The sequence below is a fragment of the Protopterus annectens genome, chromosome 2.part0 (genome assembly GCF_019279795.1).
Source record: "Protopterus annectens isolate FY-2018-M chromosome 2.part0, PAN1.0, whole genome shotgun sequence".
In the NCBI taxonomy this organism is placed as follows: domain Eukaryota; kingdom Metazoa; phylum Chordata; order Ceratodontiformes; family Protopteridae; genus Protopterus; species Protopterus annectens.
Genome location: NC_056728.1, coordinates 1,394,810,119 through 1,394,882,207, shown reverse-complemented (window position 1 = coordinate 1,394,882,207; position 72,089 = coordinate 1,394,810,119).

Below are 72,089 nucleotides of genomic sequence, written 5' to 3'. Positions count from 1 at the left end.
TTAACATTGTACTGCATTCACTGTATTTTAAGTGTTTTTAGTGTCTAATAGTGCGTTCAGTATTGTTCTGTCATTGTCGTTTGTCAATAAATTGTGGATTTATCATCCTTTAAGTTGTGGCACATCGATGGAACCAAGATTACATATGTCTGTATGCAAGGTGGATAGCATGCTGCATACTGGAGGTGAGTATTGTGGAGGCTGGTATCAGCCATCCGCATAGCCTACCCTGGAAGGTGATGTGTATTCCAATATTGGTCACACGGGTGCTGTGTATGCCTGTCCAATGATCTCCGTGCACATGGATACCACCCTGTCATGTCATGGGTACCTCGGATGACTACCTAAAGGGCCAGGGAGATGTCTCCAGCTCAGGGAGGTGTACTACACTACACCATCCCTAACACAGTGTCCATACTGTTGACCACAGCTTAGGTGTTTCCTAATGGGTACGGGGGTATTACCCTAGTGGTGTCATTGCTGATATCATCCACCAGAATGTGCACATATGTCACATACATCACAGAACTTGTTCAGAGCTTCTTGACACATTATGAGCTACTGCTTAGTTTAGCACCCATTTCACACCAGTCCTCACAGGAACACTTTCTGTCCATACATGTCCAGCTTGATAACTGTACAACAGCTATCGTACACACATCACTCACATACCTCGTGAGACATGGTGGTTTCTACGGCCTGTCCACCTGCCACGTACCACTTATATACAGGCATGTCCAACTGGCACTTACCAGTGCTATTGCCTGTCACTATGATGACTAGGTTGTACATGTGGCAATAGAGCTATTCTCATGTCCACAGTCATTGCACACCTCCCAACATACAACACTACAGCCTGTGGGGAATGCACATATGCAGCCCTGCTGGGGGTTATACTGTCACCAACCTTGACTGCACCTGACAATCATGTGAGGTTGTGCAACATTGGCAACGCCCCCCACACATCACATGGTCCCACATGATCCCCACCACAGGCCACACATACAGAGACACAGTACCCCTCCATACTCTGTGTGGGCACCGACAACAGCCCACATCGCCAAACACAACCACACCAACCTATAGCCCACAGACATGTGTGCCCATCACATACAGCCAATAGGGTGTCATAACATACACAACACACCTGTCTTAGGTGACTGTCAGTGGTCACACTGTTGTTCCACTCAGCAGGCTACACAAGGCGATAGTCACTTACATCCTGCTGTCCAGTAACTGGTTCTGCAACATAACCTATGCACACATGCCACAATTCAGCAGGTACGATGTGACTCCCCTTCCATGTTTGTGTGACAGACGTTGTCACTCAGGGCACGACTACGTGTGCAGGGACATGCAATAGCCCACCAGTGTTGTCGCCATGATGGTGTGGTCCACGCCCTGGGAAGCATTTTGCGGTCATCTGGACCTGTTACCACTGTACTACAAATGACTGTGTCACTCCCAACAGTTGTCCATGCTTCTGCTGTCATTCCACAGGCATCTAGTATACATCCACTTTGACAGACCCGGTCAAATAACATGATGCTGTGGCACAGTTGACTTGCACCTGTCAGCCCTGGGAGTACAGATCACATGTTGGACTCTTGCTGCTTTTATAATGCCTGTCTTGCACAGTGCCCAATAACAGTCACCACCAGAACGGGAACTGGCTAGCGAAGCATGTGGTCATGTCACACAATGCCTGACATCATCCTCTGTGATGCACGCAGGAAAGGCACACCTGATACTGCACCACTGCAATATCTCTACAGTGACTAGGACCTGCCTCTTGGCTCTGCAGAGCACACCTGCAATGACTGGGTATAGACAGACTGTAGCTCTCAGGCACATACCTGGACTGGTACACCCACAGCTAAGGTGTCCCCATATTCCACTATGTTGTACACACATCCCAGCTGGTTACTTCGCACAATGCATCACAGGTGCTCCACGTGCATATAACTGTGTCCAAAACTACTGCTGCTACTAATGTGAGACTGACAGTAACCCACACCTAACTGTGATAGCCGCACATGTACTGACACAGTAGGCGTACACTGTGTGTGAGTCATAACCTCCGCTCAGCTGGTTCGACCCATACACCACCTCCAAGACCAACAGTATCCTTGACATGGACACTACCAACATGTGACTGCTGTTCCACACTTGCGGTTATCCCCTCATTGGTGGAATCTAAACATCTGCTACCCACCCTTGTTAGCCACATACCGGCACCACACACTTCACGGCATACACAGTAGATGAGTACTACAACACCAACTACAGATGTCGTATGACAGCGGTAGTTGTTGTCGTGACACACGTGCAGGTGGACAATGCACATGCAAATGCTGAGACATACTCCAGTGCACTTCAATAGCACATACACGACAATGTGGTTCATGCTATTCCACACAGAGCCATGCAGGTACACACCAGAATACAGACGACACTCTGGGGGTGCAGTCCCACGGACATACTTTACAACAACAGGTGGGGGCTGCTACACAGTGGTGTACATTCCCATGGGTGGGGTGACTCACTGGTCAGCCTCGGTAGGGCCACAGGATCCCACATCACATACACCATAACTAGCTATGTACACATTACTGCGACACATTCCAAGATGTACCACAGGGCATTATGGTGGTATGTCAGTAGTCGTATGCAATACCCACATCTGGTCACATATACAACTGTCACTCTGGAACATGACAGTAACAGGTGATGTTGGCAACATGCTGTCTGATGGCTTCATTGCTAACATTACACCCTCTCACTCCCCGCAGGGCCACATTCCTTGCAGGTACATTGCGGTGTACCTGCAGTCACACCTACACAGTACTGACCTGCACTCTATATGTCCTAGGACACAGGCCCCTTGTCACCCTGCAAAATCCCAGGCTGTGATGTTCACAGAACTCTGAACAGCATGTCTCCCCACTGGGACACCATATTCAGTAATAGCCTTGTACCAGACATTGTGGCCCCTGACTGGCACACAGTGACAGTAACACTCCTCACAGGTGGCACCACACTGCACAACTGGGACTATTGCCCTACATACCTCACTGGTCTGTTATGCACGGCTATAGGGCACATCATCATGGACATCATTTGTCGAGTCTTTGTTGTGCTCCAGTCCTTTGATGCCAGCTGGGTTGGTCTTGTTGGGGCCACAGCATGCCTCCTACACCTGTTGAACACCTTTCCTACAGTTGTCAGAGTTGTTGATGATGACACTGGTGTCCACACAGCCTGCATTGTCCTCTCGCTGCCATTCAGCACCATTCTCCATTCTGGTATTGACTACATCCACATCCACCTGCACATCACAACATATGTCTCCAGATGTTATGCAATGTAGCTAATGGACAGGACACGCACACTGAGGGTGGCATACCATATCACATACTGCAATCCAGTTACACTTGGCTTACCAGAGTCCTCAGTCATGGGGCCCTCATGTTCGGTATATGCTTCCCTGAGGTACAGGCTACCACTGAGGGGATTTCCCTGCCTAGCTTTACAGACCACTGCATACCCAGTGCCGTTGTTGCTCCACCAGCTGATACAGACCCCATCCATACGGGTGTCACTGTGACAGATACCGATATGAACATCATGGCCTCTACCTGCATGACACTTGGTGTGAACATCACCTTTGCAGTACACCATCCTCCCACTGGTTATCACATAGGTGTTATTCCCCTACATACATGTTGCATTGTACATGTGTGTAAGACACATGTATGTCGCACACACTCCTGTGATTACCACATTGCCACTGTGGCGTGGATATCCTTCTACGTGTTCACACATGTCTGTCCTGGGTGTGTAGCTGGTGCATAAGCACCCACTGTACCTCTGAACACCGGACGTATGCACACATCCATGGGTACAACACCCCGCATAGGGTGTACCTTACACAACAGCTTTACATACCCCAACATTAAAACGCCATGATGTTTATTGAGCAACAACTGGTAATGTATGCGGCTTATGTACAGACACCACGTCTGTGCACATTTGCAGACTACATACTCAGGGGTGACATCTGCTGCAAAGACAGGGCCCATGTCTGCAAATATGTTTATGGATATACTCCGCATACACGACATACACAATAGCCACTATGACCATGATGCTCATGGATATGTGCACACACGCGACTGTGTGTGGCATGTGCTTGGGGGTTGCATTCCCAGATCGGACACTCACCATGCTTTGGGACATGTTTCCTATGTACATCACGCATGGACAGTCAGTAGCAGTGTTCATGTGATACCTCACTTGCTGGATGGTGGACACATGTACGCCAGGGATCACTGCAGTGGCTGTACTGTGCAGTGATGCAGGTTACACATGGCTCTTCTGTTCACAGGACATTACCCTGGTGAGGTGCCACTGGTGTGCACACTGTAGTTGTTGTTGCACATTGACTTGCCAGACTGCATGGTACACCACTATGAACCTGTGCAGCTATTACATGTCCTTTGTGCATGGTTACTGGTATAGCCCTTCCAGTTAGATTAGCTGTCATGCTATTACAATGTCCTTTGACTACGGGCCATATGTATACTGTTATTGTACACGCTAATCATGTTCATGTTTGTCTGTCACATCTCTTCTGCTATTCTAGTATGGGAGTAATGTTTGCGTCCTTTGCAAATGCACAGAGTGGAGTACATAGTTATTTCATCATAACTGTTTATATATATCTTAATTACATACTACTCACATCACTATATGATACCTTTGTTATGCATCATATGCCTGTTCTCCTGTGTAACATATCTGATGTATCAATCTACTGTACTATACATTACACATGTTTTACATGGTATCCCATTATTCAACCATTACTTGCACAGAGGGTCCACCTTAGACATGTCATTGACATTATATGCCCATACACATGCGTACTGTTACAGTATATCTACATATACTATCCCCTGCTATGGCACGTACTTATTGGACATACCCTGCCACTGACGGCGGGTCGTATGACATTTTTCTGTTTAACGCCATCATGTTGCATCCCTTGTGGTGTCTGTGCTGTTTATCATGTGGCCCACTGCTGGATGTACATCTTCTACAAGCATTAGTACGCTCAGCGAGACATCACTACATAAATACCATTCCCCACTTTATGCATGGTGAACACTGTTAATTACTGCAAACCAGGCTATGCATACACTGACATTACGTAATTCAGAACATGCTATACATACAGTTAGTGTTATACATACCTTGATATCGTTCTGGTGTTTCGTCTCTATCTCGCTCCTCTGTATCACTCTTTCAACTGTTATACGGTATGAGCATACAGTTTGCATATCTGGCAAATCATCCTTATATACGTCTATACCTGCAACATGTGGTTTACTGCCACCAGTTGGTGATCTGGTGTGACTAATTATGTGCACTTCAACTGTGCAGCTACTCCATTCACCAGTTACATGGTAACAGTGGGGTATAATTGAATTCTCCACCTGGGCGCTGGCCATTTGCCCTGCCTTCGGGGAGACGGCCTGTATTGTGTTTTGTTGTGTGTAATTGCAACTGCTTTGTGTAGAGCCAAGTCTATTTTGGGGTCATGTCCCCCGTGGATTGTGTGTGATTCTACCTGTGACTGTACCTGTCATCCCATACGTCTGATAAAGGACTATTGCAAACACCTGTAACATCGCCGTTTGTTCCGTTATACGATGGATACAATTTTGCATGGCGCCTTTAAATGTCTCTCACAAGATATGTCAACAGTTCAGCAGATGTAATTGACTAACTAGATGTTTGGGCTGTGGTTACGGTCTGTATTGCTATTGTTTACAATGTGGGGGATGTAGGCGGGTGTAAGTAGCATATACGGTTTTGTGGGGCTTGCATTTCTACTTAGTCCATATATAAGTGTGTGGGCCCCTTCCCTAATTACAGTGCTATCACTTAATAGACTTCTATTATGGGAATTTACTGTGGGCCATTGTTAATTGGTTTCTATATGGTATGCAGGTGCAGTTGATACTTCCATACCTCCAGATGTACGGCAATGTGTGCAGGGATATTTGTAAATGAACGCTATCCCGTGTATGTCTGCCCCAGATATTTGCAGTCATTGCAGTGGTGTTGGTGTCAGACCCTCTGTCACATGGCTTGCCACCTTTTCATATGGCCATAGTTGGACACTTGTGGGTCACACAGTGGTGTTTACAGGCTGGCATATGGCCACGGTCAGTACACAGGATAGCACATACTTTTATCCTTATTACATACCTATTGTTCTTGGTCCTTCACTACTTATCGGTTTGCATGTAACATTTCCATTTCTTGCATACAGGCATGAGTATTTCCTACAACTATTGCATATTATGTGGGACATACTAATGTCCTACACTCACAGACAGTTGCCCTTTCTAATGTTTCATGTCAGGACACACCTGCCCGGGGGGGGCTGTCCCTCCCAATGTGGGACAGGTGTTTACCGCATGCCTACGGATAGCTATACCCACACCTACCGTAATCATCTGCCTCCAAGTTGCCACCTACAGACACACTATGCGGACACACACACACTTTAGTCACATGGGAACACACATGGCACCCTCATCACACACATACACAGGCTACATCACTCACAACCACAGTTGTACACGGTACCTACATGGACCGCACTGCCGACAGTGGTGACTACATGTCCTTACTATCGTCCTATTGCTCGCAGTTCTACTGTTCCAGTACTATGTTCTTTCTGTCTTTCATCCTCCTGGTTACGGGTGTTGGTGTGTGACACATTCCATAGTTGGCGGTATCCTGTTTATTTGTACCTCAAAGGTGTTTAGAATGCAGCCGACCTATCTATATATTTGCAGATGCCAGTGACCCCTTGTATATCGACATATATCACACTATCGCCCTTTCTATGTATGTATATATATATATATATATATATATATATATATATATATATATATATATATACATATCTCGGACATGGGTGGTGACAGGCATGCTACGCCTTTCATTGTGTGTTTGTCAGTGTATACTGTGTTTCCTAGACTCCGCACTTTTGTGTCTGTACCTGTCACATTACACACCTGCCATAGGGTAAGATTACCTCCCATCCCACTTTGCGAGGGACAGTCCCTATTTGTGCAGTTGTATCCTGCAAAATATTTGTGAACATAGCAAATGTCCTGCAACTTTGGAACAAACATATTCCCTATAGTTTATTTCATAGTTGCATGACACACTTATTCTGTATCTGACCCACCTACATGTTACAGGACACGGAACACCTACCTGCGACCATTACTAGACCATAAGCTTTTTATCTATGCAAAACACTGTCATGCTGGTTTTCGTCCTGGCCGGGTGTGTGTCGTCCTGCTGACATCTGGCGTATGTTCCACATTGGTCATTTGAACTGTGGCAACCCTACTGTACGTACATCTTGCCTAGCAATAGTGTTGGGTGATTGTGTACATGACTGCCTGTTCCACTCCTGGCAGTGGTCGTTTTACCCTTCAGAGCAGGCGCTATTTGTTCAGGGATGACTAATGCTGGTGTCACCTGTTCTGTACATCATTGACCGTGATCTGCGCAGTGGTCGGTGACACTTAGCCCTGTTTCAAGCAAATCCATATAGTCGTATTTAAACATTGCTTACCAACTGTGGGCAACGCTTATTCCCGCTAATGTGTGCTACACATATTCTGATGACCTGCATCCCGACTGCATTACCCGTGCCATCGGGATTATGTTACATCCCTTGCAGTACGTGGGACTGGGAACATGCACGACAGTCACTGCATGTACCACTTGGACATCTGGGGGTTGCACATGAATTATGTCAATGTGTATGTGCAGTACACTACAGCAGTTACTCTACACTACACTCACATGGATGGCTCCGTTAGTTTACAACTTGATGGGTTCAGTTAATGGTATGTCCATGTGATGTTTACTGGCTGTACTCCAGCACTGGGTATGTATATCACAATTAGGTACACCCGATAATTTGCTACACCTTCATACGACCGTGGATGCAGCATGCCGGGGTGACTACTGCCTGTCATGGGTACATCCCCTGCCTTGACACTACATCCATGATTACATTTTGTGGAGCCCCTCAGTAACACGGTGGGTAATCCATGATGACTGTGTGTAGGACAGTGCTTATACACATGTGCTCCTGCGATTGCCTCTGCTCCAGTACGCGACAGTTGCTTACTCGATGTTGTGGTGATGGGTGTCACTGTTTGCCCCATTTGGTGTTTTGCCTCTGACAATTGGGTGTGTACCTACCAATGTACCTGGGAACCTATACACACAGCACCGACAGATGCTGATGGACGCATCTACTGTTCAGGTGTTGACAGTTCCATGTTCCCATGGCTGTTGCGTGTACAATGTTTGAGGGCTGCCTATGTAGGATTCCACAGTGGGGCCACCTATACATCACAATTTACAGGTAGTCATGTTTGTGTGCCATCCATGTTACTGTGTGCAGGTGGGGAGGGGTGTCAGTCCGTGGGAGCCTACACTGTCAAGGTATGTGCTATACGTTCCCTCTTTGCCAAGGCGTAGGCATATTGGGCACGCCTCCGTCTGCCTACTGGGGCTGGCACAGTGTGTCCATGGTCTGGATCCCTCTGTGCCTGTGTTGGCCTTGGCACTTGCGGTGGGCTGTGAGGCCCTCCCCCATTATGACCCTGCTGTTTCTGCAGGATCATATTATGTAGCATGGCACATACTATGAAAATGTGGGCACACGTGCCTGGAGAATACTGCAAGGCTCCACCAGATTTGTCCAAGCACCGGAACCGTGATTTCAGCATCCTGAACACACGCTCTATGATGATTCTGGTTTGTGCGTGTGCCTCATTATGGCGTTCTTGCATTGGTGTGTGTGCATTTCTGATGGGGGTCATCCTCCATGGCTCCAGTGCATAGCCAGCATCCCCCACAAGGTGACCTTGTGGGATGTTCCCCCTGGCAAATACCTGATACAGCTGTGAGGCAGGCCAGATATGGGAGTCGTGGTAGCTTCCAGGGCTGCCAGCACACACATCCATGATAATGCCCTGGGCATTGCACATGACCTGGCAGTTGATGGAGTAGAATCCCTTGTGGTTTATGTAGCGCCTACCATACTCACCGGGTGGTGACTTAATTTGTATGTGCGTGCAGTTTATCGTACCCAGTACCTCCGGATAGTTTGCCACACAGTGGAAGTGACGCATATTGCTGGCCAACTCCTCCTGAGTTCGGGGGAAGTGCATATGCTCATTGGCATGTGGTAACATGGCATCCAGGTACCCTGGATGCCGATGCCTGTGAGATCCCCATTATATCTCCAGTTGGCCTTTGAAAGGTACCTGTGGCTAGTATTCGTAAGCTTACACATACCTTCGTGTCCACTGGGATGGGTTCCCCTCTGTTGTTTCTGGTTCTCAGGCATGGCTGGCACAGCTCTAGTATTTGCTGTAACATGTCCCTGTCCACCCTGTAATGCTCTACTATCTCCAGATCATGTAGCCCCTGATAGGTTACCCTTGGTCTGAACACTCTTCTTCTCCTCTGAGGCCTACGGTGGTTGTCGGCATCATCCTCCCCAACACCGTCGGTCTGTAACACATGCTGATGAATCACAGCTATGGCAGCTCCCAACATGTACATTTTAAAAGTTCCCCGTCTGTTTACACCTATGGTGCGGTGTTTGGGAATACACAGGTGTGTGTTGGGTGCTTTCACACTTTATACTGTTCTGCTGTGAACACTGATGATGTCATAGGGTGTGTATGTACGATCGTAGCTACAGGGTATCTTCTGTGTTTTATTTATGAAACTGCTATTGTGCTGCCTTTGGTGTTGCATTACATTTGGATGCCGTGAATTATCTCCTGCCCTTCCATTTACATTTGTGCACATTACACTTACCATTTGCTGGCATGCATCCAGCTGCCTGCTTTCATTTGTACTTTCCTAGACCTGGCTTATCTTGCGTAATGTGTGCTATTGCCGATCTACTGTGGGTTTGCTTTGCTCTGCTATGACAGTTCTCCTATCTTTGCATTCCAGGTCCTCCACACCATTCTTTGCAATCCTATGCCTCCCCTATCCTGTTTTGCAGGTTTCTGCATGCAGGCTTGTCTACTGCCATTGATTGGCCGCCGTGTGTTGATTGGTGTTAATTGATCATTAGTACACCAATTACCCTGCTTTGGCATTTCCTTCTTTTCTTCCTCTGACCTTCCTGTTTGTGCTATTGTTCGTTGAGCATGCATCCGCTTACCGGGTTTCGGGCACGAGTTCATCCCTGTACACATGCGCTTTCGGCACTATGTGTGCACTCAGCTAACCCATTCTATACCCTCCACCCCACCCCTGTCCTTCAGCTTTGCTTAGCAATGGCCAGGCCAGATTTGCATTGCTCCAATGTGCTTACTGATATGGTGGCACACCCCTCTGCTGATGTCATGTATCACCTTTGATGCACTCCATGGTTTTATAGTGCTGCGTCGTCAGGTACATTCTTAATCCGGCGGGACCTTTGCGATTCAGTATTACTTGCCTCATTTGCATGGCATTGACTACTAATTCATAGTTACAGTGCCGAACACTGTCGCGGGCCCCTGGCAACCCTTGCGCCTTGCTTGTGGTGTGCCATGCCTTCCATTGCATATTATGGTGCAATCCTAATTTGTCTTTCATTGCGATTTTCTGCCGTTTTTATATATTTCCTTTGTATTCCTGTTTGCACACACACGCCCTGCAGTTGTACTGTGCGTTACTGTGGACATGACATTAAATGTTGTTTTTTAGGTGTTGTGTATCTTTTCTTGTGCCATTGGCTGTGTATTTCTCTATTGGCATATGTTAACTTTGTAATACATGCATGTGGTCTGCTTCCATAACTCCAATGTTATGTTTGGGAAAATGTAAACCGTGTTTTTTGGTTTACATTTCCATGGGCTTGCGCTACACCTGCACCACTTTGTGAATCGCTGTATGCCTTCATTAGCATGGTGTGACACTGCGCATGGGGTGATTTGCATACCTATGCCGAGGGCTGCGTAGCTCTGGCGTACGCCGGTAGTGCATGTGGGACTGGTTCATACCTGAATCGCTCGGCGGACATATTTGGCGTTATGCCGCCTACGCTATGCCTGTGCCTGGCGCAAGCTTCATGAATCCGGGGGATAATTTAATTCAACTTTAGTACAATTTCTTGCATACTTTTCTTTGAAAAGACAGTAACATTTCCCAGATTATTATATAGATCTTTTCACATCCATGACACTGGTTGCCTGATGGCTAAGGGCCAGCAAACAAACATATGACAATGCTTCCTAAGGCCAATAGCATACCAATAATAACTGAAGCATTCAAACATAATTCATGCATTTTAAACAACTGGAACATAAACACACTATGTGAATACTACTGCTATGTGCATGATATGTAAAGTGAAGATGGTGCAAATAATGGTCACAGGTATTGCACTTGTCCAGCAAATATCCAGTTGCACCTTCTCTAGATGCAGTATTAATGTGGGCGTAGCTAGCTTGTGAAGCTAGGAGCAATCATCTGTAATAGGACTGAAGTGCTGTTTTCGAGACCTTGGTCTGGTATTTATGTTTTTTCATGTAGCTAGCTCCCCATCCTATGTACCCTGGAGCCAGCTGTTATACCACTGTACATCTTAATAGACACAATCACAAATAAGCTATACACAATAGCAACAACAACAGTATATAACTATCTGTTACTTCATGAAAATGGCTAGATCTGAGGCAGAACTGCAATATCTGCAGTGGTGTAACAGTGACACCCTTTTTACAGTAATCTGTTACAACTATTGAACACTTCACAGCACCACTGTGGGCCTTATTCAACCATACTGCACTCTGGTGTGAATCTACATTTCCAAGTTTCAGTCTGTGGTCCTTAGTACTTTAAGGACATCTGTGTGTTTTCAAGAAATCATACTAGACTTTCAAAAAAGCCACGGTGGTGCAGCGGTTAGCTTTGTCGCCTCACAGCAAGAGGTTCACCCACTCAATTTTTGGCTGGAGCACCTTCTGTGTGGAGTCTGCATGTCCTCCCCACGGTCGAGTGATATTAAAAACATGCAGGAAAGTGCGAGCATGAATGAGCGTGCCTTTGTTGAAGGTTGGGTGTCGGGCTGACAACTCGGCACCGTAAAAATCCACTGCCAGCCATGAGTGGACTGGAGTTCCGCTGTGGCGACCCCTAACCGGGAAAAGCCAAAAGTCAAATACTAGACTTTCAAAAGTAAAACATGTAAGCACTGCAGATCACTGAAAGCAGATGAAACACACAAAAAGAAAATGCACCACTTGTACCGGGGGGCTAGCTCTTTGTGGGCAGATGCATACAGTACTATGATCAATTGCCTGAGACAGCTTCCTTGAAAGGGATACAGGGGCAAATATGAGTACCCATAGTCTGCTCTGTTATGGAGGTCACTGGCATCCCCTTAAATGGAGAAACAATTTAGAAGGAAATGGATGGACATGCAGTGCAGGGAACCAGACAGACTTTACACCTTTACAAACCACAAGATACCACATTCCTTCCATGCATCTGGTAGGTACCTTCACAAATTTGTTTGCTAACATTTGTCTGAATAATCATCCAAACACAGGTAATATATTAAATAGTTTTTTCAGACTTGTGTTGGCTTTATAAATGAGGATACCATGGTTGAAAAAGGTAATATTATATGTCCCACCAGTACCATCTGACATGACTCATGAAGAATAATGTTTTTCTATTCTGCTTGGTTTATCAGGTTGCAAATATCATTGTTTGTATTTTTTTTGGTGGGGGGGCTCAGCTCCACAATGACTATCAAACATCACACACAGTCACCCTAAGGAACCATTTATTCTTCCGAAGGTCAAGAGCCCACCAGCTCATGCATTATCTTGTAAGCTGGGTGCCAAGACTGGCTTCATACTCCTCTATTAAGTCAGGGCTTTTACGTATACGGACAAAACTCCCTCTGTCTGATCACAGTGGTTGTGACTAGGGCTTGCCTCACATATATCATGTGTATACTCCACACATAATCATGCAGTAATTGTGGCAATGCAACCACAATCATTTGTGTCCCCCCTCCAACTGAACAACCCATAGTCCCTTTCTCCCCTTTCACTGAGATATACAAGATGACAATTGCCGCTCCTATTTGATCCTCTTCTTCACACACACACACACACACACACACACACACACACACACACACACACACACACACACACACAAACACACTCTACACAGCACCAAGGATGCAAGTTGAACACAGGCCATTGAAACAAAAGCCAGGGCTTCATCCCAGTGACATATTTGTTTTATGAGAAGCACGTCCTTTAGCTCTTCAGTAAGACACATTTCATGATGCTCTATCTATATGCAGAAGGTGTAGACATTCTGTAAAACGTGGCATGCATTTTTTTATGATATATCTTTCTGCCAACTCCCATTCTGTTTCTGTTTCTGTTTCTAAATGAATAGTTGCTTTGCATCAGTATTCAGTGCATGTTTCACCTCTGTAGTATCTTTCAGTGCTAAGAGCCGAGGTAGCTGAAGCCCAAGAAGATCAGCAGAGGACTGCTGTACTTTGGCAGGTGCCTTCCACCAGGAAATGGAGGATACAGTGGTTCACACAGTGAGTTACCTGCCACAGAACATAGCAAACCTGAGGCAATAGGTAAAGGAAGAGATTCAGCTGGTGGATTTAATTCAACAGGAAATGTCAAGAGATCTGGTAGAGAATCCACCACTAGATGGAATACACTGTGATGCATATCTGCAGCAATGACATTGATCTCCCCTAGACAATGCTGGCCATGCAAAAGACTGTCCGGAATGGTACAGAGAAGATTTTGGCCAGCCAGATGGTGTCACCCTCTTTACTGACTACCACTAAAGATAGCTGATTCATGGACTGATGTGCCCAAATAAAGAATTATGGTGACAGGTTCCATTGTTTGCAGGTAAAACCTTTTCACTCCAGCAAGTCCAAAGAGAAGGTCAGCGCAGCAATGCCACCTGTTGTCCAAAATATCATGATGAGTGAGATGTACCATGTAGGCATGTCATTTCTCTTGCCTATGTGTTCATAGAATAGGGTCCACTTGGCACCATTGATACCTCTAGTTCTGCCTGTATCTGGAGATCCCAACCACCCCTACTGATTACTGTGCTCCCAAAAAAAGAGGCAAGCACAGATGACACCAATGCTCGCCATATAGATAAAATGAAATAGTTCCACAAAGCAAGTTGTTGCCATAAATACACTTTACTGTAAGGAGATTTTTAGCTACCTTTAATCTGTTTTATACTGATTTTTTTTTCTGTTACTTTGATTAAATAGCAAATCTTTTTATACATTTTTTATGTGTAGACAATATACCACACTCCAGCCTATTTGGCATATTTTGTTGACAGTCCTTAGTAGCTAATCTTTGCTAATTTGCAGATATTCATTATTCATTACAAATGTATTTCCTGATTTACACATTCACATGCATGAGGCAGGGTTTATTTAACATTTATAGTTGGTTTTCAATGTTTTTTGTGTTTTGCTGATGCCATGCCACTTACCTGGGTTATACCACTATGCCAATGGTCCATTCATAAAAACTGTGTATCAAAGAGCACTGCTTCATCATCCATTTGTGTGTACAGTCTGCTTTATCACACAGTGCAATGTGTGGCTGGCATGGGCTTCTCACACTTGGGTATGCACTGCCACCACTGGCTTCTGACAATTGGGTATGCAGTGCTGGGTATGCACTGCCACCACTGGCTTCCCATAGTTGGGTCTGCACTGCTGGCACTGGCATCTCACAGCTGTGCATGCACTGTTGGCACTGGCTTCTCATAGCTGGATATGCACTGCTGCACTGTCTTCTCACATTTGGGTATGCAGTGCTGGCACTAGCTTCTCACTGCTGGTTATGCACTGCTGGCACTGGCTTCTCACAACTGTCTATGCATTGCTGGCACTTGCTTCTCACAGCTGGATATGTGCTGCTGGCACTGGTGTCTCACACCTGAGTATGCACTACTGACACTGGCTTCTCATAGCTGGGTATGTGCTGCTGGTACTGCCTTCTAACAACTGGGTATGCACTGCTGGCACTGGCTTCTCACAACTGTCTATGCATTTCTGGCACTTGCTTCTCACAGCTGGATATGTGCTTCTGGCATTGGCGTCTCACACCTGAGTATGCACTACTGACACTGGCTTCTCATAGCTGGGTATGTGCTGCTGGCACTGCCTTCTAACAACTGGGTATGCACTGCTGGCACTGGCTTCTCACAACTGTCTATGCATTGCTGGCACTTGCTTCTTACAGCTGGATATGTGCTGCTGGCACTGACGTCTCACACCTGAGTATGCACAACTGACACTGGCTTCTCATAGCTGGGTATGCGCTGCTGGCACTGCCTTCTAACAACTGCGTATGCACTGCTGGCACTGGCTTCTCACAACTGTCTATGCATTGCTGGCACTTGCTTCTCACAGCTGGATATGTGCTGCTGGCACTGGTGTCTCACACCTGAGTATGCACTACTGACACTGGCTTCTCATAGCTGGGTATGTGCTGCTGGCACTGCCTTCTAACAACTGGGTATGCACTGCTGGCACTGGCTTCTCACAACTGTCTATGCATTTCTGGCACTTGCTTCTCACAGCTGGATATGTGCTGCTGGCATTGGCGTCTCACACCTGAGTATGCACTACTGACACTGGCTTCTCATAGCTGGGTATGTGCTGCTGGCACTGCCTTCTAACAACTGGGTATGCACTGCTGGCACTGGCTTCTCACAACTGTCTATGCATTGCTGGCACTTGCTTCTTACAGCTGGATATGTGCTGCTGGCACTGGCGTCTCACACCTGAGTATGCACAACTGACACTGGCTTCTCATAGCTGGGTATGCGCTGCTGGCACTGCCTTCTAACAACTGCGTATGCACTGCTGGCACTGGCTTCTCACAACTGTCTATGCATTGCTGGCACTTGCTTCTCACAGCTGGATATGTGCTGCTGGCACTGGTGTCTCACACCTGAGTATGCACTACTGACACTGGCTTCTCATAGCTGGTTATGCGCTGCTGGCACTGCCTTCTAACAACTGGGTATGCACTGCTGGCACTGGTTTCTTCCAGATGGATATGTACTGCTGGTACTTGCTTCTCACAGCTGGGTATGCACTGCTGGTACTCGCTTCTCCAAGCTGGATAGCACTGCTGGCACTGACTTCTCACAGCCAGGTATGCATCTGCTGAATTGTGTGCTGTGGACACTGATGATACTGCAATATGCAGTGTATTTTTGTAACCATTGTGTGTAACAAAAGGCCTAAGCTGTGGTTGCATAATGGTTAAGGTGTTTACCTCACAGATACATGGTTTGATTATTAAATTTACAGAAATTGTCTGGGCTTAAAATAGCTAGCCTAGTGAACATACTTCCCTATGGCATAAAAATGGTCTTAATTTTGATCTGAAATTTTAGGGTTAGTTTGCCAGATGACAGAGAAAGTTAAGGCTGGGAGCCGTAGTTCATGTGGTTTAGGGTTTGATTCCCTCACCCCTCATTTAAAGTTGGGAGTTGGCATAATGGTTAAGATGTTTACTTTATAGACACAAGGAACACAGTTTGATTCTCAAATGGGATAATTGACAAGGCTTACAATATTTCTTATGGGCAGTTAGCCTAATATGAACTTATGAACCTGTGTTGATATATAATTGTCAGAAAAAAACAAAAAAAACCCCTCAAAACTCGAAGAAAGCAAAAAAAATAGACTCAGCTGCTGAATATCACCACTTTATTTCACCAGTCTGGTACCTAGGCCATTTGCCCTCAAGGGATTAAATTCAAACTGCACATACATTCTATTTATACAAGTACAAACCCAACCCATTAAGCAAATACTTATTCAATTAAATATATATCTGAATTAAAAATATATACTTTTAAAAAGTTAAATTCTAATAACCTATAACAATATTGGCAATAATATCTAAACATTCACTTCCTGATTAAGCCCTCCAGGGGATAGTGTCTTATAATTTAATATAAACTTCATCTCCAATTCAGTTAGTTTACTAGAATAGTTACCTCCCCTAGGCAAATAAGGTTGTGCTAATGCACAGAAAATGAAACCTCCAGTCAACCCCCCCCGTGTACTTTAATATAATGTTCTGCAACTGGATGTTTTAAATTTTGATTCCTAATATCACTTAGAAGTTCCAGTATTCAAACATTAACCTTACATTTGGTCTGACCACATACCATGCAGGTGTTACACAATTGCACCCTATTGCATAAACACCCCCCCTCGATTCACAATGAAACATTCTATTTGCCACATATTTTTTCCCATTAATTGTAGTGCCACTAAGATTCTTTACTTTAGAGCATACCTTACATACTTTAGAGCATACCTTACAAAAATGCATGGGAACATCCAAATGCATTCACTCACTGCATTTTGTGGTTTGTATGTGTAATTTGGAAGCTCCTTTAGATTGTTACTCCTTTTGCAAGAAAATGTAACATGAGGGAAATAACTTGCCAATAACCCCAGCATTACTAATTATATACCATGGTCTCCTAATAATACCCTCCAGAGTTTCAGAAAAAAAAAGAATATCTAGTAACAAAAAATATTTTTTCATCATTTCTAACCACATCCAAGTCACACATTTCATATGCTCTATTATCACTATACATTTTCACTGTTTGCGTTCCAATACACATCTTTTTGCCTTACATATTTGTTCAGTGGAGTAACCCTGTTCCTCAAGTCTTTTTTCTACCTTACATAATTCCTCTTCTGTTAGCTCTGGATCAAATGCATTATCAAAAATTCTATTTAACTCCCCATAAGTTAATGAATCCCCACCGTTCTTCATAAACTTTTGGAGGAGCTGTACAGCACCAAGCATTGTGTGACTGGGGTTAACATTCAGCAGCACTGTGACCATATATATGTTGTTTTATGGTAGGCTATAAATACTTTCTTGTTAACATATACTGTACAATGTGTAAGCCTGTGATCAGATGTGTACTGTGTGGTGCAGGTCATGGTGGAAAGATAACTCTGTCATCTGCATAAATTTCCCAGAGTGCATTTCAGAGTCTGTGTTCATACTGGTGCATAGAATGCTGTCTTTGAATTATACCTGTGGAACACTGTATATGTGCTTTTGCTACCATCTCTTGGCGTGTAATGAAAACAATTGATTATAAATTTCACCTACTGTCTTTCCATCTGTTTAATGCTATCTTACAGGACAGAAAGGGTCACTACAAAAGTATTATAATAATGTGGAATGGAAAAAAGCAACAGGGCAAGATGAGGGATATAGATTAGGAAGGTCAGTGAAACAGATGGAGAGTAGTAATAAAAGTGTGACTATATTAGGACTAAATAGGACTAAATGACATCTTCATTCTGCGGTATTCTAGAGTTATCAATGGGGAAACGCTAGTCAAAAATATGGGAGCCACTGTTGTGATAAGAAAAACATCCAATCTGATGACATTCTGAACTTACTGCCATTATCCTAAGTATGCCAATATGCATAAATATATGAATGCACCCATTTCAGTGGTCTCTTGTCTCCCAGCCCCAGGATGGGTGACTCAGCAGCAGCTACACCATCTCATCCCTCCTTAACTGTATTCTGTAGTGCACGGATTGCTAATTTATCCTGAGTCGTCTGTGCAGTCAGGGCTTTATCTCTCAGTACCACAGAGCCCACAGGTTAACAAAAGAACTTGAAATACACTTGGAAATGTGTCTTTATTAGAACTGGACCTACCATTGTCATGCAGCTATAACCTGCCATGCCAGTGTCATACCTACCACATTCTACCTTCTGCTGATGCACTGGAAGACACTTGTATTTTCTCCTTCCTCTATATAACTTCTGTTTCTTTAGCTCTTTCATTTCTCCTCTTCATCTTTTTCTTCCTACTCCATTTTCTTGCAGCCTTTCAAAGAACACTGCTGGTGATCTTCCTTATGGCTTGTTCTTCTAAATAACATCCGAAGAATCATTGAATTTTGTCCACTGCCTTTCACTTCTCAGTTTAATAGTGCATCACAAAAGAGTTCGATTTTATTGTATTGATGTAAATGAATATTTGTAAATGTAAAAATCACCTTGATTGTGGAATGATATCCATGTATTAATGCAGGAAGTGCATTGCCTTCTGGTCATCTGTTGAAAATGAACCAAGCTCAGATGGACAATCTGGTTACAATAAATTTAAATAAATAAATATAAATAAATAAGTTAAATTTTTATTGAAACAATGCACTCAAAATATGTCAGAATTTTCAAGTGATTGCAGCCTATCCATGGTCTTTAAAATCTGGATCGAAAAGCATCTCCTTTATAGACATCCTGGGTTCAATTCCCAGTCAAAGCACATGCTTTCCTTTAGTGCTCTACTCCTGGACTTTGATCAGACCTCTGCTGCCAAATCTTATGTTTGAAGGGCACACTACAGTCTCTCTATTCCTCTCTTTTTTTTAATTTTTGTAGCTTTACTGACACCGCATTTAAAACAATTTAATTCCACCATACAGCTTTAGTCCATTATGTTTCTGTGGTAACCTATTCTTGCTAATATCCACCAAGTTTTTACTAATTGAATAATCCATTTCAAAGGTATTCGGATGAACAGCAGAAATTGCACTTCAACATGTTACACATTAAATTGAGCTCAGCCATATAATTAATTAAGTGTAAGTCTATCATGGTTTTCTTTAGACATTTACGTGCTGACTCTATTCGATATCTTGTTCCATCTCTCTTATTGATTCTCCTGCAGCATCCATTTCCTGCTGTGCTGTTTACTACTGTTATCTTTCATCAAAATTAACTCCTGTATTCTAAGTTATTTCATTATCTCAATAACTTCCAAGCATTTAAGTTCCTTTTGCAATTTCCACTTCCTGGTAATTACGTTTTTTTAAACTAACCAAAGTAGTGACATTAACTTTTGTTTGTCTTTCATTGAGTGAGACCCTCCAATATGGTTGAGTAGGTTACCTGCTTCATTTGTAGTGTATGGTTTCCCTAAAATTTTCTTGACATTTATGTGTAAGTCTGTATGAAATGTTCTTAGATTTTCACAGCTTCAGAAAATAAGGCCCCATGTTCCTACTCTCCCTCCAACACCTTTTATCTAACAAAGGGGGTATTCTCTTAATACATATAGAACATTTAAGTATTTATGTAAGTGCTTCCAGCCGAAAATCTGGAAGTTTCTTACTTTGGTAACCTTTCTGGGGATTGTACATATTTCTTCCCATCTTTCTTTTAGGTTTGTCATATCTAACATCTTTTTATTAGCTCCTTATCATCTTTCTACCATAATTTCCTTTATTTCTATTTCTTATTTCTTTAAACAATCTGCTTATCAACTTCTGTTCTACTGTATGCTGCAGTCTTACCTCAGTCAACATTTCTGTCACTTTAGGTTTCTCCATTTTTCTTTTGATTCTTTCACCCTTATATTTCTCTGTGATTGCTAACAGGCACTTATATCTTAACAAATTTGTCTATTCTGCCCACACATGTTTAAGAGCTCATTCAGCATCAGCCTATTCCCTCCTGTCCTAAGTTATTCCTAGAAATGAATTTGATTCCAATTTTTCAGAACCTCAGCATTCAATGGAAAATTTGGCTTACTCTGCCCAATGGCTTAATTTCAAAATTCCAGCAGGAGTCTCTTGTACCTGTTAATTTATGGTTCATCAGTTATCATAATTGTTCTTGTTGGTGTTCTACAAAGCCTTGTAATTTTCCCCTCTTTCATATATTGACACTGAGATTAATTTGAGATTTTCCATTGAGTGCTAAAATCTCTTTCCAGTTTGACTGGAAAATTCTATCCTGTAACTTATGAATTATTCTTAATTGTGTTACTAAATAATATTCCCCTAGACTGGGGAACTCCATTCCCCCTTCCTTCTGAGGTCCTAACATCTCCTTCCAATTCACTCTTGGTTTGTGTCCTCCCCAAATGCGTTTAGATATTTCTGTCTGCAGTATCTTCCAATGCTCTAAATATGGGAAGTACAGAAAAGTTTGTCCATATAAATCAGCAAGGGGACCACAGACATCCTTATAGCTTGGATTCCTTCAGCCATGTCTACTGGCACTAGTTCCCATTTTCTTATCATGCTTTTTATTTTAATTTTCATTTCATTCCATGTTTCTACTGCTGAATCATGTTCCCCCTTTGAAATAAGTACCTCTAAGTACCTTATGCCATAGTGCCCCCACAATGTAGGCTAGTCCTGTATTTATTGATGCATTGGGGCATAATCATTAGCTATCACTTTGTTTTGCCTTCATTTATTTTTATACCCAGAAACTTTCTGAATTCCCTCAGTACCTTAAATAGCTTTGGTATGTTCCTATCTGAATTTGTCAGGAGCACTACAACATTGTTGGCAAACACTGCTGATTTAAACGTTCTGTACTACTGTCCATCCCCTTAGTTCTGATTGATGTATTTTATTGGCCAAGGTTTCTAAGTATAATGCAAAAAGCAGAGGATTTTAAATATAATGCAAAAAGCAAAGGATTCTAAGTATGCAAAACGGGGATAGTAGTCACCTTGGCAGGTTACCCTTTGAATAGCTATCTTACCGGTTACTCCCCCATTTATTTTTAATTTCGCTGAATTAGGCTCACTGGGAAATTCATTCTATCATAAAAATCCTACAGGTGTGGTCAGTGGACCCTGTCAAATACTTTCTCTACATCCAGGCTGAGCATAAGCAATGGACTACCATTTTCTTCGTCTCTGTGTGACTCTAATTCACTAGCAGAATATTGTTAAATGTTTGTCTTCTCTAGACAAAATCACATTGATCAAGTTGCATGAATCCTGATAGTAACTGTACTACTCTGCTTGCTATTATTGCAGAAAACACTTTAAAGTCATGATTCAACACTGTTATTGGCCTGTAAGACCCTAGGTGGGAAGGGTCTTTCCCCTCCTTTGGAATAACTGCTGCAATCACTTTCCTCCAGCCTTGGTATGTCTTTAGACTCCAGGACCTAATTAAAACTGTTGCTGACTGCCATGTAATTGTATCACATGTTGAAAGACAAGAGAATATGCACTAGAGATTGCATGTCTAATAGTTAAGCAGAGATAAGGGAAGGATTTCCAGAATACAAAGAGAAGGCAGAGGTGAAGTTTTGCAAACATATTCATAAATAATGTTTGATCCGCTTAATATGGTATGTACAGATTTACAATCAACTAAGAATGTCAAACTATATGAACTATTTATTACTGGGTATGAAATGTTAATTGCTTACATGCACATTATTTGATTGCTGTTGCAAAGCTTTCTGCAAAGCTATGTCTGTGGCAAAGAGCGATAACTCACTACACATCTGATGTATACATACAGTGGTCTGACGGTTCAAATCCGGAGCTAATTGTTTAAACTTTGTTTTCCCTTTTTTTATCATTTTTTTTTTCATGTGATTGGAGTGTGGCATAGCACAAACATGTCTAGCTGCTTAAAAATGAAAATTTAATTTAGTTGCCTTACAAAGCGCAAACACAATTAGCAACATTACACGGCAGTCAGCCACATGGATGGTAATGACTGTAAAAATGACACCTGTTACCTGATTGTCTCTGCAGTGCAAGGTGTAAATACACTGAGATGAGATAGAGAGAAAATAGGTAAAGTGGAATTGGAGTTCCACAATAGTTATTCTTCCTGAGGAAGGGTTATAATGAGTTTTTACAAAAGTATTATATGTTCGCTACTGCCTTTTACATTTCTGTGTTACCTATCTATGTGCAAACAGGGTTCACTACTAAGGAAAAAAGTGAAAAATTTAATTTGGTTTGCATTCCTTCATGCAAACAGGCAACTGGTATAAGTGCAGTGAGTCCAAGGTCAGAACACAGGCAAGACAGCATTCAAATCCAGTTCACTCCACTTTTTGGTAAGGGTGTTCCACATACCTCTCAACCTAGAAACATTAAAAAATCTGGACAAAGGCCCATAAAAGGTAGGTACAACTGGCCAAAAAATCTGTACACTGATTAACATAAAATTGCATATTATGTAACCCTTCTGCTCCGATGGAATTGTGGGATACCAACATTCAAACGTAAACTGAAGAACAGACAAAATGTTAAACTCAAAATATAACCAGGACAGTAGTGATTTACTTATGTTAACATTTGAACTTATATCAGACTTTGAACTTGTATAAAACTAAAATACAATTTTCTTTTATGGAAATAAAATTAACTGCTAGTGAGAGAGGAAGGTCCACATTTAGCAAGGGGGCTGCCATCCACATGCACCCCATCCACCTGTCATTATAAATGTAAAATCAACTGTGATTAATAAGAGCTTTGTTTTGCTATGATGGGGGGAGGGCTTTCTGGATGTTATGCAGTCTCTCTTTACAGAAAAGTAGTGGAGGGTATAACTAGTTAGAGGGCAGAGTTTGCTTCTGTGTATCTTATGGGTATTTGCAGTAAATTTCAGCAAAACACTTTATCATCCAAAATGAAAGTCATACCATTTAACGGGAAAATGTACACTACAGGAGGAAATGTCATAGTGGGTAAGGGCTTAACCTGCATAAAACTCCTCCCTGAACTTGGAGATGGCACACAATCCTCCTTGTTAGGAAGATTATTAGCCCAGAAAACCAATGAGAGGTTCTGATGACAAAAGTATACTGCTTTAGAAGAAAAAAGGAAAGAAGAAAAGAACACACACACACACACACACACACACACGCACGCACGCACACACACACACACACACACACACACACACACACACACACACAGGCACACACCACCACCAACAACAGATGGCATATTCCCACAACATTTTAATTATTTCCAGACAGTCACAGAAAAAGCAATGACAACAAGTTTGTTAAATAAATGTTCAAAATGTAAAATCCCAATGTGTGTGCATGGGGGGGGGGTGCATCTAAAAAGAAACGTTTTCCAAAGAAAGGTGTTTGCAAAGTTTGAGAGAGACACATGGACAGACCTTCCATCCCATTATGAAACTTGAAAATGACTACCAAACAAGCCTTAAACTGTGAGGGAGGCCAAACCAATTTCAAATAGGATGGATTAATATTGAAGGAAGATTGAAGGACGAGCCCTTTGCAGAAATTAGTTGCTAAGCCCTTTGCAGAACTGACTTGCTATTCATCCAAATGAAGAAATGTTTACAGTTGCGAGAATGGGTTCTCTGTGTGGAAGACTTCTGAATCCACATCTGAAAAAAACATTTCAAAGTAACCATCCAATGTGCACAAGTCAAATACATAAAATCTCTTAACATTTATTTCCTATATAACCTGAAACTGGGTCGCATAATCCAGCAGGATCCCTTGTCATTAGGACATGTCAGCTGAATGTTCAGAATGGATTTTGTGTTGCACAGAAAGAATTAAGCTTCTTTCTGAGTTGGCACCAGTCCAGTACACTGCTGCCAGTACAGCTGCTGAATTCTAAGGAATATGCTCGATATATTTGGGAAAGAAGGAAGTTAAAAGTCTAACCACTACATCACACAACTTATTGCAGTTCCAAAGAGTGTTGCAGAGCGTGACTCTGATGCCTGAGAAGATGACGTAATGCCGTTTTCTATCGGGATTGTTAAACAGTGTAAGTTGTTTCATTTAAGCAATATATTTTTCTTGTGTGTGTACTGCATCCTAAAAGTGTACAATTTCTTTCTATGATACTTTCCGTCTTTTGGGGAATCACTTGGGGTACATTCTTTGCACTTTGTTAATTTGGTGTTGATATTGCCCAGATTCTGAAATTTTGCAATACTCACGTAGTTTTTATTTGTCCAATTATAACTTGTGGTGTAAGATGATTTAAGATCTGCCTGACTGCCTTGTAAATGGTATGTGTAACAAATTGCAATTACTTGTCAGTGTCTAGAGAAGGAAGTCACATATTTGCATTGCTTCTATGTGCCCCTTAATGATAAAAATGTGTCTAGTAACCAATCTGGCAATTGTATGTCAGGTATAAGAAAGAAGCTGAATAGCTGACTTGAAATACTTGACTGGGTATACATTCTGTTGTTTGTTGTTCCTGCTGTCCAAATGTATACAACAATGATGTTAGTTAGCACCTGTTCCTCTTTTCTGCAGTAGAGTCCTAGTTGAGATAGTTGTGTCCTGGTCCTCAGGGGACGTGTAAAATGGTAAATGTATGAAGCTTTAAGAAGAAAATGTAAATGCCCCAACTTGCAAAATAATTTTACTCAGTTTCTAAGATACCTCCGTAATACAGCAACAAAAAAGCAAAACAGAACAGAAAATAGCATTACTACTTAGTAGTGGCCATCTAAGTCTGCTTAAGTAGACTTCATAAACATGTTGAACATAATTCAGCTACACAACAGTCCCATAAAATAGTTACACTGCATTTTTTTATTCTTTTTTTACTTACCCGGAGGCTGAGCTGTCAGACTGAGAGAAGCTGCTATATTCCCTCCAAAACAATCCAAATCTCCGACCGAAGCTGATGTCATCGCACACATCCACATATGCTGGTGATGCGTGGTGATGTCAGCCATAAATTTAACATTATATATAAAAAAAATCGAATAAATCGGGAAATAATGGGACCACTCGGGAATTTGTGCCATCCCAATATTTTTCCCTCAAAACCAGTAAATACCAAGGAATTCAGTATGGTTGAGAGGTATGGTGTTCCACTGTAACGTTTAACAAAATGTTGATTATAAAGGTAATACTACATACCAATAGCTATATATAGCAGGTTGATTGACAGAAAGTTATCATTACTGTTTAATTTTATTGCACATACTTTTGTATCATATGTGTTTTGTGTGTAACAGGTCTAGCATGACAATGATGATGTCATAAAATTGCAGTTGCGTGTCTCTGATGTACACAACAGTTTACTGACAATCATCTCATCTCTCCCATAACCCAAGTACAACTGTAAAATAGAATGCATTGTGAGGTATGTATGATAACTTCAACTCTATTGCTAAAGTTATGCAAGTCTATCCATTTCCAGTATATTGTTAGACAGTAGTCCTGCATTTCATCTGAGAATGCATAAGCCAAGACCTTTTAATGTCACACATATACAGGCCTAATTGAAGTATAGCATCAGTCACTATTTAAACTGTAAATCTGTAATGACCATAGCTGCTAAACACATCTTCTGTGGCAAAGAGGAATGGCTACCTTTTCGGAAATGTATGCATTTTCTTTTTTTCATAAGTTTGAATCCCACATTGTACAAATTACTTTTAACAATGTATAAGTCCTCACAAAATATGTGACAAGTCATCCCACTGATCCCAGCAATGTCATGGCTTAAAAGCCAAGTCATTTAGCATTTCAGTGTTGACCACTTTACAAAATGTGACCAGGTATAGCAGCACACATGCCACAATTCAATGCCAAATGTCACATTATCATTGCTGTTTCATAATCTCCCTTCTTCTTTGTTTGGCAATATTTATCTTCATTTACCATCACGCAGACATGGTTGGCATGGTTTTGTGTGTGTGTGTGTGTGTGTGTGTGTGTGTGCGCGTGCGTGTGTGTGTGTGTGCGTGTGCATGTGCGCTTGCATGTGTGCGTGTGTGTGCGTGTGTGCGCACGTGTGTGTGTGTGTGTGTGTGTGTGTGTGTGTGTGTGTGTGTGTGTGTGTGTGTGTGTGTGTGTGTGTGTGTGTGTGTGTGCGTGTGTGCGTGTGTGTGTGTGTGTGTGTGTGTGTGTGTGTGTGTGTGTGCACGCGTGCACTGGTCGTAAAACACAATATCACAAATTGTAGGGAAAACATGACAACAGTTATTGGGAGGGCTTTTGCAGACATGGAAGGAGATGGGAAGGATGGTGCCAAATTTAGAGCACATAGGTGGGATGTGGAGGAGTCAAAAATGTTTCTTGCCTTCCTTGTAAAGTGCTACAGCCTTAGGCTGCTGTAGGGGGACTATACCGGGTCTCAGTATATGGCTGAGGCTTGAAGCAGCCTAACCAAGGCGGTCTCTAGTGTGACTGACATATCACACTCTGAGGAACAGTGTAGACATCACTACAGTGATCTAAAGATGTGCAAGCAGGCACAATTCGACCAGTGGCTGGATGAGTTTAAAACAGCTAACACCCTACAGTTGTGTAAGTATACAGATCAAGCAACTTTAAATGTTATGGACTGCTGTAGATAGACAAGACTGGTATGCATAATGCTTTCGAGTCTCATTTTTCAGTTTGTATTTTACAGGTGCAGAGGAAATCTTGGTGAACAGGGAGGCACATTCTGAGAGGTTGAAGTAACTCAGAGAGGCAAGGGGTATGCACGCAGCAAAACTGACCCTGATTGTAATAAGTATATTGTGATTCCATAGATCAGTATCAAGTTCAGCATGCATAGCTTAACTGTAACAAGAAGCATGCATACTGTCTGCTGTAGCTCTTGGCAATTGTAGTAGGCAAATGTAATAGTGTATTCAGATTATGTGGGTTCAAGTCCCACAAGTAACCTACAAGTTAACATGCGACAAGTATCATTTCTACATTTAACATGCAACAATGTTAGCTTTAATGTCGTGCTGTTAAGTTAATCTGTAGAATCTTTTAAAGCATATATGGAATATCTGTATATTCCAAGGATTACTAGTAACAATTAACAGTCATTTTTTGATTTTGAAAGCTCTATAGCTAGTATAATAATCCAAACATAATTTGCTGTAACAAAGCTTGAAAGTGCCATATCATAGTTATAATCATCTCTTTTCTTTTTTGTCTCACCCCACCCCTTATCTCTCTTTGTGTGTGTGTGTGTGTGTGTGTGTGTGTGTGTGTGTGTGTGTGTGTGTGTGTGTGTGTGTGTGTGTGTGTGTGTGTTAACTGGAATCACACAGTTCTGATGTCATACCTTTCTGCCAATAAACCTTATGCTTTTCAACACAGAAAGGTAGGCCAACCACTATGACTCAGCCTACCAACCCTCCAGTAGCTGCCGCACCAACTCCCAGCACCTCTGGGATGCAACCTGGCAGTACTGCCTCTGCAGCTCCTGCACTACCTGGCCCATCCACATCAGGTAGCATTGCCTTGACTGCTGGTGCTTTGGTATCTTCTGGGAGTACTGGTGGAGGCAGTGATTATGTCACCCACCAGGAGCTGCCAGTGATGGTGTGTGATGTAATAGAAACTGGCCTTGAGGTTGCTCATTAAAACAGAAAAGAGACTCCCACTTCCAGCAGTCTCACAATAAACTGAGGAAGGGGACAATGATGACATTTCTAAGGACGAGGACTAAATGTTCATTGTTCCCATGCTTGATGGGCATGTGCCTCCGATATCCCTATCTATCCCCAGTCATAGTGCCCCCAACCGTTTGTGTCCATCACCATCCCTGTGTCTGTCTTTTTTCTCCTGTTTGTACCTGCTTCCTCACCTACCCTACCTATCTGAACCTTACATCCCTTCTCCAGAATTCTTCTCTTTTTGAAAAAAAAAATGGGCACTTGTCCCACAAAAAAAAAAAAAAATGTCTCCCATACATAGTTCTCCACTTCACATATGTGTCTTCTTAACAAACTTGATTTGGTCCAATTGGCTATACTACATGATTGCATTGTTGAAACTCACTTGTGTTGTTGTAAAGGTCCAAAATCATCAATTTCTTCTCTATAGGGGAACATTCACTGTGCTGAGGAAGTGGAGATTTATGGTTCTTTCCTATTTTCCTCCTGCAAAGTCTTTTATTGCTCCCCCATTGTTTTTCTGTCTGCTTGCCCCCCCCCCCCATTTCACCACTTTCTTATCTATTCTGTTTATACACCTTTATCTGGTCATAAAATAGAATCCATAGAATATAAATAGAATACCACACATATGGCTTGTAGAAAGGGAAAAAAGCCTTCATTTTTTTATTCTCTGCATTTGCGCAGAGTTTGGCATCACACATCAATGCCAAGCAATGCTGAATGGCTGCTTATGTCCTATGGCAAGACCTGGTGAGTTTTTGCCATTGGCCGCAGAAGTCTGGTCATCTCTGCACAATGATGCTTAACTATGCTGCTCTATAGGAATGCAGAGTTAAGGCAGAGTAAAGGCACAGTTAGTCTGACAGTTCTGTATACTGCTGGATGTACTACAGTATACCTTTGGGCATGCCTTCGCTGAAGGTTGGGCATCAGGCTGGCAACTCGGCACTATAAAAATCTACTGCCAATCATTAGCGGACCAGAGTTCCGCTGCGGCGACCCCTAACCGGGAAAAGCCGAAAAGACAAACAAAACTACAGTATACCTTTCTATGTGGAGTGTTGACATAAATCACTTGATTGAAGTTTTTTTCCGCTATAGTTTCAAGAGTTCAATTCAAGATGCATCTAACAGCATTTATTACTGTAATGTTATATGTTTAATCACCCACATCTTAATATTTGCCATAGTTGTGAGTTCTCATAGAGCTATATTGGATACTGGCCAAAACAAATTATTTGCATGGACATCCATCCCCACATCTATGACATATTTATCCAACCTTGTTCTGCTTGTCATAAGCCTGTTGTCCCTCTCCTAACCCTTCTGTACCCCTATATCAGTCACTTCATGCTACACAGCACAGCAGGTTAATAATGAGAACAGGCCAAAAATATGTCCATGAATGTTACATGGCACCATACATTGTTATGTGTGTGTCCATCTCTCCTTGTGTGCACTCTTTCACTCCCACCCCTCTTTACAGGTGTGTATCTATTAGGCTAATGACTGTACATGTCACCTCATGGTTTCTGCATACTGACATGACTCCGCTGATGGATAATACAAAACATGTTATCTTGAGTCAATAGGTGATCAGTGCTTTGTTGTGAACAAAGTTTCACTATCTGCTGCAGGATTCACTTTGTGTCATTTTCATGTGATGATGGATGAAATGTTCTTGTCATTTGTAGAAAAGCTGTACAAACATTTAACTTGTGATTTGCTGTGAGACCTGCAAAACAGCTACTACTTGTTTAAGTATATCAAGGTAGGCATTACAGATAAAATTTGTGAGACACTTACTTTAGTGCAGTCATTGATTGTAACTTTTGCAGTCCTTAGCAAATGACATCCTGACACCATTTGTAAAAAAAAAAGATCATCTGGAGTTATTTATGTAATAAAACGTTGGTCCCAACATTTTATGAATAGACTACAGCATGTGCATCATATTGTCTGCCAGCAATTTCTCTGATAACATAACTTGCAAACCTGACACATGAAACATTAACAACAAACAGATGTATTTTGCAGTTAACCCTGATCAGGTCAGTTACTGTATATCCTTATTTGTGCACAGTTCATAGGTTCATAGGTAGGTATTAGGCTAGTTGCCAGAAGGCATTTATAAGCCTAGCCAGAATGTGTTGGCTTTCGCCACCCCTTAGATTAGTTCCATGTGCCTCTGTCCAGCAAAGCCACTGAAGTGATCCCCGGGGTAAACTTTCTGTTTCCCATCCACTCGTCAAGGTTTCTTTTGCAGAGTGTTAGTAAGGAGCTCTGCCTAATGTAGATTAGAATCTTGTTCCAAAGTATGGGAAGTCTCTGGGACAGGAATCTATCCCTCCAGCACATCCTATTTATTGTTGTGGTGAGGTTTAGATCCCTAGAGCGTGTGGCTCGAGGGGATAAGGTTTTCTTTAGGTGGAGCATGTCCATCAATTCTGGGTTGGACATGGCCTTTTATGTCAGGCAGAGATCACCTCTGAGTAGGCGGTATGCAACCGAGTACAGCTGGAGTTTCTTCAGTTGAGTTGCATACGGCATCTGTTTGAGGCCAGTGATCCTCTTGGTGAGGTACGTCTGTGGTCTTTCCAGCTGTTGCAGGTGTCTTGTAAGGTACATCCCAAATGGGGCGTTGTACTCTATGATGGGTCTGATGAGTGATGAGTAGAGGGGCACAATGACCTCTTTTGATCTGGATGTGAACCCTTTTGTGATTAGGTGGGCCACGTAGAAAGATTTTCTAACCACTTTGGCAATGTGATTATCAAAGGTGAGATTACTATCTACTTGGTCCCCAGATCCCTTATTACATCTTCTGTATTTATGGCACTACGACCTATGTGGTAGTTTGTGGGTACTTTGTTTTTTTCCAAAGGGGATGACTATGCACTTTATGGCATTTAGCTTGAGGCCATGATTTTGACACCAGGTATCCATCTCAGTGAGACCCTTTTGGAAGATGTCTGTGTCAGCCGGAGAGTCCATTATAGCCCCTAGTTTGCAGTCAGCTGGTGAGCTTGTCTATAATACCAGAATGGGGAATGGTGTTGAAGGCCTTAGCGAGGTCTAGGTAGGCTGTGTGTACCACCTTTCCCTCATCTATGGCCTTGGAAACTGTCTCAAAGAAGTCCACCAGGTTTAGGAAGCATGATCTGCCCTTAACAAAGCAGAACTAGGTAGGGTCCAGTGTTTGGAGGGTCCCAATGTCTCTGTTAATGAGTTCCATGATGATGCCTCCATAGCCTTGCAGACCAAGCTAGTCAGGCTTATAGTTCAATATATGTTGAGGCTCCACCTTTGTGGAGTGGAATAACCATTGCTGTGCACCACTCTATGGGTACATAGGCTGTGAAGAGGCTGAGTTTGAACATTGTGCTTAGGTGAGGGATTAGTTCATCTTTGAGTTCATGTAGGATGCAGCCTGGGACACTGTCTGGTCCCATTGATGCTGTATTTTTGTCTTTGGAGAGGGCTGTTTTAACCTGAGTATCTATGATTTCAGGCACTCTACATTCTTCTGGTATGATTATGGACCCTTTTGGGGGTGAGAGGGGAGTGAAGTTTGCACTGAACCTGTCTGTCAGGATGTTGGCGATATCGGTCAGTTCAGTGTATTTTGTGCCATTCTGCACTAACTCTGAGCAAATCTGAGCATTGCCACTTAGATTCTTGACATAGCTAAAGAATGCCTTGTGGTTATCTTTGGAGTTTTGGCAGTGATCACCAGTAGACACTGCTACTTCACAACTCCAACTTAAATAACTGAAATTTGAACAATGCATATGCTAAAACTTAGCCATCATCCACACAAATCAGCTCCTCAGTGATGTGCTTTGTGAAGAGATATTTACTACACCTAACTCTGGTTACTGGGGTGTAATTCTACAATACCTGGAAATGTGTTCATAAACACAAGAGAAGGGCAGTGATATGCTTGCTATATTGAACAAATACTTTCTGATATTCATGTGTGCTCTGCAGCATTGCACTTGCAAATCATATATCAGGACTCAGGCCATTGTCAAACAGACTCCAGAATTACAGGGTGTAACTGCATTGTTACATCTGGTATGGGTGTATAGTGACACTGGACATTGGACATCCATGATCATATCCCATTGATATTGTCAGTAACTTTGTTAATGTGGACATATCTTCATCTGAATATGAAGACACATAACTCCATCATTGCACTACTGCTGCATGTGTGTTTGTGTGTGTGTGTGTGTGTGTGTGTGTGTGTGTGTGTGTGTGTGTGTGTGTGTGTGTGTGTGTGTGTGTGTGTGTGTGTCGCATAATCTACACATCCTGAGAAACAGGTACATGTCTGTCTCACTTCTGCAATATACGTTCATGACAGCTTATTTCACGTTGGTGGCCATGATGTATTTATATGTCCTTTTTCAAACTGTGCTCACACAATCATATCACAAGTCCTGCCTTTGCAAACAAGTCTTATAACAGTATATATCACTTGCAACACTATGATGAAGTGCACTCTAATGGTGTTAAAATCAGACTTCTTTGGTGATGTGAGCTCTAAGTACTGTATCCTTTAGCTTGTGTAATTAGGAAGGAGGGGCTTCTAATCTCACAGCAGTAAATGTGTGTGTGTGTGTGTGTGTGTGTGTGTGTGTGTGTGTGTGTGTGTGTGTGTGTGTGTGTGTGTGTGTGTGTGTAAAACCAAAAAAGTATGTGTCCAGGTCCTGCCACCCTCACTCAAGTAGCATTCAGAAGATATGTTTACCCTGTTACATGACTCTACAGTAATGTCATACAGCCCTCCCAACATCCTCTTCTCAACATACAATGATAATGTAATTCCCTATAAAGTGTACTCTCACAGAGTTAAAATCTGACTTCTGTGGAGGGTGCAGAGCATTAAGTACTGTGTTCTTAAAATTGTGAAATTAGATAGGTAGGGGTTCTAATTTCACAGCAGTCAACTTGTGTATGTCTAGTCAGAAGAGCAAGAGTCCAAGTCCAGACTCACTGAAGTAGCATTCAGAAGATGCTTTTAAACTGCTACATGACAGCACAATAATTTCATATAGCCCTCCCAACATCCCTTCTCAACATACACTGATGATATCATTTTCTATAAAGTACACTCTAACTTTCTAAAATCAGACTTCTGCAGTGGCATGAGCATTAAGTACTGTGTTCTCTTGATTGTATAATTAGAGAGGTAGGGTTTTAATTTCACAACAGTCAGCTTGAGTGTGTGTTCATTCAACTATCACTCAAGACAATTTTACATCAGGATGTGAGTCCACAGCTATGTCAGGCAATAATACAAACTTCTTTTTCTCTGCATGCACTGATGATGTCATCCTCTATGCAGTGCACTCTTTCAGTGATAAAGAGAGACTTGTATGGTGGTGCTAGTATTAAGTACTGTATTCTACAACTTGTGTAACTAAATAGGTAGGCATTGTAATCTCACAGCAGTCAACTTGAGTGTGGGCATGTATTCATTCAACTATCAATTTGGAAACCATTTTATACAAGGATGTGAGTCCACAGCTATGTGAGACACTCCTGCCAATATCATCTTTTCTGCATACACTGATGATGTTGTCCTCTATAAAGTGCACTCTCACAGGGTTAGAAAAAGATGCGCAGGTGTGTGTGTGTGTGTGTGTGTGTGTGTGTGTGTGTGTGTGTGTATGTGGGTGGGTGATGCTAGTGTTAACTACTGTCTTCTGTAGCATGGGTAATGAGATAGTTAGGGGTTCTAATATCACAGCAGTCAATGTGTGTGTGTTTGTTCATTTAACTATCAGTCTGGAGACAATTTTACACCAGAATGTGAGTCCACAGATATGTCAGACACTCCTACCCAAACATCTTCTTCTTAGCATACACTGATGATGCCATGCTCTATAAAGTGTACTCTGACACTGTTACAATCAGACATCTGTGGTAGTGCCACTGCTAGTCTTACATTGTATGGAATACAGCTTTTATACCTACACAGGTGTGATGTTCATATCTGTCCTCAGTCAACTAGTGTCTGTGTACTTGGTGTTATATTACCGTCATTCCATGATGTTTTGAATTTCTTTTCATTTGACTTACATTCAGGAGAAAACAACAATACAGATCAAGAACAACCTGGTGTTTGATGCCCAATCAGACACAAAAATATTTTATTGGTTGAGCGCTTTCATTCTTACCCAAAAAACTTCATCAGAACAATCATAAAAACAATTAAGTTTAAATACATGAAGTTACTGACCCCATGAATAAATTGAACCAATAAACATCCTAAAGCATGTACCATCTGTAATACATTTAATTAGAGAGCTAGCATTAAAAGCTAGCATTAAGGACTAACTTAAAAACACAAATTTATATATATATATATATATATATATATATATATATATATAAACTTTTTATAAAACATCATAATATTTTAATCTAAGATGTGAAGAATTTGAACAAGATTCATTCAACCCAGGACTGTTCACTGTATCAAATACTAACTGCCATTTTAATTCACCTTTGTCAATGTATGACTCAATTACACAACCCTGCGCTTCCCCTTTTATCCGTTCCAAAACTAAGAAATTAAAATGATGGTCAGGATATAACTTTAAATGTTTGTAAAGTGCATTGGTCCTTTTTTTGCTTTTTATATCAATACAATGTTCATATGTATGTTTCCTAAATTCCCTGGACGTTTTACCAATGTAAAAAGATGGACAGATAACACACAAGGAAGGCTATACTACATTGCTAGTATAATAAAAAAAATGACCATTGATAGTTTACTTCCTGTTCCTGATTCTAAACCAACTGGAAGTATTTATCAAATGGCACTGTGAACAAGACCCACGTTTACGTGTTCCATTAGGAAGCAGCGAACTCAACTGCCCTTTGGTATTTATGTTTACATTCAAAAAAACATTTGAAAGTTTTATTTTTCTTGTACATAATAAAAGGTCTTTCACCTAATTTATCACCCAGTCCATTGTCACACAAAAGTAATTTCTAATTTTTAATGCACGCCACAATAAATGGAGTATCTAATGAAAAAGTGGTAAGAAAGTATTTTTACTTAAATTTGAGCTCACCAATCTTTTCCCATCAACATCATTAGTCAAGTTAACTCGACCTGAAGGATCCAGGGTAGGACAGTAAAAACCTCTTTCCCTCTTACTAACAACTTCCTGTTTTATGTTTGTTAAAAATTCTTCTGGATACCCTCTTTTCCAAAACATACCCAAAAAAGTGTCACATTCCAAATAGAAGGCATTCTGTCTTGACACCATTCTGGCCAATCACACCAATTGCCCTTTGACAAAGGCCTTCTTCTGAAATTCACAATGCCAACTTGAAAAATGTAAATAGAAGTTAGAAAAAGTTGGCTTTAGATATATATTTGACATGAAAAACTGAATGCCCACATCCTTACTAACTGTAATATCCAAATAGGATATTGAAATAATATTGTAATGATGAGACACTTGCAAAAACTGAACAGTGTCATTGATGCAATCCAGAAATAGTAACAATCAATCCAGAGTGTCCACCTACAAAATAAAAATGTCATCCAGGTATCTGCTGTAAAAAAAAAACATTAACTGGAAAAACAACTATTAAAAACATAATCCGTCTCTCACTGTGCCATTACATAATTGGCAAAACTAGGGGCACAAGCTGCCCTCATGGCAACACCAGTAGACAGTCTGAATATCTGGCCTTCAAAGTAAATAAAACTGATTTGGAGAACAATCTCCATCAAAGAAATAATAGCATTAACCTTGGTGTTGCTGAGGCCAGATGCAAAAATTTGTTTTTCATGCCAACTTAACCCCACATCATGGGGGATGACATTCCATTTTAATTTCTTAGTTTTGGAATGGATAAAAGGGGAAGGTCAGGGCCATGTAATTGATGCACACCTTGACAAAGCTGAATTAAAATGCCAGTTAGTATTTGATGCAGTGAACAGTCCCAGGTTTAATGAATCTTGTTCAATTTCTTCACTTCTTAGACTAAAATATTATAATGTTTTATAAAAAGTTTATATATATATATATATATATATATATATATATATATATATATATACGGGTCTACTTGAAAACACCGACACGCCAAAACACAGACGACGAGAACACTGAAACCGGAAGATCGGCAAATCGTCAACTGAGATGACCGATAGTTTAAAAGCACGAAATTTCACATGCCCGACAAACCACAATCCTGACAATCAACAAAACAAAATGAATACACGCTCTAAGGAACTAAACCTTGTCACCACAATTAGCAGGACATGCTGGAGGGATAGATTCCTGTCCCAGAGACTTCCCATACTCTGGAACAAGCTACCCATCTATGTCAAGCAAAGTTCCTCATTAGCACTCTTCAAGAAAAATTTTGATGAATGGATGGGAAATAGGAAATATACCCCGGGGATCACTTCTGTGGCTCTGTTCAACAGGGGCATAGGAAACATAGGAAAATAACTTTATTGGGTGGTGTAAGCCAGGGAACCTTATTGGCTAGACTTACTTATGCCCTTGGCCTAGTACCTACCTATGAACCTAAGAACACACACACACACACACACACACACACACACACACACACACACACACACACACACACATATATATATATATATATATATATATATATATCATCTTCTTTCGGCTGTTCCCATTAGGGGTCGCCACAGTGGATCACCTGTTTCCATTTCTTCCTGTCCTCTGCATCTTGCTCTGTCACACCAACCACCTGCATGTCCTCTCTCACCACATCCATAAACCTTATCTTAGGCCATCCTCTTTTCCTGTTACCTGGTAGCTTCATCCTTAGCATCTTTTCCCCAATATACTCAGCATCCCTCCTCAGCACATGTCTAAACCAACGTAATCTTGCCTCCCTGGCTTTGTCTCCAAACCTTACAACCTGGGCTGACCCTCTAATATACTTATTCCTAATCCTGTCCACCCTCGTCACACCTAGTGCAAATCTTAACATCTTTAACTCTGCCACATCCAACTCAAACTCCTGCTTTTTTGTCAATGCCACTGTCTCCAACCCATATAACATTGATGATCTCACTACCCTCTTGTAGACCTTCCCTTTCACTCTTACAGGTAATCATCTGTCACAAATCACTCCTGACACTCTTCTCCACCCACTCCATCCTGCCTGTACTCTCTTCTTCATCTCTCTTCCACACTCACCGTTACTCTGAACTATTGACCCCAAGTATTTAAACTCATCCACCTTCGCCACCACTACTCCTTGCATCCTCACCATTCTTCTATCCTCCCTCTCATTCACACACATATATTCTGTCTTAGTCCTGCTGACCTTCATTTCTCTTCTCTCTAGAGCATATCTCCATCTCTCCAGGGTCTCCTCCACCTGTTCCCTACTCTCACTACAGATCACAATGTCATCTGCAAATATCATAATCCATGGGGACTCCTGTCTGATCTCGTCTGTTGTCTTGTAATTAAATGGGGAGTTACAGTAAGTCAGTATTGACAGACATTATAATTTCATACTTGTTCAGAAAATGTTTATGTAAAACTTGTTGCTCTAACAACTTTTAAGTGAAGTACAGTAATATTCAAAAGAATGTCACTGAGTTTGAGTTCCCCCATTGTTTTTGACTTTGTCCAGAATTATTTAGCGAAGAATTTGAGAGGTATGCTGCTGCTTCTGTTGGCTGAATCCTGTGTTTTTGTGTCTGTGCCACAGTCGGACTGTGAGCTGGGTTTAAAGGGCTTACAATTGCTTCTTTCTTCTGCAAGTCAATATTTTAAGGTTCTGGACCAGCTGCTGGATTGAGTAACTTGCTCAGTGGCTGCCCTCACATTTTTTTTTTTTGCCTTCTCATACTCTTTGGAGCTTTAGATTGTGAAAAGTTTGGCATTCATGTTTGGAACATGTGATGTAAGATAAGATGAGAAGGTATATTATGAAAAGCTAGAATATATAGGCTAGGAATTAGGCAGTATAAAAATCAAAACCACAAATAAACTAAAAACAGCCAGGAAAGAAAGACGAGATCCACGAAATCCTGTTATTTAGCGCTTTTGTTTTTTAATAAAAACTTCTTCAGAATACACATACCTAGTGAACTAAACCCTTTTTATACAAATACATGCCTTCATAGTTAATGACATCGTAATGAAATTACTTAAATTGAATTCAATTACTACAGCCCCATTAAGATATCTAAAACATTAAATACATTGTTTTAAACCATATTACAATAAAAAAACATAGAAAATACACTGTATTTTGTTTAAACCATAAAAATCCTTAATTTATTATACTTTTATTCAAAAATAACCTTCAGATTTTAATCTGAGAGTGGAACTGATAGATGTATTCGTGTTTAAACCTGGAAATGATGTTGTATTAGTTTTTAACTGCCATCTTAGTTCCCTATTTTCCAAAAAATCATCAAGGGGACCACCTCTATCTCCAACTGTAACTTGTTCTAATACTGAAAATCTAAAATCATGTCCCTCATTATTAATAATGTGCACTGCCAGAATATTTTTTAAATCTTGTTTTTTTAATATCATAGGAATGTTGATACATTCTGCTCCTAAGAGCATTAATAGTCTTCCCGATATAAAAACAAGGACATTGCGTGCATGTCCCTATATAAACAACAGCCTTGCTGTTACAGGTAAATTTTTTCTTGTATATATATTTGCCATAATTTGGGATAAACAACTCTGTGCCTTCTAGAATATGTTTACACTGCAGACAAAAACCACATTTAAACATTCCCTTGGGCCCAGAGTGAATCTCTTGTACCCTCTCTACCATGTTTTTTATAGTGATATCCTTCTTGTAAACAATATTAGGTTTTATTCCCACAATATCCAAAAATTCTTTATTAATATTGAATACATTCCAGTTACGTTGAACAATGTTGCTTATACTTTTAAACTGCTGGTTATATCTAAAAATACCAACATTATGAAAAGACTTATTGTTCTGGCTATAAGAACTTTTCATACCTTCAACTAAAATATTAGGACCCTTACCTAATAATGGAAAAAATAGACCTTGTTCCCTTTTAGATAACACCTCCTTTAATGTATTTTCCACAAATTCTAAGGGATAGCCTCTACTAACCAAAATACCTTTAAGAATTTCTATTTGACCTAAAAAATCATAGAAGTCTGAAACCATTCTTGCTAGTCTGACCCCTTGACCTTTTATTTGATGTCAAAGGTTTATTTTCTGTTATCCCACATGATACTGTAACTGAATGGTTCTATTCATATTTATGTCAATATACTAAAATGGGGCATGATAGGATTCTTACATTAAGGAGCCTCATGGAGTTAGTATTGGACACTAACATTATTGTATTTCAAGAACAATTATTCAAACAATGTAAAGGTGTAGCCATTGGGGCTATTTGTGCACCCATTTTTGCTAATTTAGTTCTAGCATTCTGGGAGAAGGAATATGTATTCACCAGTAAATATGCACAACTTTGGCAATATTATGGGCGATATTTGGACAACATTGTCATCCTATGGAATGATAGTGACGATATGTTAAATGAATTCCTTGAGTTTATTGGTGTTAGTACAGGATTTTTGGAATTTTCTCATACCATTTCGGATGAGAAAATTAATTATTTAGACATCACCATAAGTAAAAATAGAATGGAAAGTTGTTTTGAAACGACAATTTTTAGGAAACCCACTTATTCCAATACACTTTTACATTTTTCTAGTTTTCACCCTATCTATCAGAAGAAGTCACTAATAAAAGGTCAAGGGGTCAGACTAGCAAGACTGGTTTCAGACTTCTATGAGTTTTTAGGTCAAATAGAAATTCTTAAAGGTATGTTGGTTAGTAGAGGCTATCCCTTAGAATTTGTGGAAAATACATTAAAGGAGGTGGTATCTAAAAGGGAACAAGGTATATTTTTTCCATTATTAGGTAAGGGTCCTAATATTTTAGTTGAAGGTATGAAAAGTTCTTATATCCAGAACAACAAGTCTTTTCATAATGTTGGTATTTTTAGATATAACCAGCAGTTTAAAAGTATAAGCAACATTGTTCAACGTAACTGGAATGTATTCAATATTATTAAAGAATTTTTGGATATTGTGGGAATAAAACCTAATATTGTTTACAAGAAGGACATCACTATAAAAAAACATGGTAGAGAGGGTACAAGAGATTCACTCTGGGCCCAAGGGAATGTTTAAATGTGGTTTTTGTCTGCAGTGTAAACATATTCTAGAAGGCACAGAGTTGTTTATCCCAAATTATGGCAAATATATATACAAGAAAAAATTTACCTGTAACAGCAAGGCTGTTGTTTATATAGGGACATGCACGCAATGTCCTTGTTTTTATATCGGGAAGACTATTAATGCTCTTAGGAGCAGAATGTATCAACATTCCTATGATATTAAAAAACAAGATTTAAAAAATATTCTGGCAGTGCACATTATTAATAATGAGGGACATGATTTTAGATTTTCAGTATTAGAACAAGTTACAGTTGGAGATAGAGGTGGTCCCCTTAATGATTTTTTGGAAAATAGGGAACTAAGATGGCAGTTAAAAACTAATGCAACATCATTTCCAGGTTTAAACACGAATACATCTATCAGTTCCACTCTCAGATTAAAATCTGAAGGTTATTTTTGAATAAAAGTATAATAAATTAAGGATTTTTATGGTTTGAACAAAATACAGTGTATTTTCTATGTTTTTTATTGTAATATGGTTTAAAACAATGTAGTTAATGTTTTAGATATCTTAATGGGGCTGTAGTAATTGAATTCAATTTAAGTAATTTCATTATGATGTCACTAACTATGAAGGCATGTATTTGTATAAAAAGGGTTTAGTTCACAATGTATGTATATTCTGAAGAAGTTTTTATTAAAAAACGAAAGCGCTAAATAACAGGATTTCGTGAATTAGGCAGTATAACTGAATGAAGGTTTCATAAACATCGACTGAAAAAATTAACTTAAGTGGCCATTGAAATGAATGATGTAAGAGTGACGCATTATGTACTGCACAACTGTTTAGCCCTGATTTGAACTGTGCTAACATGTCTATTTATTTATTTATTTTCATTTATTTACCGGGATGGACCAGCTGTGTCAGAAGTGTCCATTTTCAGTGGAGTCCCGGGGAGAAAATCTCCACATATAAGACATTTCACATACTATGCAGAATTTACATTAATAAAGACATTTAGTATGTATTACTGGCAGCTTATACAGCTGATGAAAAAAACAGTACATAAGTAATCATTCTCAAATCAAACATATTATACAAGCAATGCAGAGTATATACATGAGAACATTCCATATGTGTAGTTTTCAGCTAGCAAAATTTATATAGGACACTTCATGCAGTGGGTGCAAAGCAGATATAGGAATTAATCAGGGACTAGGTACTTAAACTTTTCACATGTTTAAGCGGTGTAATAGATGAGCGACAGGCTATATGAGTCCTGTTGTAGGAATCAGCAAAGTCAGTGGATGTTGTTGCAGATATAAGTGGTGGTATGATATTAAGGTAGGCTGTGAGAGTACCTGAATGTCTTGCCTGGTTCAATGGGGGTTAGGAAGAGAAGGAAGTAGAGAGGAGGAATCAATGGTAGGACAATGAGGGTGGGCAGAAGAGGGAAGTGGACAGGATGGAGAGGCAGAGTAAGTAAAAAGCCAGGTGGATGTGAAAGGAGGATGCCAGAGTAGTAGAATGGGGGTGAGAATAGTTGTGATGGTTGAAGTTAGGTTATATGAAATGTGGTGTTAGCACATGTGCACAGCCAAGATGAGGAGAGGTGTTGTTTCAGGCATGTCTTGAAGAGGGTTACTGAGCGGGTGGATCTTAGTGTTGGGGGGAGGAAGTTCCAAAGTTTTTGATGGTAAAGGAGTAAAGCACCTGGCCAGCCGAAAGTTTGTTTTTTTCTACATTTATGAGCAGTTGGTTGTTGGATCAGAGTGTTCTGTTAGGATGGTATAAGTAAGTATAGAAAACAGGATTATGAATGAGTTTGTGAGCTGTAGTTAGATGGATAAAGGTGAGATAGTTGAGAAGCTCAAGCCATTTTAGGTTGCATAATGATAAGCAGTGGTGGGATGAGTAGGAGGCAGTTACAAACTTAGCAATTTTGTTGTAGCATGAGTCTAGTTTGGACTTTAGAGAGGACTGGATGTCGGTGAGGAGGGGGTTGCTGTATAAAAGAGAAGATAATAGAAAAGAAGAGGCAAGGGAAAGTTGGGCTGATGCACTGAGTAGATGTTTGTCGGTAGAGAGTGCCAAGCATTTGATGTGTCTTTTTGACATTGGACTGGATGTGCAGGTCGAATGTGAGATTTTCATCTATGATGACACCTAGGAGTTTTGTGCTAGGTGCAATGTCGATGGTGGTACCATTTAGGGATTGAATGGTAAAGTTGTCTTTTTGTAGGGGTGTGGACTTTTTGGGGGCGAAGATTACTAATTTGGTTTTTCTGGGGTTCAGGGCAAGATGATTATTAGACATCTAAATTTCAGTAGAGGAGAGGGCATTTTGGGTTAGTTGATCTAGTTCTGAGGAGTTGTTTGCATTGCAGATGATAGTGGAGTCATCTGCGTACTGGATGACTGAGCCTTGGGAGATAGTGGTGTGGAAGTTATTGATAAATATGCTAAACAGAAGTGGGCCTAAAATGGAGCCTTGAGGAAGACCAGTGGTGGTGTTTATGAAAGGGGAGTAAGAGCTCTGCCATTTAGTTGATTGTTGCCTGTCAGTGAGGTAATTACTGAACCAGTTTAAAGTTTGAGGTGACGTACCTATGTTAGAGAGTTTTGTTAGAAGGAGATAGTGGGATATAGTATCGAAAGCTTTAGAAAGATCAAGAAATAGTGAAGATACAATTTTACCAGCATCATGGGCTCAGTTGACAGTGTCCATGAAGGATATGAGGGCAGTGGTGGTACTATGTCCTGGCCTAAATCCGTGTTGGGTGAGGGAGAGGATGTGGTTGTGAGTCAGATGGGTGAAAGTATAGCAATGGAGTGGAAGTTCATGGTGTCTATGTTGGGGTCCCCCTTGTGTATAGGGAAAATATAAGCTTTTTCCAGATGATGGGCATATAGGATTCTTGGACAGAGCTGTTGAGAAGTATGCCGATAGGGTAAACGATTGAGTTGACTGAGATTTGCAGGTATTTGGTGGGTATATTGTCAGGGGCATTTGGGCATGGTTTGAGTTTTAGAAGCAATTTTTTAATAGTCGAGGTGGGTATAGGTGACAGAGTAAAGTGGGGAATAGGTGTTGTACTGGTGTTAGCTGTGGAGGGCTCTGTGGTGGACAAGTTGGTCTTGGGAAAGGTAGTGGTTAGATTGGCTATAGTATCTATGAAATAGGAGTTGAAGGTTGCAGCAATTTCAATGGGTGTTTTATTTGGGTCTAGGCAAGGATTATTACTAGTGCCTGGGTTTAATAAAGAGTTGAGAGAGCTCCCGAATTTCTTATGTTTTTCTTGTGTTGATTTTGTAATGTAAGATAGTGTTCCTTTTTGTTTTTTAGTACTAGATGCTTAACCTGGTTTTGGAGCTGTTTGTATTGGGCAAGGTCAGATGGGTTTTTGTTTTTTTGCCAGATTTTCCATGATTTGTCCCTGCATTTCATGAGATCCTTAGTGGATCTTGTTAGCCAACTAGTATGATTGGTCTTTACTCTCTTTTGTCCAAGGGGAACAAGATTGTTTAGTATGCTGAGGAAGGTTGAGTTGAAGAACTCAACTGCCTCATCAAGGGGAAGTGATTTTAGTGCATCCCTGTTGATGCTAAGCAACTTTTGGTTAAAGCTAGATGGACAGAACTGGAATTCATTTCTGGTAACCCTGTACTGATGTTTATTAATTGTTGTGGTACATTCACTTTATATAAAGGCGAGTAAGTGGTCACTTATACTATTGGAGAGTGTACCAGCAGACATGATCTTATTTGTGTTGGATACTAAAATCCAGTCTAGGATTGTGCCATTAGTATTAATTTTATTAGGCCTGGTTATGGAGTTAAATAGCTAGGTGAACTTATATAGATTGATATTGCAGTTAGAGTGGTGTGGGGATATGACTAGCCAGTTGATATTTATGTCTCCCAGTATGATAGTCTTAGTTTTTTATGTTAGTAGATGGCCAGGCAAGGATTTTCTCAAGAATTGGGATGTTATTGCCTGGAGAGTGTAAATGACTATCGCACAGAGGTTTTTGCAATTATTCACTTTAAGGAAAAAAACTAGAATTTTGGCTGTAGGGAACTGTGGGATGGGTTTTGTATATGGGACAACAGTGAAGGATATGGGGTATATTAGAGAGAAGCCTCCACCTTTTTCGAGGTCTGTCAGCCCTAAGGCAGGTGAAATCTTGGGGAAGGATTTCTGTGTCCTTAATATAGGGTTTTAGCCATGTTGCAGTTGCAGCAATAATATTGGGTTTGTCATGGGCTATCCATGCATGGAAGTCAGGTATTTTACTTCTGAAGCTTTATAGGTTAATTGTAGTGATGTTTATTGGTTTATGGGAGTTGGGGGGTTGCATAGGAGAGGAGATGGGACCCAGGTTGGGATGCATGTCTCCGCATAGCAATAGGTTTGTTACAGGATATGGGAGAATAGTGTATTCTAGTTTCTGTTTTACTTTGATTGGATAATTTAGAGAGAAAATATTATTGTTGTGGTGATGGTGGGGGAGGATTTTTACTCTGGTACATAATAATATGCTTGTGTTATAAAGGCTGGCTGAAATTTGTGAGAAGGAAGTTGTGTGTTCAGATTGTATGGGGAGAGAGGATAATGAGCAGTGGGAGGAAGAGGTAGAAGAATGATGTAGAGAGGTTAGCTGTAGTAGGATATTGAAAGAGAGTGATAAGATAAGTAGAGTAGTGATAGTAGAGATGGAAATTGTAGTATGGGATGTGTGTAACTAAAGGAGCGAGAATTAGTATGCAATAGCGAGATGTGGTAGTGGAGAAGAGGTTGTACTGATGGGGTAATGATGAGATGAGTTAAGATGGGTATGTGTGGGTTTGGTTGGAGGTGCGGCTAATGGTGTAAAGTGAAGAGGTGTGGCTAGTGGTGTAATGAAAGGGGAATTGGAGGGGGATAATTGGGTAGTGTGGTCGGGGGAGAGGAGCTAGAGAAAGGATAAATGTAATTGATGTGGGGGTGGATGGGAATAGGGGTAGGGCAGGGGAGCATAGTGAGCCTGAGTGCAGTGAGGGAGAATGGAGCATGTTGAAACCAACTGTGGAGTTGTATTTGGAAAGAAAACTATCAGTAAGGTAGGAAATCTAGAGGGGGAGCAGATGGTCTAAGTATTTAAAGATGGCGCCGCTGCTTGGGGGGTTTAAGTAAACTCTCAAGAGGAAGAGGGAGAGAATAGACAGGATTGACAGGGCTGGGAAGCTTACAGTAAGATTCTGTTAGGAGACTGAAAGAAGGAGGAGCTAAGAGCCAAGGGCTTGGAGAAAGCATGAGAAAACAGGTTTGACAGGGCTAGGAAACTTACAATGCAATTATGTTATGAGAACAAGAAAAGGGGGGAGGCTATGAACCAGGACTTGGAGAAAGCTGTGAAAAGAGAAAAACAAATCAACCAGCTCGCCCAGGTCAGTACCTAAAGGCATCTGTTTATCTATGTGAATTCAAAAGCAGATTTAGTAGAGCATCAGGGAAGTAGAATATAAAATAAATGTAAAGCTTTGGAAAAATGTATATATTTGTTACAATAAATGGGAGAATAAAATATAAGAATATAAAATAAATGTGATATATAAGATAAATAAAATATAAGAATATAAAATAAATACAAAGCTTTGGAAAATGTATATATTTGTTACAATAAATGGGAAGAAAAAGGGTGCAGGGTCCAGTAGTGTGCACAGCAGAAGAAACAGTAGGAGTATCACAGAGAGAAGATTACAATAGGGTGACAGAGAAGGGTAGTTTGCCAAACATGTGCCATAGCATTCAAAGTGTTCAAAATAATTTCCAAGTTATTTGAAATGTCACAGATTGCGAAATAATGATTAAAGTGTTTGAAATAATCTCAGAAGTGTTTAAAATGTTCAGAAAGGCTAAACTGTCCAGATTTTTTCACAATGTATGACGTTTTCATAGTAACTATGATTTTTTTTAAGTGATTGAAGTGTCCGGAGTGTTCGAGGTATTTGCTGTGTTAAAATAAAGTATTTTCAGAGAGGTTGTTATGCACTTGAGCAATATTACAAGTACCAGGTCTATACTTATGTTCAAAATCAATTTGTTGTTATGACAAAGGGAGTTTGTAGACCTAAACCACTGGTGTTTGATAATAATATTGCAGAGAATTGGTGAGTATTTGAGCAAGACTATGATATTTTCATGCAAGCTGCATTTTCTGATAAAGGCGCACACACATGAGCATTTATACTTCAGCTAGCTCAGAAGCCATTGAGCAAGAAAGTTGATTTGTGTATGTGCCTGCTATGTATGCAGGGAAGGGGGAGAACTGCCATATTGTGATACAGGCTGAAATGCGGGAAGACCCTGAGTATTTAAAATGTAAATTTAGAGAAACATGTAACACTTAAATAAATATTACAATGGAAAAGCACAAATATTGCACAAAAAAAATCAAAAGCCTGGTGAAAATATTGCAGCATATATTACTGACGTAAGAAATAAAGCAAAACTTTAGATCTGTTGATCTACGAGATGAGTTGATAAAAGACCGTCTTGTATCTGGTGTTAATGATACAGTGAGAAAGATTTTGCTTTAAGATAGTGAATTAGCATTGAGCAAAGCCACAGAGATTTTTCAAATACATGAGTTTACAGAAAAGCATACAAATATGCTTACAAGTGCGCAAAGCATGTTTGCAGTATCTGCTAGTGCGAATGGTGATAGCATACAACAGAAAGTTAAGATGAAAAAGAAATATAAACGAAGGGGGGCCACCCCAACCTCATTGTTAACTGTCGCAATTGTGAAGGCAGTCATGAACCTAAACAGGAAAAGTGTTTAGCTTTTGGTAAACGATGTCACAAATGTAGAAAATGGAATCATTTCAAAAGGCTTTGCAAATCTAAAGTTTCACAGATTTATGTTAAAAGAAAGTATCCAAAGAAGCAAGTGGATCAGATAGAGACTGTAGCAAAGTCTAAGGGTTGTGAGCAAACTTTCTGTGTTGATGGTGTCTCTCTGATCGATGAAAGAGTTAATACAGTAGCTTATCAGTTATCAGCAAAGAGTGAAATATTTTGTACTGTACAAATTATTGGGAAACCCATAGAGTTTAAAGTAGACACTGAATCTAAGTGCAGTGTTATATCACAAATGTTTGCTAAAGTAAAAGCTGGTGAGAAACTTGATTCAGCAAAGTGTGCAAAACTAGTTGCTTATGGTGGTGAAGAGATTCAGACTGATGGAACATCTTCTTGGCTTCCTTGATGCCATGGAAACAGCTATGACTCGCAGTTTTACATAGTTAAAAGACATGCAGTCACTGTTAGGCCTCAAAGACAGTCTGAGAATGGGAATGATTTAATTTAATAAAGAGGTTCACCATATAAGTATGAATAACCACAATAGATTTACACAGAATATTTTTAGTGAATATGCTGATATTTTCAAAGATGATCTTGGTAAACCTCTAGTCACATATTCCATGAAGTTAAACCATGAAGTAAGTCCAGTTGTAAGACCAGCAAAGATGATTCCAGTAGCAAAGCAGAGTAAAGTAAAAGCAGAACTAGACAAATTGGTGAATTTAGATGCCTTTACTCCAGAAGAAGAACTGACTGAATGAGTATCCACCATGGTCGTAGCTCATAAGAAAAGCTCAGTAATTTGAATATGTATTGATCCAAGAGACTTAAGCAAAGCACTTAAGCATCCTCATCATCTGATACGTACAATAGAAGAGGTAGCCGCTCGCATGCCAAATTCCACTGTTTTTTCAGTCTTAGATGCAAAAAGTTCTTTTTGTCAAATTTTGCTGGATCACAAATCTTCATTGTTAGCTACATTCAGCACACCATTTGGTAGATATAGATTTTTGAGAATGCCATTTGGAATCAATTCTGCCAGTGAAGTTTTTCAAAATGCCATGGAACAAATTTTTTCTGATAATCCATGTGCTATTATAGTAGATGACATTATTGTTGGAGGCAATGGTGAAGACAAACATGATAGAAATCTCAGTAAAGTTCTAGACCATGCATGTGAAGTAAACCTTAAACTGAATCCTCAGAAATGTAAATTCAAACTGAAGGAAGTTACTTATGTGGGACATTTGTTTACACTTCTGGCTTACAATCAGATCAGTCTAAGTAAACAACAGTTCTTGAGATTTCAGTTCCAGAGAATGTCACATCTTTACAATGTTTTCCAGGTATGATCAACTATATAGGAAAGTTCATTCCAGACTTGAATGAGCTTTTTGCACCATTGTGTGAATTAACACGCAAAAATGAAATTGCTCCTGGTTGAAACAACATCAAAGAGCATTTGATATTCTGAAGAAGAAAATTGCCAGTCCACCCACATTAAGATATTATGATGTTCACAAACCCATAATTTTTTCTTGTGATGCTTCAAAGTACGGCTTTAGTGCAACATGTCTTCACAAAGGCATACCAGTAGCCTATGCATCAAGAACTTTAACTCAAATAGAGATGCATTATGCACAAATAGAGAAAGAACGTTTGGCAGTGGTTTTGCATGTTTGAAGTTTAATAATTATATTTATGGCAAACCTATCTAAATCAGACTGATCACCAGCCACTAGTGACAATTTTGAAAAAGCAATGTATACCGCCCCAGCACAATTGCAATGTGTGATGTTAAAATTTAAAAAGTACAATTTCAATATTGTTTACAAAAACAGCAAATGCTTGTACCTTGCTGATGCTTTGTCATGCGTGCCCAGACAAATGACAGAGCAGCATGAAGATGAAACAGCAGACTTTGAAGTCACAGAAATCAGAAAATTTTCATTGTCACAGCTTGATGAACTAAGAAATCACACAGCTTCAGACCCAATTCTCCAGAAGTTAAAAAACATTATCAGTCAAGGATGGCCAACACAGCAAACAGTTTACCACTTAACATTCAGCTGTATTTTCTTTACCGAGGTGAGCTTATCATGATGGAAGATGGATCATCATGAAAGGTCTAAAACATTACAACAGGGATATATCAAAATCTTGTGTCATGGTCAACCAGGTACTGATTCAACTAAAAAAGGGCAAGAGGCATTGTATTTTGGCCTTTTATGTCTAAAGATATAGAGAAGGAAACGCTCGCATGTTCAGTTTGCAACAGCACCAAACTGCATGAACAAAAAGAACCACTTCAGCTACACCAAATTCCTGAATTACCATAGTCAATGGTTGCTACAGATATTTTCAGATGGAGTGGTCAGAATTACTTGGTGTTAGTAGACTCTTACTCAGACTGGTTTGAAGTTGACCTACTTCCTAACTTGACATCCAGCACAGTCATTAGAAAATTGAAGAGACATGTTTCTGACTATGGTAGTCTGCACAAAGTCATGTCTGACAATGGTGCACAGTTTACAAGTTAGAAGTTTAAGAAATTTGCAGAGTCTTGGGACTTTGTTCATATTACCAGTAATCCTGAGTATCTGCAATCCATTGGGTTAGCTGAACATGCAGTTCAGAGTGCAAAATGATTCTTGTAGAAATCCAAGAGAGACGGTACCGATGTTTTCCTTAACTTACTCAGTCTCAGAAACATTCCTTGATACAATTTACTTGGTTCACCTGCTCAGAGATTAATGCCCAGACAGGCTAGAACAACTCTACCAAATAACAAACATTTGTTAGTACCAAATACAAAGAACAACAGAGAGGTCAAGGCTCAACTTTTGAGAAAATGTCAGTCACAAAAGTTGTACTATAATAAGAGCTGTGAATCCCTTAGACCATTACTGCAAGGAGAAGTGAGAATGCAAACATCTAAAGGATACAACCAGGTGGGAATCGTGAAGAACATTTGTGAGTAACTGAAATCTTACATCATGCAATCAGAAGGAATGGATTTCAGATGGAATTGAAGACTTGTGTTACCTGTCTGCAAACCAGTGATGCAGCAGATTGCTTGTGCCGGCAACTCTAATTCCCATAGTGACTCTACACCTGTTAAAATTCAAAAGCACAGTGTGCTTCCTTCAAATATTTTGATGTAATTCCTGATGTTCCAGTTGTGAAAGAATCCCCAATTACTGACCGTGTTGCTAAAGCCAGTCAAAGTTTCTATGTTACCAGATCGGGTAGAATCTCCAGACCAAATCCAAAATACACAGCAACTTGGACTTGAACTCAGTTTTATTTGTTAAAATGTTGCTATAATTTTTAGCTCTCAAAATGTCCTTGTTCTCCAATTTTGCATGTCAAACAAAATTAAAGAGGGAAGATGTAGATCAGTGTGTATATTGTACCTAGACAGCCACTGTAGTCAGAGAGCAGATGCATATAAGTTACTGAGCATGTGCAAGATCAGTGCCATTTTGTATAGTCAGTCAGTGCGAGTGGAACCTTGAATGGAGATGCACGTGAGTGTGTTTGAAGAAATGAGTCAGTAAGCATATGACGTTTGAAGTATATGTTCTAGTTACAGCTCCTGATGTATTTATGTACAATAAACTACTTGAACCCAACACATACCTCGGTGTCTCATTTGAATACACAAGACATGTGACAGTTAGAGCTGTGAGAGGGAAGCTGATTGCTGAGCAAAGAATAATTTCTAGATGCAGAAGGTATATACAGTTGTTACCAGTACGATTTTTAACTTTTTCTATATTTGTACACAGATGCACTTAGGTACCTGCTTCTGTTATAATTAGATTTTGTGGATTTTTTTATATATTTGTGTCTTTTCATCTGTCAGGATGTTGTTCAGAATTTCCATTTATTTCAGATATATTTCCTATGCTTCTCTGTCTCTCTCTCTCTCACTCTTTTTTTTTTGTGACTGTTGTCATTCAAGCTGTTTTTTACACATTCCATTTTGATTCTGCAGTGGGATAAATGCAGTCTTGCAGTCTGAGCATAGAGAGCAATCTGTGGGAAGGCCAGTTAGCTTAATAACACTGTGCTACTGTTTGCTAGCCTCTGTTAGCAAGGGACTTAGCCTGGAAATAATTTCTGAGTGAAAGTTGCTGTTAGTGGTTTTATGTGCTTTAACATATTTCATGATTCTTGACATTATTAGCTGTTCTGCCAGTGGAGAAGTTATAACTTATCCTGTAAAATATCAAGTCTGTGTTGTACTTTTTGATGTTTGATTTTTGTTTTGTCTGCCTATGTTGTCTCTTTAACCATAAAATTAGAATGATGACATATGTGTAATTGGGTATCTGTCAAGATTTTAATATATTAACAAACATTTTGTATAAACAAAACCTTTGTGTGTTTTCAGATGTGAAGATATTTTATGTTGTTTTGCAATAGTCTTCATGGATATTGAGGGCAACTTTGTGGAGTGGTGAGGGGTTATCACTAAATTTGTCTCCTAATATATTGGCTATATCCTTGGAATCAGAATGTGTAAAATTATACATGAATCCAGTACATTGTTGGATATTATTCCTTAATTTCTTGTCACAAATGAAGAAAGATTTGCAATTTCCTTTGGTATATAGAGCAACCTTATACTCCTCAAACTTTGCTTTTCATTTTCCAGTTGAGCTCTTAAGTTCCTTTATGGCATGTTTCACTGTGGTCACGAGGTAGGGGAGGGGTGTTTTTTTTTTTTTTTGTTTTTTATAACTTGTCATTATGTTCCTTATTTTGTTGTACAATTTATTAATAAAGTAGTTTCACCAAAGAGGTTTCTTCCTCAATTTACAGTTATATTTAAGGTGGATGAGTGCTGAATTTTCAACACAGCTTTTGTAGTATTGCTACAAACTGGAAGTGAATGTGGCAGCCCTCTCAGTTGTGACAATTTTCAGGGATTATTGGGAACTTTTGTCTATGTCTTAAACAAGCTGAAATACGTTTGCCTTGGAGCAGTGTCTGAAGGTGGTTTGGTGATGGGGTGGTACCACTACAACTGACAGAGAACGTGACTTATGGACAGATTTCGCTAGGGATGAGAAGATGCAAAGTGGGGTACAGACGGGAGCTAGCTTGGTAATGACCAAGTAAAGGATATATGAGACTTTCAAGGGTAGTGTTATAAAGACTAGGGAATGCCAAGGATATCCATTTTTAGATGTGTAAGTATGCCACGCAATGTTTGAATGATTGTACTGTCTAGCAAGAAGCTGTTTAATTTGATATTTAACCACTCAGTGGTGTTAAGGTACTGTTTTTGATCATTGTGGGACATTGATGGGGCTCTGTGGCTAGCAACAGAGTAACAGCTGTTATTACTGGTGATTTAGACCTCCAGAAGTTCCAAATTAAGGCCATGGATAATTTCATGTGTGGCTATGGTGTTTCTGACAAATACATATAATGGGGACTGTGTCGCACTAAAATGCACTCATGAGTAGCCATCTGGATAAAGCACAGGTGAGGTAAAGTTTACCATATATTTGAAACGGGGAGATGCTTTCTGCTTTCCCACCTGGGTGAAATGCATGTTTGGACTAAAATGTCTGCTGTTGTTTTGATGCTTCATGTAGAAGATTAGGTTCCTGGCAGACATTTGCTGAGGGTGTAGGAGAACATCATTGTGATGGGGTATGACTTGGACATGTATGTAAGGGGGGATGGGTGGGATAGCAACATATTGATGATGATGAGGATGTGGCTTAGTGGGGGCAGCAATTTAGAGTTGTGACTACAAATATGAAAATGCTGGCTACACCCCTGATTACAAGAACAGAAGTAAAGTATATGTCAAAAGAATAGGTAAAAAGTTATTTTATGTCATATAGGTTATATGGAATAAAAGAATAAACAAAATTATGTGTAATGATAAATTAATTTTAGCAATAATATTAAATATATCAGATGGTGGTTATGGAAAAAGGAATGGGGTCTAATAGGGTTGAAAATTTAGTATATGATTGTATAGAAAATTACAGATATATGTAAATTTGCTTGTATATTTATATATTTATACATTGTAAGTATGTTGTAAATAAGAGTTCTTTTTATATACAAATAAATTACCCCTTCTCTTTTTGATAGGGGGCCTTGGGATCTTTTCCATCCACCTGAGTTACCACCAACTCAAGGTAGTGGGGTTTTGGTTTAATGTTTCAAATAAAGTGCAACACTGTAGTGTAAACAATCAGTTTACTTGCTGTGAGAATAGAACCCATAGCCTCCTGCACCACTGACACCACAGCTTTTGTTATTGAGGAAGGTAAAAAAATAACAGGCTAAAGCTGATAAAGGGCACAATTAAGTAATTTTGCTGTTGAAATGAATACCAAAGATCTTCTCAAGAATACCAAGGTTTTGTATAGGGAATATAGCAGAAGAAAGTTGCAGCCCTCTACGAGTCAAACTTTCATCTGTTGTAAAAACTTTTAGCTGTTTGAGATTTTTCAATGAGGAATCCTTGCTTTCCTACAATTAAGTTGACATTATTTTACCTTTGCCACTGGACTGAGACAGCATAGTCTTTCCAGCTGTATTCCTTGTACTCAGAAATGCTAGATAGTTTCTAACAGTACTAAACAACAAAGGCCATCCAGAACAGCCTCCCCTAGGGAAGTGAATATCTGTAAGGTATATGCAAATATGCTATGTAAAATGTTCCAGGACATATGATCTAAGGCACCACTCATCGTTCTATGCAGTCCTATAAAGAGTTTGGGGTTGGCATAATGGTTAAGGTGTTTATTTCACAGACACAAGGTAGAAGGTTTGAATCTCATCTCTGAAGGGAGAAAGTGACTTGACTTAAAATAGCTCCACAAAGGAAGCTAGTCTACTACTTACCTAGGAGCATAATATGGTCATCACTGGTCTGTTCCAGACCGGGAGCAATTTATTCCTGTTCTGGGGCTCCATTGAAAGTACAAATTGACTTACACACTCTGTAAGTACAGCTCAAATGGTGTAATATATAAAAGTAAAGCATAGTTTTATTAGTTTCACATTTTGACAGAGTCCTTTTCTTTGTTGCTATGACTGTGACTATTTAGTAAACAAAAACACATGCCACAGTCCTGCATTAGATATTACCTTCAAGGGCCTAATGGATTTCAAAGTGGTTTGCTTATTGCTACATTATTGCCACTTATATTATCAAACTTGTTTAATTTAATTAGCCTTTGAAACTATCAATGCCTTTTTTATGGTTTAATGGCTGCTTCAAGGTTGATGACTTTTTTTTACTTTTTTCTGACTTTGTGCAATATAGAATGCAGTATATTTAAATATGGGTTATCTGAGCAGAAAGCACACACTGGGGTGCAGGAAGGTCTGCTCCTCCTGCAATAATTATGTTTTTATATGTTGTGTGAGATTTTGGGAACTAACAGTCTGTACTTTTGTTATTGTGGGGTTCAGATGTTTGGTTTATGCTGTTTTACAATGAGATATCAATTATTCTCAATTAATTCTGATGACTTGATAAGGACACCAAAACTGCAGTTTACAAGGGCATTGCTGCAACTGGAATTTAAAATTAAATGAAAGTACATTCCAGATTGTTGCCCATGTAACGTGTAGGTAATAAGACTTAATGGACCCTTCATTGTGATACTAAACTGAAGTGCATAGCAAAGGCATTGCTAAGAATGATGCCATAGGGATAGTACCTGTATTTCTCAAGGACTGTCCTCCAGTCTCGTCATATGCATACACAGTTTGGTGTATCACTTTTTCAAAAATGAAATTTAAATATAAGATCTTAAATGTTCTACAAAAATAAGCTATATAAAATATTTGTATTCTGGTTTGTGAATGATTTAAAGAACATAAAATATTAAATATAATATATGTGGGTGTCAGGGCTGGTCTTAGGCCAGTTGGACCAGTTTGGCCCAATAGGGTCCTGCTTCCTGAGGGAGCCCCTGACTAAGGTATGACAGAGTCATTATGCCTTTTATGAGCCAGAGAGTTGCCAAAGAGACACTACAGCAAAGTGAGAGGGATTTTCCTTGTCTAGTCTTGCTCCTGTAGTACTTACAAGTCCAGTATTATTAGTAATTACAGCATCATGCTTCTTGTAGGGCTCACAGTATTAGCTGATCACACTCCCACAAAAAGTAACAAACAACTCAAACCAAAACCAAAAAGATGGAACTGAGACTAGGACCACTGAAAATACAGTTTATTAAGTGCTTTCGTCCCCAAATATGTGAGACTTATTCAGAATAAGAAACAATTACAGGCAACCACTTTATATGCTCTACCTAAACCATCTGATTGGATGTCTAATTAACTCATAAAACAATTTGTATTAAATTAAAACAACAACATTAATAAACTTATACCCCCCCCCCCCCGAGGAGGTCCGAGAGACTGAGGAACCAGAGGGTGGTGAGTCAGGTCGAACATTCATCTAATATGCACCTGAAGGGCCAGGGTGGTGTTTGGAGAAGTAGGAGCAGGCGGAGAGGGAGGGGACAATACCATCATTAGTGAATGAAAATGTTGTTATTAATCAAACAAATTGTAACAATATTTGTAAAACTGTCATTAATAAGAATGGTGAATTCAAGATTTATAATTACTGCAATGCAATAATATCATAATCTTCTGCCAATTTATTCAAAAAGGGATGTACCTTTGTTCTTGCCAGCAGGGCAAGAATTGATGAAATTTTAATTAATTTAAAGTTGTTTTTAAGGAAGTTAAATTTAGCTTTTTATTTTAATGGCTCTAATGGTCATAACAACATATATACTAGCTGCAAAAAGCATAGTTCATTTAACCCTCCATCTTTGCCAGTTGTTTCAGTGTTTGAGAAGGTATATGAGGTTGAAATTCAGAAGTTACTTAATGCTAATAGAGGTCTGGAATCTTATAATTTGACCAAGAATGATGCAAGTTTCTAACAATGGGAACCAATGAATTATGAAACCTGACATGGGTGGGGGTATAGTTATTATGAATAAGACTGATTATACCAACAACATGTTTCAGTGCTATTTACAGATACCTATGAAGAGTCTAGTTTTAATTAAATGAATATTGCATTTCATAAAATTGACTTAATATTAGAAGACTTACTTATTAACGACCAGATTTCCCCTTGTGAGCTCGATTTTTTAAAGGTTAAGAATCCAAAAACACCTGTTATTTTCAGAATTCCGAAAATACATAAAGACCTCTCTGATCCACCTTTTAGGCCAATTGTAGATGCCAGGGCATCAAACACGTTGTTCATAGCCCAATACATCAACTACTAAGAACTTGATCAATAAACATCCATCTTTTTTGAATGATTTTTGGGATTTTTTTAGCTAAGGTAACCTAGGAGCTTTACAGCAATAGCCTTATCTTTGTAACTATAGATGTCATTGATCTTTTTTCGGTAATACCTCATGATGTTGGAACTGATTGTATTTTGAATATTTACGCTCATGTTCCAGTTTGGATCACAGTAGGGTACTAACACTCAGGACACTAATGGAGGTGTGCTAGAAAACAATTTCAGCATTTTCAAATGACAGCTATTTAGACAAAAGAAAGGGGTAGCTGTGGGGGCAGCATGTGCCCCCATCTTTGCAAACATAGTGTTGGCTTATTGGGAATAAAATTATGCCTTCAATACCGAATATGTAAAATCTTGGTCCTTTTACGCACAATTTCTGGATGACAATTATATTTTGGACTGACACTAGAGATAGGTTGGATGAGTTTTACAAATATCTCCATACTACTACTGCCTTTTTGAGGTTTACCATGAATATCTCTGATAAGCCATGGTGGTGCAGTGGTAGCATTGTTACCTCACAGCAAGAGGTTCTCCTGTTCGATTCTGGGCTGGAGCTCCTTCTGTGTGGAGTCTGCATGTCCTCCCCGCGGTCGAGTGGAATTCAAAAAACATGCGTAGAATGAGCATGCCTTTGTTGAAGGTTGGGCGTCAAGCTGGCACCTCAGCACCTGTAAAAAAATCTACTGTCAATTATTAGTGGACCGGAGTTCCACTGTGGCGACCCCTAACCGGGAAAAGCTGAAAGAACAACAGCCATGAATATCTCTGATGATAGGGTTAATTACTTACATGTAAGTATTTCAAAGGACAGAATTAAAGGAACCTTTGTATCCAACATCTATAGGAAACCAACCTACTCCAACACCTTATTATATTATACCAGTTGTCACCCCCGCCACCAGAAAAAAATCACTGGTAAAAGGGCAGTGTATTCAGTTAGCTAGAATGGCGTCAGATGATGATGAATTTCAGCAACAATGTGGGATTTTAAAAGTTATGTTTCAAAAAAGGGGATACCCTAATTTTTTCCTTGACAATATTTTTCAAGAGGTGATTTATAAGAGATTGGATGGTCATTTTGTACCTTTATTAGCTACTAAGGAGAATTGTACACCCTCTGTTCCTAACTTGGATGTAAATATTATGAGTGATAATTTTGGTAAGGCCATTATTCCGACTTTTAAAAGTGATTTTCTATGACATTAGGGCCATTACTGAGAAAAACTGGTGTATTTTTATGACAGACCCCGATCATATTAGTGTTGTGGGCAAGCACCGATGATCATATACCGAAAGGACATCTGTATAAAAAACATGGTAGAAAGGGATAGTGTTTTAAATTACAGAGGTAGAATGTTAAAACGTGGGACATGTACACAATGCAAATATATTTTAGAAGTCGACTCTGTGGTGCTTCACAACTATGGACCTATTTGGTTAAAAAAGAAATATAGTTGTAACACCAAGGGGGTAGTCTACTTAGCACTGTGTCAGTATTGTTCAGCATTCTATGTGGGAAATATGATAAGGAGGTTTACAACTAGAATATACCAACATAACTGTAGTATTAAAAAGAGAGATTACAATAATGTCCTTGTTAGACATCTTGAGGTTCATAAACAGCATTAATTTAAATTTATAATAATCCTCCCTGCGGTTGAGTGGCGTTCGAAAGACATGTATGAATGGGCGTGCCTTCATTGATGGTTGGGCATCGAGCTGGCACTTCGGCACCATAAAAATCTACTGCCAATCATTAGTGGACCGGAGTTCCGCTGTGGCGACCCCTAAATGGGAAAAGCCGAAAGAAAAACAACAACAAATAATTGACCATGTTGGTCTTGGACAGAGGGGTGGCTCTATGAATGAGTTTTTGGAATTAAAAGAACTACAATGGCAACTTACATCAAATGCCATGATTCCCCCAGATTTAAATAAACAATATTCTATTAATAGTATTTTAAAACTGAAAGCTAATTCGGAAATGTAGAAATACTTTTAGAATGTTTTTTAAATGTATATGTGTGGTTTGTAGATAGTTATTGTATGTACAGCCATCATTTTTTTATGGAGAGTTTGTTAATATTGTTTTAATTTAATACAGATTGTTTAATGAGTTAATTAGACATCCAATCAGATGGTTTAGGTAGAGTATATAAAGTGATTGTCTGTAATTGTTTCTTATTCTGAAGAAGTCTTGCATATTTGGGAATGAAAGCGCTTAATAAATCGTATTTTCAGTGGTCCTAGTCTCGGTTCTATCTTTTTGTTTTTTTTTTTTTTTGATCACACTCTCATAGTAGTCAGTTGTTGCTGAGTGCTTAACACAGCTGTTACTGTATCAGAAAATACGACCCCATGCTTATTTTGAAGACTGATAGAAAGATGTTTTCTTTTCTTTCTTTTTTCTGATATGGGGTTAATGAATAGTTGTGAATGAACAAAGTCACAAGAAATAACAATGGAATTGTCAGTCGTAGCATAAAAACAAACACTAATAAGCATAGACAAATACAGATACTGTGATATTAGGTAACACCTGATCACTAAGACTTGTGACAGAATGTTACCAGTTCATCAGACTGGAGCAAAATAAGTCCAGTAAGGTGAAACACGAGGTGTATGTGCTGAGTGGTGGAAGGCAGGAAGAACTGAACAATGACTCACTTTTCTGAAAGTGTTAAAACAGCAACACAGTGGAAAATAGCCAAAGAAACAATAAGAGCAAGCATGCAGAAAAGTATAAATCAGGATAGTATGTAGCATAAATGAACATACTCATAAGTAAATGGGATACAAGCATTCAGTCAGTAGAATAATTTGTAAAATAGGTACAAAAAGTACCTGCACACTGTCATATTACTATTGTTGGGTATGGGATGTGAAGGAGAATAAGGAATGAGTCAAGTGAGGGGAAGGCAGGAAAGGCGATTAGACAGAAAAGTCACAAAGAATAGGGGAACAAGGGAAAGTGTATAGTTATCTCCTACACAGGTTCAAGAGAGCCAGGCAGTACTGCAAAATTTGGGCCCATGTTTACTTTTAAGCCAGGGTGTGCCCATCTGGTGACACACCATATAGACAGAGAACCTTAGTGGCCCACCAAACAGGTCCCTTACAGTGTGCCTGAGTCAGTTAAGCAGACCCTGAGACAGGAACAAAAGGACTTGTTGGACTGGAGGTAATCCAAAAGTCAAGTAGTTAAAATATAAACATATTGTTATATGTTAATGCATACTAATGGCATACATTTCTGACACCTAATCTGAAATAGTCTTAAGTTAAAAAAACAAGTGGACAGAAAAGTAATGAGGGGCTCCACCAAAATGATCCAAATTGGGCCCTGTAGTTGCTAAAACTAGCACTGGTGGATACACACGCACACACTCACACACACACACACACACACACACACACACACACACACACACACACACACACACAAACATACACACAGACACACACACACACACACATATATATATATATATATATGTATGTGTATATATATATATATATATATATATATGTGTGTGTGTGTGTGTGTGTGTGTGTGTGTGTGTGTCTATATATATATATATATATATATATATATATATATATATGTGTGTGTGTGTGTGTGTGTGTATATATATATATATATATATATATATATAGAGAGAGAGAGAGAGAGAGAGTATATATTTCTGCATGTGAATCTTTACTCTAGTACCATGAAGGAAAGTCAACCTTTTACCCATCATTTCTCCATCCAAAGGAATTACTTTTGGCATTTTCATTAACATAGACTGAATAATAAAATGAGTGAGGTGGAAATTATTTTGGTGGCTAATAAAATGAAAGTCTGCACTGTTCCAGAGACTTGGTTTAAATCATCTGATGAATCCTTACAAATTCAGGATTACTGCAGTTTTAATAAGTGTAGATCAAGTGTAGAGCTGGAATGAGAAGAGAAGGAGTAAGCACTTATATCAGTAATATCATTCAGTTTAAAAAATTTACTTGCAAGCAGACAACGAAACAATCTGAAAGAATAATAGTTCACTGTCTTTTCACTAGCATGATTATTAGCTTGAATAAAAGCTGCAAGAATGATATAAAATATAAAGGGTTAATTTAGGAATAGTATAAAATGCAGAAAAATAGTAAGTGTGCCGGCATTGCTTTATTAGATACTGGCATCCATGTAAAGGAGTATGTTATTGAGAAAGTCTGTAAAAATAACTGCACAGATGGCAGCTGGAAGGACATCAATGAAGTAAAAAGATGTAACATCAAGCAAGATAAAGTTAGAGCATCAAGTTTCAGATAGTGCTGGAACACCATGTTTTAGATAATGCAAGACTGAGTTTCCCTGGACCACCGAACTTGAAAAAGAATCAAGGACAAATCATAAATTAGAAGAACAAAGAAAAGTGTTATACAAAGGAAGATTGTAATACATCAGACTAAGAAAAAATATCAGACTTTTTGGTATAAGTATGAGTGTGTATAAACAAGCTTTGGGAATTTGACAAAGAAAGCTGACAGTCACAGCATATATGTTGCATGCTTGTAGATCAGAAAGGAAAATGGAATAGTAATGTCATATTAACTGAAGCAGTTTGTCTCCGTATATTTATTGTACTTTGTACAATACAGTAATAAGACTAGTTGGTCACAATAAATAGTTCAATATACTGTGGTATGCATGCATGTAAATGCAAGTAACAGCAAGAAACCAACAGAAGGCAGCATATAATTCTTCACAATCCATTTGATTCAACAGATAGGTACCACTTAGGTCATATCCACTGCCTTCCTTTGCCCCTTACTCTATATATCCTAAAAAAGCATTGCTTTTTTAGATGAATTGACCAGTATTAAGACAGATAAGAGCTCATTACAGTTGAAAGAGTTTGTCATCTAACCATAATAGTAACATTTTTGACAATGTTTGCTTAGATTTTTGCAAATACCCATAATTTTAATCAGGTAGCAACATACCGTAACAGAACACAAAACACCATCAATTTGACTCCTACCAGCTGTGATTTGTTAGTCAGTAGTACATGTTTTTCATATTGATTACTGCTGCAGTAGCCTTAGCTATATGTGTTATATTCTGCCAAGCTTCCAAAGCTTCAGGGAGCCTTCCGCACACCCAAACTATCAGGCAGCTTGAGCTGAGCTAACTAAAAAAGCATGTTTAGGTATGAAGCCCCCAGGGCTTTACTGACACTGAAGAGTATGCTGCTTTGTGGATTTTGAGGATCGATGGTCAGCTTGTGCTTTTCTTTGCTAGTTAGATAAGTTCCCTTTCCAGTTAAGAAACTTACATTTTCTTAAAATTTGCTGATGCTTTATTACTTTCCTCTTTAGGAAAGTTATTTTAAAGCTAGGATTGTTATTTACTGTGCTGTCTCAAGACTGTAACTTTTTTTAAAACATAGCATTCATTTCATTCTGTCATCTTGAAAGCAGTATTAACTAACTGAAAAAATATTTCCTGTGGAGAAATTGTGTTTATTTTTCCATTGCGGTACTACCATCATGTTTTAAGTGCTGTTTACTGTGTTATTTTTGACAAAAAAGTAACTTTTGTGTACTGGTAGTTTTACCAGCATTTGCTGCATGTTTTCCTGGGAAAGGGGCACCATTTTCTGTTTGACGATGGAACAGACTACTAGTCCCATGGTCAGTCCTTCTTCCAGCCACAAAATGAAAAAAATTAGGCAAACAGTCTTTGCCACCACAGCAGGCCGTAGCCTCAGCCATGGGTGGGTGACTCTTCTCTGGCAATTTGTTGTACCTCAGACCACTCATCCATTCATCTCTTATATAGCAGCTACAGCCACTATGGACCAGGAGTTGACCATGACCTCTGTGGCTGTTGGAGTCTCTTCATTGGGCAAGGGAGGGTCACTCTTGTCAGTCCTGGGAGAGAGAACAGGAAAGGTTTACCTGTCATGTCAGAATGCTGTGCCCATCCCTGGGGAAACAACTGTTGCCATTAGTAACACTGTTGGACCCATTTTTTTCTATCAAAAGAAACAGAAAATCAAGCATAAATCTACACCTCCGCAAATTTCTTTCGATAGGTGTAGTTTATTGGGACTGACTCAAGGTTTAATTCAGGCTATAGATCCTTCTTGTAAAGTATTTTCTGTTAAAAGAAAGAGGGATTCCTCTTTTTCTGAAAAAATTCAAGATTCTGAATCTGAACAGGAAGATGCAGGAATGGATACAGATTTTGTCCTCAGATTTCTCATTCAGAAGCAGATAAGAGCTCAGTTTCTGATTCTTTTTATGGGAATTTCTCTTTTTCTGAGACTATTGCTAGAATGTCCCAATGTTTTCAGCGAGATAACACTGAGGCTTCTCAGTATTTCAGAAAATACTATGAGTTGTTACAGAAGGATTTTCTAGAACCTACATCCATTCCTCCTGTCCTGGCTGCTTTAGAGGATGTGTGTCTTACTTTCTGCAATCTTTCTGATATGTATGTAACTGACCAGGCATATCCAGCAACTAGAGTGACCCCAGAGGTTCCTTACATAAAGAATAGAAGGCATAACAAACCTGCCTTATGCAAAGCCCCCTGTCCCTCTACTCAGTCTTGTATAGATTGCTAAGGGGTGATCTATGCCTGGTTTACAAGGCATCCACAAACCCCACACTTAAAAATTTCCTGCATATTCATAAGTCTAACAGTACCATAAATACAAGGTGTAAGGACCTGAATTTTGTCTGTGACTTAAACAGAACATGGTGGAAAGATAGTTTCATAAGAATGGGAAGTCTGTTCCATAGGAGGGCAATCTCTGGGACGCATAACTGAGTTCATCTATTACCCAGTTTAAGCGCAACCTAGACCAGTGGATGGGCAATAGGAAATTTACACTGTGCCAGGCATCAATGTCCCTTATGGACAGAGGTAGCTTATAAATGCCTGGCCCTCAGTGTCCTCTGTGGATACATGACATCATTATTCATTCAGGAAAACATGGCGAGGCTTAGAAAGCTCCCTGTGGGTCATTAGCCTCGTAAAAATATAAGTCTCAGTGATAGTCAGTCAGCTGTCCCTAAAAATGCAGATAGTATGTATAAAGTTCCTCAGGCTTTTAAGTTTTTATACAATATCCCAAACCTGACCCAGCAGCTGTAGTCTTAGTTGGTCCCACTTTTGCTAAACACTTGGTTAATTCCAATCCTACTCCATCTCATAAGGATGGGAAAATTATTGATAGCTATGGGGGAAAAATATATTCTTTTGCTATTTTGATTTTCAGAATTTTGAATTGTTGGGCTCATGTGTTTATTCTGACAAAACGAGGACTGTTTTATCTGCAGTTTCTTCTTGTAAGGAAAAATCTGCTTTAAATATCTTAGTTTCTTCAATTGCACAAGTCACTACTCATTGTTTCCAGTGTCTATATGACTGAGTTGATATTTCTTTCAGTGTTATGGCCACTGGTGCTGTTTTAAGGAGTTTTGCTTGGCTGCATTCTCAGAACTTACCAGATGATGTAAAAAATGAGATTTTAAATTGTCCTAGGAACAGCGATGTAGCGTTTGGCACCTCTGCTGCAGAGGTGATCAAAAAGTGTGATGAAAGGGGCAAAATGACCTAGAGAATCTCTAAGAGTTTTCAGCCCTCCTTTTCCAAATTGTCCAAGGGATTATTTTGCTCTTCTTCCAAATTTTTACAACAAACAGAATAAACAGTCTCAATATAATTTGGGTCAACAGGCATTTAAGAATAAATGGCAAGGTTGCAAACAGATGTCCCCAACCCCCTAAAACCAAGGACAGTCAAACAAGTCTGAATGACTGTTCAAGACACCTTGTGACCTCCTCCCACCCCTGGCCCCTTTTATCTTCCAGAAAGTCTGGATCTCCATTTTTCTCTTTGGCAACAGATTGTTTCAGACCAATGGATTCTGACAATCATTCATCAAGGTTACAAATGGCAGTGGGAGGAAATTCCTCCTTTCGAGGGAGTCACTCCTAATTCTACATTTCAGACTGTTGTTTCCACCTGTTCTTCGTCACATGCTGTCCTAAGGAGTGATAGAACCAGTTCTTCCTTACCACCTGGGAAAGGGGTTTTATTCAAGGATGTTCCTAGTGCCAAAGAAAGAAAATGCTTCAAGACCAGTTCCGGATCTTTCTTTTCTGTACTTGTTTGTGATAGTGCCCAAATTCAAAATGTTGTCACTTCAACCTCTTGCATCTTTTTTCTCTTTCAATTTTCCTGGTAGCACTAAACTTAAAAGATACTTATCATGACATTCCTATTCATCCAGACTTCAGGCATTTCTTAAGGTTTTGTGTGTCTGGATCACATTATCAGTTCTCTGCCTTACCCTATGGACTATCCTCTGTACCAAGAGTGTTCAGAGGGTCTGGCTCCAATTATAGCTCATTGGAGGCTACAGAGTATCCGCATTTTTCCATATTTAGATGATTTGCTTATCTTTGCAGAGTCTTTTTCAAAGGTGCCAGGAATCTCTTTCTTGGGTGAGAGATGTCTTGCTCAAACTGGGATTCCAAGAAAACATTCTAAATTCTTTCTTGACTCGGTCACACAGGATTGTGTTCCTGAGATGTCAACTAGAAAACACAGTTCAAAGAGCTGTTCTTTCACAGGAAAAAAATAGATCTTTAGATCTATTTCTAAGGTTTTCTACTCAGATTTCAATCACTGCGAGGGAATGCTTCAGGATTTAAGTCTCATGGCAGCTATGATTCTCATGATACCCTGGGCAAGACTCCACATGAGATACCGTGGAATCTGAGCTCCTAGCATCAGCACCCTTTATATTTTCAGATCCCAGTTCTGGTTTTTTTTCAGAAGAGAAATCTTTTGATGAAGACAATAGATATCCTTAAATCCTGGTCTCTCCTTCTCCCTCCCTGCTCCTAAGCAGTCAGTCACCACAGACACTACAGACTTTGGTGGGGGAGCAATTTCAGGAAGGAAAAAAGTGCAGGAAGTGTGGGACACCAAGGACAGACACAAGCACATAAATATCAAGGAGATGCCTGCCCTAATCAAGGCACTCAACTCTCTGAGCCATCTTTGATCCCCAGGACCTCTTCACGTGGTTACAGACAATACTACAGTCATGTGGTACCTCAACATGCAAGGGGATCCAGGTTGTATCCCCTTTGTAGACTAATCATGTTAGCTTAGGATATAGCTTCACAGTGCAATCTCACTGTACGAGCATCCTATGTTCTGTCAGAGCAAAATTGTATGGTAGGCAAGCAAATCAGAACCAGACCCTCACAAATGGAAACTAGATCAAGGGGTCTTCCAAGATTTGATCCATCTGTGGGGAATTTGTAAAGTAGACCTCTTTGTCTCATCTCTGAACAATCAACTGCAAAATTCTGTTCCAGGACTCTATGCAAGAAGGCCTGGAAGATGGATGCCTTTTCTTCTTCTTGGACAGGAATGTTCCTGTCTATGCCTTTCCACTAATATCCAGGGTACTTCTGAAGGTTATCAAGGAATCCTTGAAGATCACTGAAGTGACTCAATTCTGGCCCAGACAACTATGGCTTTCCCTTCTTTTGGAAATGGCATCCTCATGGACTGGATCTACTCACACAAGACCAGGGGTGTTTGATATAACCTTTTAGGGTATTAATTCCTTTTAGACACCTGTTTTCTGAGAATGAACAGCAAATACTAATGGATACAAGAAAGTCTACTGCTAGAAAATCATATATTAACAAATGGGAAAGGTTTTCTAGTTGGTGCCAACAATATAACCAGCACCCATTCAGAACTAATTGTTCACTGGTTTTACAATATTTTTTGAGTCACTATCCTACGGCCTTTTTTCTTCCTCTGTGAAGGTTCATTTATTGGCCATTCCAGCATCATGTCTGCCCATGAATCCTACTCTTTCAGTACAGTCTCGTGTCAAAATGTTCTTGAAAGTTTTTTCTTTTTTTTTTTTTTTTGCATAAGAACGCCTCCTAGAAAACTGGTGACTCCTCCTTGGGATCTTAATTTTGTGTTAGAAAAGCTAACACTTGTTCCATTTGAACCAGCTAATTTGACTGACTTGAGGTTCTTAACATGGAAAACAGTTTTACTGGTTGCTCTGACATCTGCAAGAAGGATAGCTGACTTGCATGTTCTTATGGTGAGTCAACCCTATCTCATTTTCCACAAGGACAGGGCTTCTTTGAGATCTAATCCTTCTTTTATGCCTAAACTGTCACACAAGTTTACTTTAAGCCAAACTATCCATCTTCCCATTTTCTTTCCTGATCCTAAAAAGGAGGGAGAAGGGCTACTCCACACCCTGGATGACCACATACACCTCAAATACTATCTTGACAGAAATAAATGTTTTACATCTCTTGGATGGTCTATTCCTTGTGAAGGTAAGAAGAAGAGACAACCTGTGTCAAATAGACTATTTCCAAATGGTTGTCTCAGGTTAATACCTTTTGTTATACTCACAATAGCAAATCTATTCTAGGCAGGGTCAAGGCTCACTCTTCCAGGGCCATGCCTTCATTTTTGGCTTTTTGGAAAGGGCTGGATTCTAGAAGTATTGTAGAAGCTGCTACTTGGCTCTCTGTACATGCTGTTACAAAGCACTATAAGGTTGATTCCTTCTCTAGGTCTAGATCAAGCTTTGCTAAGACCATTCTCCAGGGGCTCCTGGACCATTCTTCTTCCACCTCCCAAATATATTTAGCTATGGTAATCTACCTATATCACTAAGGCTACTGCAGAAGGGATCAATATAAAGAACAGAGTACAGTCAGGTAGGCTGAACTTACCATAAGAGTAGATATTCAAATGATCACTGCTGCAGTGGTTGCCCCCTCCCTCCATCCCCCTTGTATTTTGGAGTATTGTTTATGCCAGAGTGTGGGCATATATTTTGTTATTAGCATTGTCCTTTCAGGGCTGAGCCTCTCTCTGTCTGCTGACAGGAAAGCTCTGAAAGGTTTCATGCCAAATTTGTCTTTTAGTCAGCTTAGTTCAAGCTGCATGACTGTGTGCATAGAAGGTGCCCTGAAGCTTTGGAAGCTGGCCGGCCATTATATCCTTAGCAGGATATAACCCATACAGCTAAGGCTAGTGCATCAGTGATCATATGAACATGTACCGCTATGGTAAGTTCAGCTTACTCAACTGTACTTTCCTTCCTATACTGGGCAACTACAGCCATGACATCTTCATTTCCACAGTTAATTCTGCTAAACAAAAGTGATTTAATTGGTGGGATTTAGGAAATTTAGAATAACAAACTACTAAAACATTGGTGAGGAGCTAAATATATTGAAGTATAAAACTTTGTTTCACTATCGTAACACTGAGAATACTATTAATACTTGTATGACAAAATGTTTGAGTTAATATTACAAAATGTTCCGTTAAATATATCCAAAAACATGCTGAAGTCAACTTTTAAATTTAAGTGGAGAAACACTTGCGTTGATAAACTTTGCAAAAAAAAAAACAAACATCAGTCTTCAGTATTTAAAAATATGCTTCAAAATACATCAGGCTAAATTAAAAACATTCAGTATTAGATTTTAAAAAGGCTATATAACGGTTAAAAGTAATATTAAACATGAACTGGCATTACCTGTTGGAGAACATAATAAATTAATTAGTAGCAGTTCTGAAATTCCTGAAACATTTGCCAGCATCTTCCATCTTTACATGAGCTGACCTTCCACTGCACATACATATGCCTGATTATACTTCTAAGGTATTCTGTCCATAGTTTTCAATGGTTGAGGTTTATTATGAAGTTTGCAAAATCAGAAATAATCTACGAATCTGGCTACACATGGAATAGCTGGTCAGTTTATTTTAATCCATATGAAATAAAATGGATAATCAACAACATACCTAAAAGGAATTTTACCGTCACAGTTAAAGGATATTCATCTACTTGGAGAATATGTCGAAAGGTACCAAAATAACAAGTAACAGGTTTATTATTTTTAACGTCATTTTTGTGATATTCAGTGCAATTTATATTGAGTGTATATGTAACTGTAATTTGGGTGGAATTGCTATTAACTGTGGAGATGTATGAGAGTTTCACCTTACATAATAAGTCTATGAAAAACTGAGGGAGAAAAACAGTTTAAGAATTAAATCTGTACAGTGTGCCCCTATGTATTTTACTACTCAAATCACTCCAACATCCCTGTACTTGAATACCATCAGCCTGAGAGGAGTTAAAGATGAGGGAACTTGGAGAGATTTGAACCTTACCTTAATTCCAGTGTCTCATATCTGATTAAAAACTTCCTTAGGAATGCCCTTCACATTCTTAAGTTAGTCTACTCAAGAAGCACTTCAGAGTTATTCCCTTCATATTCCTCCTTCTGAGACTAGTGCTGCTGGAATACAATCTTTTCTGCGTATGCACCTACTGACACCTGGCAAGGCTTGATTGTGTTCAGAGACTCAGGAGACTAGAGGATGGGAAATAAAAGTTAGAGAGACAGACTAAAGTGCACTGTATTTGCATTCAATTAAATATAATTTCAAAATAGAGTCTGTGTAAAGTCTGTCAAGTGATCCAGGGTCCTGTAAGGTTATCTAACTCTATCATCTAGGATTATATATATCCTTCTTTGAGAAAATAATGATTGTGGTCCTTTACTTATGTTACTTGTTTACTACAACAAAAACAAGTACTTGGCATTTTCTGTTAGTGTTGCTACTCCAGTGGAGCAAATTACTCTGTTCTGTAAGGTAAGCACAAATGTAATGGATTAAAAAAATGCATTTGTTTATGTTCAAAGTATTAGAAAATGTATCTGTGTTCACAATATTATGAAGCTCTGAACTATGTGCAGAGCCCCATGTCTAAAGTGAGTGATGGTAACACAAGAACTGTCATGCTATAATGTCTGGGTGTTGGCTAGCTGTGCCTGACCCCCCTCAACATGCTGTATGACATAGATGGATGGGCATGCAGTCGACTGTTGCAAGGCAGCCATTCCCAGTTCTGTGGTGATGCAATTCTCAATGTTGCCATGCAACAACCATTTCCCTCTCTCCTCTGAGAGAGGTTAGCAGGCATTTGCATCACCTTTCTTCTGCCACTCTATAGTGGGTACTCCAATGCCTGGGCCAATAGCCAAAGCCAGCTTATCTGTTCTGTAGGCAAGGCTTCATTCTTCTACATCAGCAGTGTGAGTGCAGTCACATTTTTTGCTTTAGGTTCCAAGATTAAAATCAAATGATAGACTTGTTGGTTTTAATGTTTATGTTTTCTCTTTAAAGAGTTTTGCAGCCAGTACTTAGAATCTGTCCCTGTTCTGTATAATAAGGCAATAAAATAAAATACACCTTTTCTGCCCTTATAAACCCTAGCTTTGTGTTATCTTTTCATCATGCGATGTGAACACTGCAGCCACTGGGTTCTAGCACTGATAGGACTGTGTTATCTTATTTGTTTGTTAATAAAGGAGTACTATGGTACAAAGCTTGACAAAATATATCCTTGATGTTCTGCACGGTACTAATGTCCCCAAAGCATTATAAGTTGTTACATCCATTTTTAATTTATTCTTCCTCAGAATGGTCTGATTGGGGTGGGCATACTGACTTGATTTTAGTTACTTAGTTAAGCTCGATCTTTCCCATAATACCTAATGTAAAATGCAGCAAGTGTACTCAGAAAAACAACATTATGTTGCCTAGACATTTCCTTCTAGATCTCATCATTCAGAATTGCTGCTTACTTTCAGAACATCTGATCAGAGTGTCAATAACTATTTTCCAGTGACTCGATAGTTTATGTTCTTTGTCTTCTTGTGCATCTATTGTAATGAACCTTTTCTTTCAGCTACAAAAAAGTGATTTAATTGCATTTTTGGGAGGGTGCTACATTATTTATATATTTATTTATTCATTTACATTTGTTTACCAGTAAAGTCCAACTGGGCCAAAAGTTCTTTTTCAGCCTTTTTCCCAGGGAGAAAAGCTGCACAGAAAAATAAGCAAATTACAATAATTACATAGTACAATAGTATACATATAGTAAGATGTAGAATGCATGTCATCTAGTTAGTATGTACAAAGAAGTATTCAATACTGTTTTCTAGTAGATACAAGTTCAAAAAAAGAAAATCATACAAGCATTTCAGTAAAGGTCACTCTGAGAATAATACAATTAGTACTGTGTACATATTAAATAACAGTTATGAACAAATACAATTTCCTTTATATGTATGTATATATATATATATATATATTTTTATGAGTAGTAATAACATTAAGGACAGGGACAAAATGAGGTAAGGCATGGACAGTATGATGAGAGAGTTATAGATATCTTGTCAGTCAGGTTTGGTGCAGGAGCAATGCCAGTTCTTGGGTAGATGTTCAAATAGTAGTTGTTTGAAATTGGTAGATTCAGGTGTGTTTTGGAGGGTGTGGAGTATAGAGTTCCATAATTTGGCTATTTGATTTGAGAAGGGGGCTTCACCGTGAGTGTTGTTAGCTTTGTTTACTGTGAGAAAGTTTATGTCTGCAGATCTTAGACTTCGTGGGCATGAGTAGGGAACAGCAAGATGGGCAACTGTCAGGATGGAAGATGATATTGTGTGTGAATTTAAATCGATAGAGATGGAGAAGGTAGGTAGCTCGAACCAATTTAATTTATGTAGTGCAATACAATGGTGGGTTTGGTGGGGAACTTTGGCTGTGAAGCAGGCTATTTTGTTGTAGCAAGTTTCCAATTTGATTGTCTGATTTTTTTTAATTTGGGAAAGAGGAGGAAAGTATAAAGAAGCATAGAGAGGAGGAAGGTTCTAGATATGGCTATTCTGGTATTGTCAGTGAGGAATGGCTTGCTTCTGTACAGTCAGCCAAGTTTGACGTGAACTTTCTTAATCGTGATGGCTATGTGTTGGTTAAATCTGAGTTTGTTGTCGATAGTCACGCTGAGGAGTTTCGTATGCTCAACTGGTTGGATGACTGTGTTGTTTGCTGAGAGAATAGTGAAAGTAGGAGTGGTCAGTGATTGTTTGCTACTGCTAAATAACATTAACTGAGTCTTTTTGGGGTCGAGGATTAGTTGTGATTTAGTTAGATATGTTTCAATATCATTAAAAGTTTGTTGCGCTACTATTTGGAGGTCTGGTAAGGTATCTGCTGAGCAGATTAAAGTTAAATTGTCCATATACTGAACTACTTTAGCATGTGCTGTGGATGAGGCTAAATCATTAGAGATGATGGTGAAAAGAAGGGGCCCCTAGTATGGATCCTTGGGGGATTCCAACTGAGACAGGCAGAAGTGGTGAGATTTCAGATTTCCATCATACTGCTTATTGTCTGTCAG